Raw genomic sequence first — 72,089 nt, forward strand, 5'->3', positions numbered from 1 at the left:
AGTCACATACAAAGTTTGGTGCTTTCTTCACAAAAGGAAACATCTTTTTCCTATAACCTACTCACTGTGTACATTGTTTACTCACAAAAGACACCATAAATATAAATGACAAGAAACGCGAGAAGAAAATATATAAATTCGTCAAAAACGAAATCTAGGTAAGTTTCCGTTCCACATTTACTTATGCATTTGAACCAGGTTTATTTTGTATATACTTTGTTCAGTGTTGTTATAGTTGTCCTGGTCCTTCAGTAGATTGCGTTACATTTACTGCTAAATTCTTTTTGTTTCTTTTTTTCTTTTGTATGAAATTGAAATTGCTTATTCGATCAGTAATGATAATCATTTTTGAGCTGTAAGATATCGCGATTTTTTTAAATTTAAAGGTCTGCGCCTAATATAAGCACAAGACAATAAATGTCATAAACACTTTAATCTATAAGAAAGCATAGAAGTCAGTCAAGCAAAATAACAACAGGCTTGGTTTGATTAAATCCGGAAGACATAATAGAACTTATCTACACTTACAATCGAAATACATTTGAGCCGCGCCATGAGAAAACCAACATAGTGGCTTTGCGACCAGCATGGATCCAGACCAGCCTGCGCATCCGCGCAGTCTGGTCAGGATCCATGCTGTTCGCATCAATTATATCAAGGTAACTATCATTTGAACTTGACACATCAAAGCTAGACTCGTCCCTGAATGCACTTTATGTAGTTAAGCAAAACATTTAATAAGGGAAGTTTGGGTTTGTTTGTAAAGTATGACATAAAGACACACTTTCTAACAGACGAGAATAAAGTTCCATGTAAACTCTTTCAGCAAATACTCTTCAAAAGTATGACGATAAATTTTTTAAATTTAAAGGACATAGATCTTATTTGCAATTATTACGTATTTTTAAGGATGATTTTATTGCGTGGCTTAAGAAAAGCCTTTGATACAACAAACAAGAAGATATATAAAAAAACAAAGACAAATATCAAACAGGGAATGCCACGTACCAAAAACGCAGCCTCCCCAAAACGAAACCTACAGCACGCAGACGTGCACATCACAAACACACACACACACACACATACACATACACGCGAACACACACAAAGTCAACACAGGAGGACAAAACGAACAAACAGGAACACACAATGTTACGTGGAATAATTAGGAAACACGGATACAACACAATACAATTTTCTGTAATAATTTGTATAATAAAAAACATAAAACCCAGCTGTTTGACTTTTGGCAAAAATGATTTTATCGATTTAATGATTCGGAATGATTTTAGATTTAGATGGACATGACTGTCTTGATGGTTCTTTACACCATATTAGATACTGAGTGTCGGAAACGATTCGAACTTAGGTCGTAATGTAAATAGTATACATCAGTGTCATGTCGCTGCACCCGATTTATTATCAAGGTCAATGTCAAAACGATTATATAATATGGGTGTCTTTATATCATACATAGAAAATGTTGAAACATTGATTTGGCGCGTGATAACATAACAGTGATAGAAGAATGGCATAGATAAATCACCTTTAATGAAACGGCAGATACTGGCTTTGTCAAATTGTAAATTCTAATTTGACATATATGAATACATTATATTATGGTTTGTATCACAATCACATTTTCAAAGATAAAATGTAAAAAATAGACACCCATTAAAGTACCGTATCATTAACCGAAATACACTTAATTAATGTTTGTCACCAAAACCTCCACATTGAAACGTGAAATACGGTGCATACAAAATGCTCGTTTACAATTTGACTAGAAAGGAAAGACACTTATTGTTACTCAGTTTCTTTAAATAGCAATGCCGTTGAATACCATTTCATGTTACTTCCTATTAATAGTTTAATATTATGTATATATATCATGCATTTTAAGTTTTGAAAATAAAACAACTTTATATATAGAAATAACCTATGTGAAAAATGTTTTAAAGAAAACTTCCACAAGTTTGTTATCAAATTTTAATGATAATCGCATAAATGTATATTTCCACCCAGCATGCTCATACAAGAGAATTAACAACAAAGAGACAGTCTGTTCAGATATGGTTTTAGATAGGAAGGCTGGTAGTTTAGAGGTATTAGCCGGGTTTCCCTATAACTGTTTTCTTTTAAGTAAATTTGCTTTCTCTTGAAGTAACTAGCTCTTTAATTGCTTCGAATTTAGTTTATTTCAATGTCATAAATGTTAAAAAGGTTTTACATTTTGTAGCTAATGTTTGTATTACCTTGGACCCAACCAGTTTGCATTTGTTCGCTGTACTTTATGTACGTGTATAAATGAACAGTACAATAGGATTAAACCGTATCATTGATCGCGGCCGATGAGGCCGCGATCATATTATCGGCCGCGATCATATTGAATAGGTCAAGTATTTGCACGCTGGGGAAAATATTTCATGATGGACCTGTCAATTCTTTACTTTATGGGTGAAACAGGTCTCATAAGCGTAAATACGACTAGCTTCTACTGATTATAAAAACATACCGTACGATTTGTTGTGAATTAACTGTTGTTGTACTTTTAGTAGTTCAACCGCCACCCTTGTTTAAGAGCAACATTTAAAAAACACGTTTTTTTCATCCTCAAGTAATAAGTAAGTAGACTCGCCCAGTTTAATCAATCTAGACGCATAATCTAACTATACGAGCGTCTATTTCACCCGATTTACATTCGGAACATTTTCACGCGTTTCGGGCTTTATCGTATGTTTAACATGGGATTTTTGAACCGTCCAAGATGTTGGAAATGTTTGTCTCATTGTTTATTTTTTTTAATAAAACTGTTACTGCTTTCATTGTTTACCACGTTTTTTCCACCCTTGCCCGAAAAAACAGTAATGAGTTTGTACACTGTTCAGACAATTGTGCTCTGTTGAAATTTAACCAAACACAAGTTTACCTGCATAAACAGAAAGCATGATATGTCACCATGCGCGGATCCAGAGTGGGGGTACCGGGGGTCCGGACACCCTCTGGAAAATCTTTAAAAAAGGAAAGAAGACAAAGGAAGAAAAATGTTTTTCGAAAAAGGCAACATTAGGACTGCATGTAAAGTATATGCGGCTGCTGCTACATACGACCCCGACATAATTCATATTATTTATCTAAAAGAAACTAAGAATTTTACCTTCAAGAAAGCTTGATTTTATCATTTTCCCAAATTTAACAGGTTAGTCCATAAAACTGTCCCAGAATGCAAAAAATGAACTGCTAAATTTCAAAATGTCCGTGGGGGGGGGGGGGGGGGGGGGGCAAGGGGATCGGCCCCCTTCTGAGAAAATTGGCTGTGTCCGTGCATGGTCACTATACCTGTCCAGTACTGGACATTACGGTAAACGCTTCTTTCCTGCACAAATGACAATTTCGCAACTTCTGTCCGGTTTGTACAAATTTCTGGCCGCGATAAACCATTTGACTTGTATACTATATATGAATTGGATATGCTCTTGGGAACGCATATGTAAATATGCACGATGAAACCCAAATTCTATGCATATGCACTTTAAACATTTCACGAAATAAATATCTTTTATAACTATTCAATTATATATATCCATTAAAATTCCAGGACATTTAACTTCATAGTCATTGCTGAGCTGTTGTGAAAAAAACATTCACGTCATTGAGCTTTCAGCCATACTGCTTAAAGTAGTTCTGCACGTTCGAGTCAACATTATTTTTACGATGTTGCATTTGACTTTACACTGGTTTTTCAAAACTTAAAGATATACTTGGGGAAATCGGCAACTGAAAAAAAGGTTCTTGTGCTTGGATGTTTGCTGGACTGATTTGAAACATTTTGTTTTCATAATGGCAATCTGTTGGTAAATGACAGTTTTACGGAATAGCATTTTTTCTTCAATGTATATCTCAATGGAATATCTCACAGTCTTATTAAATAAATAAATAAATAAATAAATAAATAAATATAATATTGTCATGTAAAATGGTGAAATAAAATGTGTAGACGAATTTACAACGCTATTTGTTGCCCTGGTGTTTTCCCGGAAGTTTTGATTTTAACGCACACACGCTCTTTACGTGTGCCGAAAAGACCGCTCAACAATAAGTAAACTACATAAAACCATCATTATATTACGAATTGTAATGCCATAAAATTTATTGTACTGAATGTCTTGATTAAAGATAGATATGTTATTTATCATACCTCATCTGCGAAGCCGGTGTAATGAAGTATTTCGACCCCCATAGAATAATGACCCCCCGGTCATTATTCTATAGAAAAAGTGACCCCCCGGTCATAGTATTATGACCTCCAGATCATAGTACTATGACTCCCCAACGTGAAGTAAACTGAACCTCACGAAGAATATTGACTCCCATAAAAAAACGACCCCCGCTCATTTGGTCAAATTTAGTGATAACTCCTGTATCTAAGGCCTAATAGCTGCATTTTATGCCCCACTCGGGGGAGGGGGGCATATAGATTTGCCATTGTCCGTCCGTCCGTCCTTCCGTTTGACCATTAGCCCCAGATACCATCACTTGACACAGAAATCAGAGCATTCCGCAACGGGAAAAGGGATTCTATTTCTAGACGCTGTATCTTGGTGTATACATTTTTTTCAGGAAAATAACAATACACAATACGTTCACAAAACACACCAGTGTCAATAGTCCAGTAAAATGGTGTAAAAATACTTCAGAAAATGGGAAAAGCACAAAACTTGGCACATAAATACTTTAGAGCAAAACACTAAAAATGAGCATGAGACCCACTCCATATGTAAACCCCATATTATCTATAAAACTTCTACAGACACTTACAGTCATCAGTATAATTAGCTAAAATCACCTGTTTGAATAAATCCAGACATATTATATTAACAGAAACACCGCTCTTCCAACAAAAATGAAAAAAAGTTGTCTTATTGGATAAAATTTGCTGTTGGGCAGAAAAAAAGTCTGAATGCATTTATGTGAGTCAAAATTAAGAATATAATGGTAACTGGCATATCAAGAATGTTCAAAATGGCAACAGTCCTGTGCAGGACTTTACAACAATTGTAAATTATTACAAATACATTCGAACTTCGTTAACTGGAACCCGTCAGGACCGACAAAATGTATTCGAGTTATCGGTAGTTTGAGTGAACGAAGAGTATATTATAAAGGAATTTGGTTGGCACCTGACGAAATGTTCAAGTGAAGGCTGGTGTTCGAATTATCAGAGTTTGAGCGAACGAAGTTTGTCTGTAGTGTGTATTAGTGAATAAATGACATGTGTTTCATTAGTCATTAGTTTTCGCGACTCAGAATATGTTAGTGTTGCTGTATTCATTTTAATTTATTTACACTAAGAGAACTAATGATACTTACTAAAACTATATAATTCATTAACTATGTTAGTGCGATAGACCATGTGAACATCCATGGCCTGTCAGACCATCATGATTTCTTTGGAAAAAGTCATTGCCGTTTGATCAGCGTAATCAAATTTACATTTGCATGCTCCTGTAATGTTCTTTATTTTGTCAAGTTGTAGCACATTGTGCCATAACAATAGTTTTATAGTTTAATGTCATAAGCATATAATGTACAGTCACTAATGCCCTGATTACTCTCAGACGAAGATCATGAAGATCACACTGCGTCCTGAAAATTTTGACGCAGTGGGTACGGGGGTCAAACTCGAAAAATGTGCAGTTCTAAAGTTCATACTGCACTCTTACAACATCCTTGCCAGGTTCTCATGGCGTCTTACACGTTCACGCTACTTTTCTTACGACGCGCCTTATTACGTCCAGTGCGTTCTTACTACATTCTTAGTAGGACCAGTCAGATTGCACCTCTCACTTACCATGCTTTAACCATGCGCTTATCACCTTCTCACAGCGTTCGTCGGCTACTTATAAATACTACGCCACACGCTTCGTTTTCATTCTTTCTGCAAGTTATATTGTTTCCGCATCTACACTCAACAACAATCAAATACATTATACGACAAGGCATTCCCCTCCCCACGAAGAAATCAGAGCAGTCTTACAGAGAAGCCATGGTGGGAAAAGCAAAGGCAGCTGAGTCCGTGATTATGTGGTAATTCCTATGATGTGCGATCACTCCCATTGCAGGTTGAAAATGAAGTGATGGGGAATTGGATTCAGTATTCATACTCAATTCTCAGAATCTGAAACAGACACTGTGAGAACCTGCTGCAAACCTGATATAGACATGTTAAGCACTGAAAGAACCTAATGCGGTATTCTACAACGTAGCATGGACGTAACATGGTCATAGCACACAAGCGTAGATGAGTCGTAGTGAGAACTTCATTGACCTAGCAAGAAGGCAATGACAACCTAGTGACAGCGCAATGAGCATGCCATGCAGTCTTTCCCATCCGCTCCAAGCTTGTATTAGTCTTACTGGGTTTTAGTCACGTCATTACTACGTCCTTATTAAGTTATTCCTTCATCCTGATTCGACCACGTCCTCACTTCTTTTGTTTTGAACATGTCCAAATTTCGACCACGTCCTTCACTCTCGTGGAGACAATAATTATCATGTTCTTATCGGTGTCTACTCTATTCCTTCTACATTGTACAAGCTCTTACTGCATCCTGCCAGTTTTTAGGACGTAGTGGGAACGTGGCTGAGTGTGATGGTGGTAAAATTAGGAGCATAATCTATCATTTCTACAAAAAAATGTGCTCTAATATCTATTTATGGACATTTTTGCTGAAATTAAAATATATTAGATAAGGACCTATTAAATGCGAGTACTTGAGGATTTATCTAATGAGCATGTGTATTCGAAACACAATTTCAATACCAGTTTACTAGTTTTAAGACAACAAATATTATCTATTTGCTATTTGTAAGGCTTTGCCACTACCAGTTGAGCAGTCCAATGTAAGAATAACACTGTCTTGTCAAACAAAACTAACAAGTACAGCTCGCGCTTACCGGTGAATCAAGCTTTTAAATGCATTTTCTACACCTTCCTACAAACAAACTGTTTATATAATATTTCTGTGGTATAGACGGAGGCTTTCGATACTCTTCTTTACAACAAAACATGTCAAGTAGCTGATCAACCATCTGTTCACACAAAGATTTGGGCTATATTGTGCATTCCAGCATCGTCTGCTACACCTCTTGAACATTCTAAAAAAGGTTGCCCATTAGGTCGGGCACATATGGAGGGTCAGATGTTCTATCACTTTCCTTCTTCTTCTTCTTTTCGTTTGCGATCTATCACTTTCCTAAAATTCCAAGTCCAGATAAATAAGACTGATCAGATGTATCTTTGATAAACTGGAACCTTTCTGGTAGTTTTTGCCTCAAGTACCTGAGTCTCATACCAATAGCTCCTCAAGTGCATTTCAAACTAAAGTTGTCAACAATCGTGTGCTTGTGTGTACTGACTCGAGTATCTGACATGTACCTTATTTCAGATTTCAGCTCACTATGCAGAGTAATATATTTCGCAGAATTGTAATTGTTATTGTTAATGTTGTCCGTGAAATCAACTTAAATATTTTCAGCCTTACTCTTCTTTTCATACACAATTAGTATTACATAATCAATGATTATGTGATCAATTTATTATGCAGACATTGTGACTGCGGGTGCATAAGGCATGTTGTTTCACTTGATCCTACTAGCCCATCGCTATAATCTGTTCTTGCATTTCGAAGTCCCAAACCGAAAGGTGTAGTTGTCGTACTTGGTGTCATAGGAACTACAATTTTATATAGAAACTAAGTTAATTGACCTTCACATTCTCTATATTACCTACCATCTATAAACAAGGTTTCATAAAGAAGTCTTTAGAATTTGCACTTTTGAAGTTATTGAAGAATCCGCCATTTGCGAATGATGGACGGACATACAGACGGACAAACTGATGTACAAAAGGATAAAATAAGATAACAAGCATGTTTTCAATCTTCCTCCTATCTATGTACAATTCTCAAGAAACAATCTCTCCTAGTATTGAAGAAATGCAGGATGACACTTTTTGTCATATTCGTGCACTATTCGTTGCCATAGCAACAACATTTGTTGCCATAACAACAACAATTGTTGCCATATAGGAATAAATTTAAATGACATTGGCATTCTCCACAATGCGATCTATCCATGTACCACGTATCATGAAAATATCTGCTGTAGTTTTTTTGTAGTTTTTTACAGTATCCTACTTTGCATGGCTGTCGTATTGACAGGCATATGGGGGCAACCTTTAACCCCCCTCTGGCTTAACACTGGTGGGGGAATAACAACAATGTTTCCTGCTGCTGAGGGAATGCATGTAAAATAATGTAAACTACATATAGTAAATCAAAACATCCGTTAAAATATGACAAAACACAATGATAATATTAAACTGAGTTTTAAAGGCTAGATTTTAGCCGTTACCATGGAAACAGAAAGATATTAACATCATTTGAATTGTTATTTTTGCATTTGATGCAAATTTAGGATTAAAATTATCATATACATTAATATTTGGTGAATTCAGGGATGAATGTAAATATAATGACCTTTCATTAGAATCTTGTAAGGTAAATATTGAGTTCTGGTGGCCATTTTGGAAAATGGCCGCCATATCGGCCATCTTGACAGATAGCAAATGGGTCCCATGAAAAAAATGTTTTTTATGCTTTGATAAAAAGCTGTGCCAAGTTTGGTGTTTTTCCCATTTTCTGAAGTATTTTGGCATTTTCTGTTACGAATTGATCGGACTACAATAATCCCTGCAAACTTCGGTATGAAGTAATTCTTCAGAAGAAAACTGTACAAGAAACTGCTAGCATACAACTTAGTATTAATAGAAGTAAACTGTTGCAATACTTAGCAGTGGCAGTAAAGTACGGTAGCGGCAGCAATAGAAAGTAGTAGTAGTAGTAGTGGCAGTGGTAGTGGCAGTTGCAGTAGCAGCAGCAGCAGCAGCAGCAGCAGATGAATAAGTGACAGCAACAACAGCAGCAGGAGAAGAAGAGGTAGATGTACAAGACGTATTAGTGGAAGCACGTGTAGTAGTATCAGTAGTAGCAGTTGTAGTAGTAGAAGTAGAAGTAGTAGTAGTAGTAGTAGAAGAAGAAGAAGAAGAAGTACAGGTAGTAATAGCAATAGAAGTAGCGGCACCAGTAGTAGTTTTACAATCAAAATGTTAACTATTGGCAATGGAGGGAATTAGAGTTGTAGATCTAGTAAAATTGTCCGTTAGGTTTGGTGGGGATCACTTTTTAATAGATATTATCGTCGAAAGTCTTTTTAGGAGCCGGTGTTTTACACGGAAAGAGTAACTTTTTTAAATAGAATAATGTCCGGGAATCGATATTGTATGAGAGTTCAAATGTAGTAATTTCGGCAGTGAGTATTTTACATGGAAGGAGTCATTTTTTTCTATAGAATAATAACCGGGGTCGTTATTCTATGAGATTCGAAGGGAGTCATCTTTAGGAAGTCAGTATTTTACTTGGAGGGGTCAGTTTTTCTATATAATAATGACCGGGGGTCGTTATTCTATAGAGTTTTCAAAGGGAGTCAGTTTTTTATAAGGGGAGTCAATATTTTACAGGAAAGGAGTCACATTTTCTATAGAATAATGACCGGGGGGTCGTTATTCTATGGGGGTCGAAATACTTCATTACACCGGCTTTATTCTTATTTTTGTCAGAAAAGAAAAAGCATTTCCAAGTCTAGATCCACTCACAAAACAAAAATAAATCTTACATTCTTTCATTTTAACCGTCAAAGGAGATTTTTTCTTCAAACTTCAAATAGTGTGTATGTGTTCGGGTTTAACGTCTTTTTCAACAATTTTTCAGTCATATAAACGACGGTGTCTACTTGTAGCAGTGAGCACAATGCCCAACTTTATAGTGCTGCCTCACTGGAATATCACGCTGTAGACACGTGTCATGATAACCCATCCAGTCACATTATACTGATACCGGGCGGACCAGTCCTAGCACTACCCTCTTAATTCTGAGCGCCAAGCGAGGAAGCTACTGGTACCATTTTTTACGTCTTTGGTATGACGCGGCCGAGGATCGACCCCACGACCTCCCGCACTTGAAGCGGACGCTCTACCACTAGGCTACCGAGGCGGTTGAACTTCAAATAGCTGTTGTATATTTTTTTTATCTCCGACTTGAATGACATCTACTATAAATTCTTAGGGGACGCGGCTCTTTGTCATTGAAGTTGCTGTTTAAAGAAATATACGGGAAATTTTTCAGGTAATTATTACGCAACTGACATGATAAAACATAGGTCACCTTGGTTATTAAGGCCATAACATTGGACTTGTTTGTAATTCCATGGATATCATCCAATTAGACCGGATCATAAAAAAGTACTGAAGCATATTAGATATCCTTGATGTGACTAACTTTAATGCCCTTCGGTTATCAATGCCATAATTAGGACGCACTCGGAATTTAATTTATCACGTGGTGGAGATGTTTTGTTTATCAAAACGGTATCTAAAATTATAAATAAAATATATAAGAATATCCTTTGGAACTTTGATGGACATTTCCTTTTAAAACGATGTTCATATGGATATAGTCTAAATTCGTAAGTTCTGGATCAAATCAAGGACATATAATACAACTGGAAATTATTTACTTAAGGAAAATTACCTGATATATCTCTAATGATTATATTCTGGAACATTTTCATATTCCTAATATAATCGAAAATGTGCCGTGCGCAGAAGTCATTAACCTTCAATTGTTAGAATAATAATAATAGATTTGTTTCCGTAAAACGATCATGGTCTAACAACAGATAAAGAAAGTGAATGTAGAGCACCCCTCCCCGCTACCCGTCTCCTCTCTGTTTGATTTGACCACTACGGTTACCACCCCACCACTTTGATATTGTTAAATGAAAACTTTAAAATTTAAAGAATCAATAGATTTATAAAAACTAATAATTTTAAGATGATAATTATCTATTTGAATACGGAATGAATTGACCCCCATTTGTGTATAATTGTATACAAAATCAAAGGAGGGATTGTGTCCATCTTTGTTAAATTTAGATTGGAGGACTATGGGGAACTTTATAGATGTGCGCGTGGGGCTGGGGGAGGGCTACATCAGTTGGAATAAATCTGTAACACCGTCAAAAATCTTTAACATTTGAATTTTTAAAATCCATACTACAACTTCTCGTTATTAAATGTTTAATTTTAGTGATATTATTATGTAAGCTAATTGCGACAGGTTGTAAGTTCTGTCAAATCATGTGAAGAAACGTCCATACAAACATTAGTTCTTTTTTTAAATTGATTGAAAATATCAATTATCAATATTTCTTTAACCTAAAGGACGGGATATGATAAGGACCAAAAATGGCCCCCACTAAATATGCATGTCAAACAACACCATTCCATTGGTAATTAACTATATTTTTCAAAATCCGCCAAGATATAATGACCAGACGTCGGTAATGAACCAAAAATAATTGATTATTACATCTATCTAAGACTTCCGCTGAAAAGATATTTGATCATTTAGAATGGGGGTATAGAAAACTATTTTGCAATATATTTTAGTTTATATTGCTGAACCCTATAAATTGTATGTCGTCACAATACACAGTGATCCAACTTCTTGAAACGAATTTTTATTTTGTATTCTAAGACAGAATGATCGTGCAGAAACAAGGGAGATAACTCTTTCATGTAAGGACGACCGAAAACTCTTTTAAGAAATAAGATTTTTTTATATTTTATACATCTACGTTGGCTTATTCTCTAACTATTATGTCTGTTTCGTTTTATTTCGTATCAAGAAAATTTCTAAAACTAAAATTCAAAACTTTCATTTCATATGCGTTACTATAGCAACATAGAAACAGTTTTGCATTTTTTGGATTTATAGTAATTTAGCGAGTTATTTCACATACTTAATGAGATATTAACTTTTTAAAATAAAAAATTTTGCTTCTATATCTCCTTACATAATTAGTGTTTTTTTTTTTTTTTTTTTTTTTTTTTTTTTTTTTTGTTTCGTATACGGAATGTTCTTCTTGTTGTGTGACATTCGTATAAAACAAAACCTTCGTCGAATAAATCAAGAGGCAGGACTTTGTCTTACAAGTTTCCATTTTTTCATATTTTCGGTGACTTTTATTTAAATATGTAATGAAGTATCTTCATCAAGTAAGTTGAAAAAACGACAGTGTTCATTTTACTTGAATAAATAATATACGAGTTGAATATTACTAAATCCTTACCACATAATTAAAACACATACCCGCAGAAACCGAGTTAGATCGGTATTACAACTATGGAAGCATATCAAAGTAGTTTATTCAACTTAATTTAATCAAAAACGTTTCCTTTGACACGAAACTATAATATCGATATGAGAAGCACGAAATATACATTAGCGTATGTAAGATCATTACGGAAGGAGTGACATGAAAGGCACGTGCAGTTTCCCGCCAAAATGCCCTTATATAATGTAACGTAAAATGCTTCCGATCTCCTGCAAAAGATTTTTGGTTATAGATGAAAGAAAATTTCTTGATTTTACTCCATTATGTTATATTCCAATTATAATTGTTGCATTTATATTATATATTAAAATCAGTTTACAAGACGACCTGGGATATACCGATATACCCAAGTAGTAACATTTGTATGCGCGCATGAAGACATTTGATTTTATTCTAATGGTATAGTAGTCGCAACTTGACCGCGATGGTTGACCTTAGGCTGATTATTCATATCGATTATTTTATTGTAGAAATATGGGGTGCTTAGGGTAGCCGTCAGTTTCAAATTTATGAATGCAAACAGCTGAAGCGTTTTACGTACACTCCTTTTCAATAATAGGTTGTATCTAATTATGTATTATAATACAAAGGTCAACCATCGGGGTCAAGTTGCGTTCACTATATTAAACACTGAATTCATTAGAGCGGTAGGTATAAATTGTTTACAAAATAATAAAAGGTCATGGTTGCACAATGAGAAGCAGATGCCCCGACTTTCCTCTGGATTACAGCTTTTCCTTTCCTCCGATAGAAATACAGACAGATTCGAGACGAAACGGCTGCAGCGATAAAGAACTAGCATAGTTGCTCAGTACGCACGTGTTAGCCTAAGAAACAGCTACGCACGTGCCCACGTAATAGCTAATAAGTGATCTCTATAGTAAGTTTTCAATCATGCTGAGTGATATGTGCGCAGAGGTATTTTTTATACTAATACGTGCGCAGATGTTTAATACTATTACGTGCGCACGTAACGTCATTCTTATTACGTGCGGAAGTAATAGATATTACGTGAGCACAAAGTAATTAATACGTGCGCACGTTTTAGTATGACAAAAACATCAATGTCCCTCTCTGTGATACCTTAACTACATGTATATACATTCCTCCGTTTTTTTTTTTAAATCATTACAGTTATTCTAGAAAAGAGAGAGAGAAAACATAACACCTGCATACGTGCCTTCATTTCAAAAGCGTATTCATTAACAGTGCAGAGACCCTACCTAGTCTGGGCCCGCTTCGACTCCGGTGGGGCGGGGATGGTATTGTGTTTGATCTCCGGCCCCGTCATACCAAAGACGTGTGAAATGTTACCAGTAGCTCCCTTGCTTGGATGCTTGTCATTAAAAGGGAAACTGGTTTCTCTGCTCCTACCCTGATGATGGATTCAACAGGAATGAAATGTCGAAACTGATTCATATAAGTTGTAGACTTGCTTCACAAGCTCAATAAGGCCACCGCAAATTTGCGGATCGCAGGATCGCGAGTGCGATCCCCGGGCGAGGTTTTTCTTCTCCGTGGCGATTTGATAAGGGGTATTGTGACTATAATCATTCGTCCTCCATCTCATAATCATGTGGGGAAGTTGACAATTACTTGCGGAGAACAGGTTGTTACTGGTACGGAATCCAGGAACTCTGGTTAAGTTAATTGTCCGTTACTGTTGAAAAACGGCTTTAAAACGCAAAATAAAACAAATCACAATCAACCTACAATAAATTATTAAAAACAATAATAAAATGACGCGTCTTTCGATATTTTTGATATTCTTTAAACACAAATATATTTTAGCTATTTTGTTTTTAAAATGGTTATAGAATCTATAGGGATTTCAAGCGCGTAGCTACCTTTACGCAAATACGTAGCTGCGTAGTGAAAATCTGGCAACCATACACAATTAATTGGCTAGTGTCATGCAACGGAGATGGCTTCATACACTATCATTGCTTACTTCATATTGTGTTTGAAGTACAGTAAACTCCGGTTTTAGCAAACTCATCGGGATAAGAAAGTGTGTTTCCGTTATAACCTGAGTTTGTAATAAAAATAAAGTGAACCTGTTTCTTATAGACATTATTTGTATAGCAAACTGATTTATATGATTAGTTGATTTAACGTGCATTGAAATTCACCAATTGTCTTTGTAGTTTTATAACAATTTAGATACAGTTTTACAATTTATCTCATAATCCTACTATCTGATTGCTAATTTTGTAATAATCCTGACCATGTGAAATATTACAATCATACGCAGTCTAGGAGAAAATTTCTATAACAAAATTATAATACAGTGTTAACAATTAATAAAATGTTGGTTGAGAAATCGGAAAAAAATACATTTTCAAGGCTAAAAGCTTTTGAATATGACTTTTTGTATAACACTGCAGACGTAATTTGTCTCGCATAATATTTACTTTATCTTGAGCTGAGCGCGAAACTATTGTAACGGTATATAAATAAAAAAAAGATATAATAGCTTAACGCTCAGCCTTTGATATCATAGATATATGTTATAATTGTACTTAAGTGTATGAAATTATCAATTATTATTCCATAGAAAATAAAATTCAATAGAAATCCATTCATTACACCTAGTTAAATCTTACGCTAGTGACACCGGTACAAGTCATACGATATTACAGTATTTGACAACCAATTCACAGTGAGATAAATATGCTCTTTCTATATAATTGGTGATTTAATATTTTCAATGCGTATTACGTAAATAAATTATATGTCTAATATTTCGAAAGACCTTAAACATTTTTAAAAATCATCAAAACAAGATTTCAGTGTAATACTTGGTTTTAGATGTCGTTTAGATAATATTATATCAACAATCCCGCTACGTTTAAATACTTGTTTTATGATTCAATATTGTTGGTACGAAATCTGCTCAATGCTTATGTTAAAGCCTGAAATTTTCATAGTTTCGCACTTCGCCGTTGTGATCTCGCGCTTCGTCTTTCACGCTTCTCTGTCATGGGAAGGCGATACCCGAAGTGCGAGATCAAAATGACAAAGCACGAAATGGAGATTTTTTTTCTCTCTCTCGATGTTTCGCTTCACCACCGTGATGTTTAGCTTCACCATCGTGATTTCGCACTTCACGCTTCACAATACGCAAAGTGTTCACAGCGCGAAATCACGATGTCTTCACCATCGCTATCTCGCGCTTTACAGCTCGCCAGAGAAAGAGATGCATAAAGCGCTAAGCGCAAGATCACGATGACAAACTGTAAAATAATTTAAAAGGAGTAAGAAACATTTTGCAGAATACTGTTTTAGTTGAAGAAAAGATAATAATACATTTTGACGAAGTTGACATAATGCAGACGTCGATGACATTCGCCGAAATATTTTTTCTATGCAAGGCATCCGTTTCTTATTTTGTACATTTGTAACAATATCATGAAACTTAGCATGTCTTTGTTGACTAGTATTCAGTTTGGAGTTATGGCAAAATTCCTTTTAACAACTCTCGAATATATACTTATGCACACATCTGTTGTTATCCAGTCATAATGCTGTTTTGAAAGTGTGTTACCACCAACCATCTATTTTGAATACTGCACACATATAACATGGATCAATGAACCACAAATTGCACGTGCAATATTACACACATACCTAGTAAAATAGTACATTTTATATAAAAGATTAAGAACGAATAAGGTTTTCGTGCAATGTTTAGCTTCAAATACACGCCAAAATGCACCATTTGCGGTTCTCAGATGAAAAAAAATATCATGGGGAGGATACCAAGACCCCTACGCATTACCTCTGCGTACTATGAAGAATGCCCTAGCTACGCGCCTGGATTTTATCTTTTATTCATAAAATAAAATATTTCACACCGGAAATGACATGTCAGCGACATTAATTGACTCAACATACATTTATTTATGAAACTTCGTACGGCGATGAAACGGAGTTGATGAAACAATTCTGAGTTGTTGACTTACTATTTTTCTTTCGTCATAAAAAAGAAATATAAAAACACATGTTTATTATTTATAACTTTATCACAAACATACAGTAAAAGAATAATTGACTAATTATAGAAATAACGCGGTTAAATGGTTTAAAATATTTTAACTCGTGGCTAAAAATATAAAATCTAAATATGGTTTGCAATTATCAAAAAATGGTACTTTCTGTCGTTTTTGCCAGAAAAAAAGTTTACAGGATTTGTTGGGAATCGATCTCGCATACCACTGACACCAGGCATAAAATATCGTTTCAGCCGCCGTGCGTACCGCTTGCGTCACAGAGACTTATGTACAAATCCCGTCATATTTTTTAGATAAAACAACATGTGTCATCTAGTTGCGGTGTGCATGAGTTATCTTTCTTGTCTCTATAATATTTATGTAAACAATAACAATTTTCTTTTTAAACAACTTTAATTACACTTTATTCTTTCTTTAAAAATGCCGCATAAACAAAATCAACTTGAATATAATCCCGAAATACAGTTCACGTAGATCTAAAACACCTAACTGATCAGTAAAATGTCTAGATCTACTTTCAGTTTCACTTTTGTATTAAACTCGGCTCTAAACATTTAGTTTTCTTATAAAAACAACTTTTAGTTATCAGTTTCATGATTATAACAAAACTCCCGCGTATCTGTTTGATGCTCGGTTGCTTAGAGATGAGCACGTTATCCTGTTTCCTTCAAAGAAAAGTGAGGCTAAAAATTGCGAAAAAAATGGAAATTGAATGTGAGCCGGTGTAATGAAGTATTTCGACCCCCATAGAATAATGACCCCCCGGTCATTATTCTATAGAAAAAGTGACCCTCCGGTCATAGTATTATGACCTCCAGATCATAGTACTATGACTCCCCCACGTGAAGTAAACTGAACCTCACGAAGAATATTGACTCCCATAAAAAAAGCGACCCCCGGTCATTTGGTCAAATTTAGTGATAACTCATGTATTTAAGGCCTAATTGCTGCATTTTATGCCCCCACTCGGGGGAGGGGGCATATAGATTTGCCCTTGTCCGTCCGTCCGTCCGTCCTTCCGTTTGATCATTAGCCCAAGATACCATCACTTGACACAGAAATCAGAGCATTCCGCAACGGGAAAAGGGATTCTATTTCTAGACGCTGTATCTTGGTGTATACATTTTTTTCAGGAAAATAACAATTCACAATACGTTCACAAAACACACCAGTGTCAATAATCCCTGCAAACTTCGGTATGGAGTAATTCTTCAGAAGAAAACTGCACAAGAAACTGCTAGCATAGAACTTAGTATTAATAGAAGTTGCAATACTTAGCAGTGGCAGTAAAGTACGGTAGCGGCAACAATAGATAGTAGTAGTAGTAGTAGTAGTAGTGGCAGTGGTAGTGGCAGTTGCAGTAGCAGCAGCAGCAGCAGCAGCAGCAGCAGCAGCAGCTGCAGCTGCAGCTGCAGCAGAGGAATAAGTGACAGCAACAACAGCAGCAGGAGAAGAAGAGGTAGATGTACAAGACGTATTAGTGGAAGCAGGTATAGTAGTATCAGTAGTAGCAGTTGTAGTAGTAGTAGTAGTAGTAGAAAAAGAAGAAGTACATGTAGTAATAGCAATAGAAGTAGCGGCACCAGTAGTAGTAGTACAATCAGAATGTTAACTATTGGCAATGGAGGGTATTAGAGTTGTAGATCTAGTAAAATTGTCCGTTAGGTTTGGTTGGGATCACTTTTTAATAGATATTATCGTCGAAATTTATTTTAGGAGTCGGTGTTTTACACGGAAAGAGTAACTTTTTTAAATAGAATAATGTCCGGGAATCGATATTGTATGAGAGTTCGAATGTAGTAATTTCGGCAGTGAGTATTTTACATGGAAGGAGTCACTTTTTCTATAGAATAATAACCGGGGTCGTTATTCTATGAGATTCGAGCTTTAGGGAGTCAGTATTTTACTTGGAGGGGTCAGTTTTTCTATAGAATAATGACCGGGGGGTCGTTATTCTATAGAGTTTTCAAAGGGAGTCAGTTTTTTATAAGGGGAGTCAATATTTTACAGAAAAGGAGTCACATTTTCTATAGAATAATGACCGGGGGTTCGTTATTTTATGGGGGTCGAAATACTTCATTACACCGGCCGTAAAGGCAGTAGTTAGTATAATATAATGGAATGTGAAACAAGATCAATGTGAAGTTGCGCTGACGTCATGTGATACGCGTGGCGTGGCGTGGCGTGGCGTGTATAAAACCATTGAAAAGACATGAATTAAAAAGAAACCGTATTTTTCTTTTATATATAAGATCAAAACGAGCTTTAACTTGTGAAGCCAAAATTTCACATGACAAATACAAATAGTTAAATATATAAATGGATGAATGAATAAATAAAATATAATCGAATAATCATATATGCAAGTTAGAAAGGATGGAACAAGTAAACTCATTTTTTTCCATTTCGGCCTTTGTCCTGCCACTTGATAAAAGCTTTTTCCACGGAAAAAATATAACTGACCCCGACATAACTGGCTCTGATAGACATATTTGTTGACTTTGACAGTGCTTACTCATAAAACACTCTCCTTCGAAGCAGGTTTAGATAGCTTCAGTTCAATTTGGAATAGTTTTATTTTACAATGTAGAATTTGTTGCAGTGTTTAACTGCAGAATTTAATAGAAATCCAGCGACTAAAAAGGACAGATTTAATTAACAATGAGGACAAGTGTGGGATATGATAACATGCTCCGGCAATATTTTTGTAAACGTACACAATAAACAAATATGAAGTTGTTGATCCTCTAGATAAATACTTGACCAATTTTCATATAAACTGGCTTGTTGTGTATTGGTGCGTTTCGCCCTGTCTGTAATAAAGGACCATCTGATTACACTACGTCTGTATCACGAAGTGAATATTGCCCTCGTGTGATCGTTATACTGCTAATGCTTTACGAAGAAAGTATTTTATCTAAGCATAATCACAGACATGTGCTTAACAATTTAGCGATTTATTTCGCCATTCGTATTGATTTGTCTTCATAGCCGACAGGTCTCTAATCAGTACTGAAGCTAATACAAGATGTAAGACTCCACTTTCTCAGCAAATAACTGTTTATCAGGCAACATTTTATAAATGTTTGTTATAGGATACGATTTAATGATACTTCAATCAGTTCCTTTGCACCAACACATAGAGATATAAGGCTACAGTATCTCACAAAATAACTGTTTTTCAGGCAACATTCTATAAAACGTTAGTTACATGACACGATTTAATGACACTTCAATCACTTCATTTGCTCCATGTAGGATATGATAGTACGTAAGTGAAATCGCCTTGAAATGCTAAATTGCACATGACGGTACATTTATTTGACACCCCTTGTACGCTAAATCTTTTTTTTTAAGATCCTTGGAAGCATAGAATGCGACCAAGCAAAATAATAGCAGGTTCGGTTTGCTAAGATACATTTCAACATAGTCTTTTATAATTAAATGTCAAACGTTTTGATATGCATACATGTGATATTGCCGTTTCAGTTGCAGTAAAAATACATGGCTTTCAGAAATGCGACATAAAAAAGAAAGGTGTATCTTACACAGATATGATTTAAAAGTCAGTGTGCATTTTTACACAACACTTGTCTCCATTTCAGTATTAAATAACAGCCAGTATCAAACTCTTATTTTTAGTGGCAAAGGAAATATCTGCCGAGGCTAATGAAATATATATAAATTATGTCAACATACATCTCAAAACATGAATTAGGGCTAAGACATAATTTTGCTGATATAGCACCTGAAGGTAAAGGTTGTTAACAGAAGACTTAAACATCTAAAATAAAACTCGTGCATAGTCACACTACAATTATATATATATATATATATATATATATATATATATATATATATATATATATATATATATATATATATATATATATATATATAAAGTGATATCCGCTTATAGAATGCCTTCCCTATATTTGAATGAAAACCAATTTCAAAACACTCTTGTCACTAGGACATTTTCTTAATTTAGATTTATGACGCATCGTACTTGTTAATCTCCTATTTGACAAGATCTTCATCGCACCAATTATCTTTCGGCAGCTGATATGTCTGTATTCGGAGCGTAATATCGCGACTTACGTAATATATTTTCGCATAAGAAAAATGTTTTTCTTGTGATGCGATATAACACGTCATTCCTTTGGGATTCAAGGGATGTTAGATAGCCTCTAGTCAATACGAGTGCTATGGTGAATCAAGTTCATTCAATATGCAAATCTAGCTAAAATGTCTTTGAGTGGTAAATATATAATATATGTCTATAAGAAAAATATGATTGCGTAATTGTGAAAAGAGACATTTATTTTATGCTAACTGATGAAATACTGTGTTTTACCAATGAGATATAATCCATATCACTCACTGCATATCACTCACTGCAAATGATATAGCTTTGCAGTGCGTATACATTTTAAATTATTTGCGTACAACAGGATGAAAAATGTAGTCGCACTTTGTTCCTTATACTATATTTCTCGATTCAAATTATTTTACTTAATGACAACTTCATAAAGTGATGCAATTTTTATATATTTTCATTCGCGCTACGCGCTCGTGAAAATATTTCAATTACATCCCTTCTCGATGAGATACATTCCATATCCACCCAAAACAAACAAATATCCTCTATTTATTATTGCACACCAGACTGGCGTTTCGAGTGATTTCACCCATACCAGATGACTTTCGTCCTGTTAATGACACTATTGATTATATACATATATAATTTTTACCATCACAGTTTCCATCGAACCAGATATTCTCATCTGTATCTACAACCAGTGCCAGGTAAGTATATACTAGTTATCGGTCTTTTTGCAGTTTGAAAAAAGCATATTTTAACGACACGAGATAAAAACTAATTTCCTGCAGCCAAACAATGAAATAACCAGAACATAACTGCACCGTGAAACCCTAATACATACATAATTGATATGCATAATACATCTGATGTATTTATAATATGATTGAATAATATTCTAAGTGCATGCTTTTATTCAGATCTGCTTCTGTAACGCACGTGACGACCCGCATGTAGTGCATTCGTTATCTAAATAAGTCCTGGCTACTTTGAATATATCCTGTTGCACTCCCTGTAGAATTCACAATAGAATTCAGAAGCGGACGACGGCTTACAGGTCATTATGCTCGAAGAAATAAAACGAATCGAATTCAATGTACTGTTCTGAACAGAGCACACACATTTCTTGTTAAAAGTTGTTTGCGTTTATTCAGAACTGTCAATGCAGACAAAACTTGTGTTTAAAGGCAGCTTACAAACAAACATGTATGACAGCTATTCACACTTTTCGCAGTAAAAGTACTAGGGCAATTACTTTTCATTTGGCTTTTTGTCAATATAGATTATCTGTAGCATTTAAGCAATATCTATTGATACCTGCATCGTTCGCATCCGCCCGCTTAACTCAGCAGGGAGAGTGCAGATCTATGGATCGCGGGGTCGTCAGTTCGATCCGCGGGCGGGGCGTATGTTCTCCGTGACGATGTGATTAAAGACATTGTGTTTTAAATCGTGGGGTCGTGAGTTCGAGCCCTGGGCGAGGCATATGTTCTCCGTGACGATTTGATAAAAGACATTGTGACTGAAATCATTCGTCCTCCACCTCTGATTCATGTAGGGAAGTTGGTTGTTACTTGCGGAGAGCAGGTTTGTACTGGTATAGAATCCAAAAAACACTGGTTAGGTTAACTGTCCGCCGTTACATAACTGAAATACTGTTGACAAGCGGCGTTAAACCCAAAACAAACAAAACTGCTTTATTCGCAAAACACCCTGTTAGTATCGACGCAAAACATCCTGTTTTGATTAGAATTGCAAAGATCTTTGGAATGCGGACATACTAATCATGAAAACACCTTTATAATTAATATGCTTGGCGAAAAGTATAAATCATAAATATTGCTACAAGATTAATAACAGATCAACTTGATAATTTTGCCTTATCATTGAGCATTGTAATGTCTGGTTGTTATAAAACGTATAGCTTATCAAACAAAATGCAAAGGTAAATGCCAATGCCTGTTATCTCAATGTTTTGCTTGCCAAAACAGTAACAGTAGACAACTGGAAGTAGATAAACATAATTTCTGCGATTATTTCGGCAAGCCTCGGCGGGACATTACTACAATAGGAATTTTATATGAAAATCTACGATAAAGTCGTGAAGAAATGAAACATGAGTAAAAGATTACAGCCAAAGAATAAATAGAGCTCAGTGCTTTGTATTATGTCGTCTCTTTTCGTTTCAAAGACATATTTGGGTTACTATACTTATGTCCGTAAATTTATGCTTTGTAAGCCCGATTTCTATTGGTTACTTTGCAAAATGTAATATTTGGTCTCCGGTTTTTTTGTTTTATTGATACAATGAAGCTGGATTAATCCAGGTTGGTCCTAATTTTCGGAACGTTCGGAGTTCTAGGTGTGTTCATGTTGTTTTCACACTAAATTACTAACGTAATATACAGGCTTGCTGTGGCGAGCCGGCAACAGATCTGGTTCATATTCTGTTCCTTTTTTTCTGGAAATCCAACAGACGATGTCAGCGTCGCTACAAAGCGCTTTCATTCTTGACTATAAAGCGTACTGAAAAGGTAAGACGCTTTTGGACAAGAAATTATTCTACAATGTAAGGAAAGAAAACTGTTGAGAAAACAAAATATATATACATACAAAAAGGCATATATACTGTGTAGGAGGATATGTAGTACTGCATGTTTCAATAGTAATAGATGAAATATAGTGCATAAGATATGCCATTACAAGCCAAGAAAGTATCGGATATCTAACGTTAAAATCAACCTTCACTTCGAATCGTTTTAAACAAAAACAAAAACAAAGACAAATATCAAACAGGGAATGCCACGTACCAAAAACGCAGCCTCCCCAAAACGAAACCCACAGTACGCAGACGCGCACACCACAAACACACAAACACACACACATACATACACGCGCTCACACACAAAAAGCTAACACATTAGGACAAAACGAACAAACAAAGGAACACAGTGGGGCACCGCCTTGGAACGGTCAGTGGCAAAAACACCATTGGGGAGCTTAAACCGGTTTATGGTGCGCACCCAACCTCACTCTTACCCCCACCATGTTCCAAAGACACGGGACAGTGTAAATAAAAGTAATCCCCTCCAGGTGAATCTCTAGCACACGTAATGGAAACATAAAGGCATGGCATGTAAAACACAAAAATGCTCGTGTATAAATATATAAAAAGCAAACCTTTAGAATAAAAAACGCATGTACTCAATGCCTTTTCAGAAGACAGAGCAACAAGAGAAACACTGGTTCATATTCTGTTCCTTTTTTTTTCTGGAAAAACCAACAGACGATGTCAGCGTCGCTACAAAGCGCTTTCATTCTTGACTATAAAGCGTACTGAAAAGGTAAGACGCTTTTGGACAAGAAGTTATTCTACAATGTAAGGAAAGAAAACTGTTGAGAAAACAAAATATATATACATACAAAAAGGCATATATACTGTGTAGGAGGATATGTTGTACTGCATGTTTCAATAGTCATAGATGAAATATAGTGCATAAGATATGCCATTACAAGCCAAGAAAGTATCGGATATCTAACGTTAAAATCAACCTTCACTTCGAATCGTTTTAAACAAAAACAAAAACAAAGACAAATATCAAACAGGGAATGCCACGTACCAAAAACGCAGCCTCCCCAAAACGAAACCCACAGTACGCAGACGCGCACACCACAAACACACACACACACACACACACACGCACACACACACATACACACACATACACGCGCTCACACACAAAAATCTAACACATTAGAACATAACGAACAAACAAAGGAACACAGTGGGGCACCGCCTTGGAACGGTCAGTGGCAAAAACACCACTGGGGAGCTTAAACCGGTTTATGGTGCGCCCCCAACCTCCCTCTTACCCCCACCATGTTCCAAAGACACGGGACAGTGTAAATAAAAGTAATCCCCTCCAGGTGAATCTCTAGCACACGTAATGGAAACAAAAAGGCATGGCATGTAAAACACAAAAATGCTCGTGTATAAATATATAAAAAGCAAACCTTTAGAACCAAAAACGCATGTACTCAATGCCTTTTCAGAAGACAGAGCAACAAGAGAAACACCCTTAAGGGCCCGACGAAACAGGCCAGAAGACAGATATCAAAACAGTTCAGTCCTGGTAGGATTTAAAAACTGCTTATCATAGAGTCCTCCCCCTCTTCCGTCAGACACAATCAAAGAGGAAAGCGTAGTGTCCAACTGTAAACGGGTTGAACACTAAACATGCGGTATGTCTCAAAACAGTTGGGTCGTAACCTCTTTTAATAAAACGTTTTATAATTTTACCAAATACATTTGGAAAATTACCATGACCCAAGATCTTACGAAGTTTGTAAACCACATCCCCATAAAAACGGGTTTAGAAATACCTTCTCGCAGAAGTGTCTTTAAATTACTATTGAATTTTAAAACTAAATCAGAATTACGATAGTAAAATTTAGCAAAATATTTACGCAATATGTAATAACGGTAGCCTTGCTGAAGAAGTTTACTTGTAATATATTGATTACGTTCATTGAAATGCTTGACATGACTACACGCTCTGGCAAACATAATTAATTGAGAAATATATACCCCATAAGATGTAGCCTGAGGTCTTGAATGAAAATATGCAAGTGAAAAATAATCTGAGTTATGATTGTTGTATTCTTCATAGTAGCTGTTTACAAGCTGTCTTGAAACCAGTGACAAACCCTAATCATACTTTACTTGACCTTTCTCTAACGGGAAGCAGTATTTCTTATAAGTTAATGGGATTCGATAGTCTTTAAATTGATCCACCATTCCTCTGGGAGCTACATAATAACAGACCACTTTAGACTAAAATGAGCTCATGGTGAAACACTCTTATCAAACTTCAAAACCTACTAGAATCGTTCGGAGTGATGTTTCGTATACATGGTTCATAAATATAGTTGAAATACGGTATCTCAAATTCCAAGAGAGCATTTTACTTCAGGATAACCGACTTGAAACGATATTTTGAGAACGCGTTTTCGGGACGGGACTTGAAAATATCTTCGGGATAGCCGAAATTTGTATTTCTGATTGGTTGTTACATGTCTGGTTCTATGATACCCATTCTATATTTTGTACACGGGAGTTAAGTTCTGCTTAAACAGGTGCTAAAGAGTGCAAGAGGTGTTGCACGTTTCATTACCTGTTATCAACTTCTCAACAGTCTTCAGTACCTTTAAGTAACAGACTCAATCAAGATATTTTCCATGCTTGCATTCTATGCTTCCAAATGTTCTAGCCTGCCTCCACTTAAATCGATACATTATCCCTAAGTCGAATCTAACATGTTTCATGCAAATGGGCTCAGAGTTAACACTCTTTACAATTCTAACACGATCCGATTCATTTTCCTATTAAACAAAGAAGGCTGGAAACAGTGAATTATTAAACAACAATTCACTGTTCTGACGTCACAACTATAACGTCATAGCGTCAAGCGGCGTAGCGGCGCGCTGGAAAAGAACCCGACTGAAAACGGGCAAATATTTAATGCATGCCGACAAGGGTGTACTTTAAAGTTCTTGATAACGTGTTAGAATCGAAATAATATATCTCATTCAGTGATTGGCTCTTGAATAAACCACTGTTTGTCGTTCAGATGCGTAGCATAATATCACTCGGGCTACGCCCTCGTGATATAATTCCTTCGCATCTGAACTCCAAACAGTGATTTATTCAGCGACAAATCACCGATGAGATATATTATTTCTTAAGTAAACCATTATACCTGAGGATAATTTTGTCTTTGGCTACGAATTTCGTCAGTATCATAAAAATATCTGAAATATAAAAAAGGAAATCGGGGAAACGCCTTGCTTCTTTGTAAAACAATAATACGATACGGTTGCCTCTCGCGGTGAATTGATACCCAGGGTTTGTTCCCATTGATATTACAAAGGCTGTTGTAAAACAATCACAGACATGTGCTTCACGTCTAACAATTTATTGCGACAGCCCAACATATTGATTTAGATCTACGCTTTTCGTAATTTGTTAATCAGTCTATTAATACATGCTCCGCCATTAAAACGACTGAACAAATACGGTTTCCCAGCAGAGAGTGCCTCTCATTACAAGCTTGTATCAACAAATTAAGATATCAACATTTATTTGTTCAACTACTGCTGAGGTACTAGACTACACGATATTTTTATTCAAAGTAACGACTCTAAAGCAGAAAGTCAAAACGTTTCCTCTTGCCCTAAAACTTTACGTTTGGAGCGACTCCAGTGGATAGACTAACGTTGCTAAAATTTAGATTTTATAGGGCGTATTAGGAAGGGGATATTCTCTTTTTTACAGTACTGTCAATTTAAATGAATATCCTTCAATGGATCTATCATGGTTTCCATTACAGAAATATATTAGTATACAGTCACAATCTTCGCACATTTTCACCTTTGATTGAAAACAGTCGTAAAGACGTCGTTTTAGATATATTCAGTAAAAAGTTCACCGAAACCAAACAATAAATAACTTTTCTAGAGTACTGTCATATCCACTAGCAATAAATGGAAGTCTGATTTGTTGGCAGACTTTGCACAGACGATTTGTTTGAATGACCATTAAAATGTAGTTGTATTTTATAATGTAACAACCAAAAGTTGAATTATGTTACTGTATCTCGGTTAACAAACTTTGTCAGTATTATCGTGGAGAAATTGTCTAAGCAAAGCTTAAATTTACTTTTAACATATGTATCTCGTAGTGTAAAAAGACAAGAATTTTTGTTGGAAAAAAGTCCTTGGAATGAAAAATTTATAAAAGAAAACCTGCTGATTTTTTTCTACCTTTAGTAATTCTGCGAAAACTAGATTGTAAGGAGTGATAATTAACGTTAGATTTCTTCTACTGATAATACTGAATCAGGAAATAATGTAATACATGTAGATACCAAAAATATCACAGTTTTCAAAAGAAATATTATGAAGGAAAGGAATATAAATACGTACAGTCTTGATCTTTTTTCTCATCGAAAACTTAGGTCTCCTCCCAGCATCATTACAATAAGCTTTTAAAGTATATGCACCGAGACATGATGCATAATTTTGATCTCTTTTGATCTTTATATCCACATATATATCACATATATAAATACAAATACAAATACATGGCTTTTATACAGCGCAAAAATTATAAAATATTCTATTGCGTTTTACAATTACATAACACACATTTAAAATATATACATACAAAATATGAACAGGATTCTAGAACTTAGATTTAGAGATTTGGACATGTATAAATACTATTTTTACACCACTTCATTTGTATTTGATCAGAGAGCTTCCCAACTGCTTATACACCATGGTCTTTGTCCGCTAAGAATCCAGACTGTATTCCGACTAACTGTAATTTGAGGCAAAATAGTTTGACTTCTTGGAATATAAAATGGAAGCATATTGATCCGTAATCACCGTTTTTTTTTCTTTTTTTTTTTTTTCTTTTTTGGGTGTGGGGGGGGGGGGGGGGGGGGGGGGGGGGGGGGGGGGGGGGGGGGGGGGGGTTGTGTTGTGTTGTCTGATAACACCAGCGCCATAAACAAATATGCTTTTAAGCTGAGATTTGAAGAACTCTTAAATGTTAAGGGACTGTCTGTAACGTCTTCGTGAGATATCGTATACGTGCATCAATAACAAGATCTGTCAGAGGACAGTAACGCTCGACTATTCAAAAGCCTTGTCAATTGGATTAATATAAAAGTTAAAAAGGGGCAAAATTGAGTAAAAATATTGTGTTATGAACCATTGAACCCTGTGCAGTGTCTGTCAGATCATAACAATGAACAAGTGTATGAAGTTTCATTCCATTCCCATATGTGAATACCAGCTTACGTACAAATAATTTTGTAACAAAGAAAACTAGAGTTATGGACCCTGTGCAGCGTAAGTTAATTTATTACAGTGAATAAGTGTGTGAAGTTTTAATCCATTCCCACGTGTGGTTACTGAGATACCAGCTTACATACAAAAACTTAACCAAATCGAGACTCCGACGTTGACGCCGACGCACGGATGAGTCCAACAGCTCTACCTATTCTTTGAATAGTCGAGCTACATAGTACATATTAAGAAAGCAAAAAGGCTCACAGATAATCGATAGTTCTACCCAGCCCTGCTCATATCTGAAATTGTACCGGGAAGAACACATTGGGTCTTCTGCCGGTGTAATGAAGTATTTCGACCCCCATAGAATAATGACCCCCCGGTCATTATTCTATAGAAAAAGTGACCCCCCGGTCATAGTATTATGACCTCCAGATCATAGTACTATGACTCCCCCACGTGAAGTAAACTGAACCTCACGAAGAATATTGACTCCCATAAAAAAAACGACCCCCGGTCATTTGGTCAAATTTAGTGATAACTCGTGTATTTAAGGCCTAATTGCTGCATTTTATGCCCCCACTCGGGGGAGGGGGGGGGGGCATATAGATTTGCCCTTGTCCGCCCGTCCGTCCGTCCTTCCGTTTGACCATTAGCCCCAGATACCAAAACTTGACACAGAAATCAGAGCATTCCGCAACGGGAAAAGGGATTCTATTTCTAGACGCTGTATCTTGGTGTATACATTTTTTTAGGAAAATAACAATTCACAATACGTTCACAAAACACACCAGTGTCAATAATCCCTGCAAACTTCGGTATGAAGTAATTCTTCAGAAGAAAACTGCACAAGAAACTGCTAGCATAGAACTTAGTATTAATAGAAGTTAATAGTTGCAATACTTAGCAGTGGCAGTAAAGTACGGTAGCGACAGCAATAGAAAGTAGTAGTAGTAGTAGTAGTAGTGGTAGTGGTAGTGGCAGTGGCAGTGGCAGTGGCAGTTACAGTTGCAGTAGTAGCAGCAGCAGCAGCAGCAAAGGAATAAGTGACAGCAACAACAGCAGCAGGAGAAGAAGAGGTAGATGTACAAGACGTATTATTGGAAGCAGGTGTAGTAGTGTCAGTAGTAGCAGTTGTAGTAGTAGTAGTAGAAGTAGTAGTAGTAGTAGAAGAAGAAGAAGTACATGTAGTAATAGCAATAGAAGTAGCGGCACCAGTAGTAGTAGTACAATCAAAATGTTAACTATTGGCAATGGAGGGTATTAGAGTTGTAGATCTAGTAAAATTGTCCGTTAGGTTTGGTGGGGATCACTTTTTAATAGTTATATCGTCGAAAGTCTTTTTAAGAGCCGTTGTTTTACACGGAAAGAGTAACTTTCTTTAAATAGAATAATATTAAAAACATGCCAATTGTTCAATTAATCATAATAAACAAGACATTTACATATGTTTATGTATTTAAAATTGAAATTATCATATGTACATATCATTTTAGATGAACAAATATTATGTATTATCCGTAACTTACATTACTCTGTTGAAATTACTAGAAGATTCAAAAATATATTTTATAATTCATTAGACAATATTATATAAATATTTTAAGAATATATAGCTTTTTGCATGTACCAGTATGACTGCATATCATAATTATCATAAGTACAAATAAATAACAAGAACACAGCAATGCAGAGCAATATAAACCCTAAGGTATGACCTCTGACCACTAAGTATGACCTTGACCTTGAAGTGAAAATGGTATTTACTATACCAGGGTCGACACTCATATTAGGGGCGGAAGAGGTTTCTAACGCTAACAGGCAGATGACCTTAGATTTCGGTTGTTGATGATAAATACAACTGCATTCAATGGAGTCTGGTCGAGAGAGATACTCCTTGTCAACGATTGGTCCTCCTGGCCATGTGATGTAACCTTTAACTGCATTCCCACTACACCCTCCCCCACGTTCTATAAAGTGGGTCACAAGGGCGACAAGTGTGTGTGAAGGAGGCCTGGGAGGCCACAAATGGATTCCTTGCAGAATCAGGCATAACAGGGTTACCCTGCTGGATAATTAACATGGAGGTTCACCAATAACGATTATATATCTAATGCAAAGCAGACCACCAGGACCTCCTTCTTAAAACAGACGAGATTCCCCAATGGAAGGTTAATTACTATATATAAGCAGTTATTCCACACATATCTTATAATAACAAGAATTAAGGTCATGGGATACCCTGACCTAAGTTCATAAACTTCAGGGATGCCTAGAAAAAACACACCAAATTATTAAGGCCCTGGGATACCCAGAGCAAGGACCATATTACTGACACTAATGCATACCAGGGGATATACAATAGTTCATAAACTCCTTGGTTACACGGAGAAACATACCAAATTATTAGTGTTGCGATACCTGGGGATGGGACTACTCATACTAATGTGTACTATGGGAAACCCATTCTGTCCTAAATTTCTAAAACACAGCCAAGATACGTAGCAAAACATACAAATCTGAGAAACCTGGGTTTTCTGGAAAGCTTGGTGGACAGATGGATGTAGTTTCTGCATCTTTCACAAGGATAAACCTGGGATGCCCAGGAAGCTGCGAAGACCCCAAACAGATGGACGCAGTCTCTGCGTCTATTGCCAGACTGGGCTTTGCCTATGCTGACCCGTATCTGAAAGAGGATCGAAAGTAAGTGATCCATTACCCGGAGTCCCTTTCCCCAGGCCTCTAGCCCAATCTCTATTGCTTAAACCAGACTGGTCCCGCGACAGGTCCCAAAATACCAATTCCCATCATGAAGGGACTCATGCTTCGACCCAAGTACAAAGGATGTTGTGGTTAAATAAAGGCTGCACAGCCATATCTATCATCAGTTTTAGAGACTGCAGTCTCACACTGGAGATAAATCGATCTTGCCCACACTTAACCAAATCCAAACGTCCACTTACTGAGTAAGAGTTAGTAAGTCACAAGCAGACCCACAAGTGAGACTCTGGCACAACGTGCCCCTACTGGACTTATCCATCAGAACAGGAGACCTGAACACATCCCAAAGACCCTGCACAAAACCCCTCCAAGCCGATTTTCCATAATTGTGTAAAGCCATAGTGTCAGGAGCAAGGCCCATACTCTAATTGTTGTTATAACCCAACCCTTTTCCTCCGGAGTGTGTACAGAAAGGGTAGTGTAAACTACCAATCTCTGAATGAAGGGATTAGTAAAACTGAGGTGAAGGACATAGATCCCCAAACAAGGACACTACAGTTTGCGACGCAGGACAAGAATCACTCAACATATATTTGTTCCATAGTTGCTGCCATGGAGAAGGACTTGACGTACATGCACTTAGTTTTAATGCGGGAAGATGGAACCCTGGTAGAGAAGGTGGTATCAAATACAATGACACGGTTTCTAGTGGCGGCAACCGTCAGGCCCGTATGCCCTCATGACCTAGACAAAACAAGGATGAATTAACTGTTGGTTCCTAACATGATTAAAAGGCAACTCCCCAGTGTGATTGAAGGGCAATACTCTAGGGAGCTCTTGATGTTGAATGGGGTTGCTTGTATGAGGTCCACAAACCTTTGGAAAGAAGTGGCCTCCGAACTTCACATAAGTGGCTTAACTTTTAGTAAAAATATTCCCCAATATTTTTAGTTTGTCTCCGACCTTAGGTTCCCTAGAAACCAGTTGAGGTTCAGATGACTGGATATCAAATTGGGCATCGGTCTGGCATAAACTTGTCAAGAAGTTATGGCCTTCACACATCAAGTTTGAAGTCCCATATTTGCCTTCAAAAGTGTTACTTTTGTAAGAACTGGCCTTCAGACTGGGCAAATCTAATGTACCATTTTGCACCTTACTTTTACCTACTTGAGTTACATCAATTTCACTTACAGGGTATCTTATTTTGAGACAGTTCCTATAATTGTCTTCTTGAACTACCATCAGTATATACAGACAGTATTAACCTTTACCCTGCTAAATTTCTAAAATGGACTGGTCCATCATTCAATTTAGGCAGTACCACTTATTATTCGAAGGTATGTTCACTGAAAATTTACTGACTGAATAGCGAACAGTGCAGACCATGATCAGCCTGCACAGATGTGCAGGCTGATCTTGGTCTGCACTGGTCGCTAAGGCAGAATTACTTGCTGCCAGCAGGCTGAAGGTTAAAGAAAGTCACAGTATTCCAGTTATGACCATTACTGGATACCGGCTCCATAGAAGCTATATGTACATGGTACATCTACTTAAGGATACAGTCGAGATTGACAACATGTTGGATGAAGTCTATGTTGATGAATGAATCTACTGCACATTCAAAACAATCACAGTTACAACATACAGCAGTTAACAAAATGTACGTGTGCATAAACATGAACTAGATTTCTAAATATAGTGATATGTCTGTTTCAAATTTAATATCATTATAGTGCACTGTTTCGGGCAATGTCTGTATATATTGTAAGTATGTCACTAAAATAGCTGACATATATATATTAAGTGTTTAAAAAAGTTTGTGTGCGTAGTGTTCTCATCAAGATGTAATCATGGGCCATGCAAATTAAATAGTTTGATTGTTAAAATTTAATGTATGTGTTTAAAATTGAATGCAAAATATTTCAAACAAAAAAATAATTGTAAGTTTGCTATTTTTTTAAAGATAAAGTATGTGTTCACATTACAGAATACATGAAAATGTATAGTTTATATGTTAGGTAACGTAAATTGTAACGTAGATTGTTTTTTAAATACATGTGTTTAAAGTTAAAATGCAAAGCTATGTTAAAACATATTTTGATTGAATTGTAAATATGCTATTTCTAAATGCTAAATTAGATTTAAGGCAACAGAACACAAGATATATAGTTTGTGTGTTTGGTAACGTAAATTGTAACTTACATGTATAACTATCCAGTAGTAGCATCAGTAATATTGTTGTTGTTGCTAAAACTGCCAACAGTAACAGCAGTAATACTGTTGTTACTGCTATAACTTTACACCAGTAATAGCAGTAATACTGCTGCTACTGCTATAACTTCCAGCAGTAGTAGCAGTAATACTGCTGTTACTGCTATAACGTTTCGGCAGTAACAGCAGTATTAGTACTAGAACGTTATAGCAGTAATAGCAGTAATACTGCTGTTATTGCTCTACAGCTAACTTCCCGCTGGTTAAGAATTTAATGTCTCGAAAAGAGAAATTGAAAGAAGCGAAAAGTAGTATATTCAGCGGGTTGTATTTAACGAACTGTAGTTTTCTTATATAAATGTTAACAACCCTTTGTTTTTGTTTTTCTAAAGTAGCGATCTAGTTCTTTATGGGAATATAAGTCTCTGAAAATCTGATATGCTAGAAAATGTCGAAAAACCGTTATGAAGTAAGTGGATTTTAATATGAAATAAAGAACAGCTGGATTTAGTGGTGTTCAGCCTTGAACATATCGTCTTCTGATGCCAAAACGGTATCAATATACATTTTGGCGCATAACACGCCCAGTGCATGTTTTTTTACAAAAAGGATAAAGCGACGTTTGCATTTATTACCCAAAGAACGTACTCCGAATTGATTATTAAAGGACAATCTCAAGTATTTTGCAAAATGATCGACGGAAATTATTGTTAGCACCACTTTTATTTGAGTGAAAACACAACACTGCATAAAAAGTGGAATTTACTTGTAAATTATTTTTTTTTTAGATTTCATTTGTAAAATATAATTCGTAAATTGGAAGTTAACTGTTTTAAGTACATTGTATATTTCAAATGCAGGTAAATTTCATTCAGTTTAAATTCCAGTAAACTTTGTTTCTCACATTTGCTTGAAATTAAATTTGTTGAAAATGATACATGTAAAAAAACTCCAACTGTGCATCGGACATATCAGGCGTGATGGCTATGATTTCTTCAGATTTTGTCCGACATAAGTGAAGTAATTGAATAACAAAGTAGTTATACAAATTTTATGCAACGTAAACTGGATGAGATTAACCCATGGGGTAACCTCAAACTGGGCATGGGGCCCTTGTTAGGCATTCCGAACCATCCGCTCTGTTCGGACACCCACACCCCCTTAACATTATGTATCAGGGACCCAGGTTATCCCTAAGGTAAGCAACCCTTAAGTTGCTACGCAGGGATTGACAGTCCTCAGAATGCTTTCTTTTCAAATCATACGAATCACCGAAGTCCAAAAAGCGACTGATAAAAAATATGAATTGAAAACTAAGAATGGAGCAATATTTTATGTTTGACTAATCACTGTAAGCTATGCTCTTATATTCAAATGAAAATCGGAATAAAATGACGGAGTGTTTATACACTATAATAAGTATTATATGACAAACTGACTGAATGGCTGATTGATTGTTTGAGTGAACGATTGACTCATTATATGAATATTTCGAAAGTTAATCAAACGAATATAAATAGATGACTGACTGACTGACTGACTGACTGACTTGACTGACTGACTGACTGACTGACTGACTGACTGACTGACTGAATGACTGACATTTACAAATGATAGGAAATCAAAAGTTTGAAGATTGACCTAAATATTTTGAGTACAAATCAATAACTTTTCTGACTGAATGTGTGATGAATAGATTGATTGTCTGGCTAATTGACTGATTGGTCAACTGAAAATAAGTAATTCGTTAAACGTATAATTGTATACAAAATTTTATTAAGGAAATAGACGCTTGAGAAGAATGACTGAATGAATAATAAAATCATTGGTTGATAGGTAGGTAGGTAGGTAGGTAGGTAGATAGATAGGTAGATTGATTGCTTGATTGACTGACTGATTGTTTGTTTGTTTGTTTGTTTGATTGATTGATAGATAGATAGATAGATAGATAGATAGATAGATAGTTTGTTTGTTTGTTTGATTGATTGATTGATTGATTGATTGAATGTAAAATAAGTTAAAGTTACTAAAGATTTCCGATTACTTTGAAACATAATGCAGTTAAATATTTAAATCAGCCGCGCTAAAATATAGAACTTATCAATTAACTGCGGTCACCTTTTCGTCTGCTAGACAAGGGTATTAGTGGATTAGACAAAGTAGTCTGCATATTTACCGTATAATCATGAAGGAATATCTCATCATGTCTAATCATTATATGACCTGATGCTATTTATGTGGGTACCGTTATATTATCTCCAAGAACCTGAAGAAATCACTCTCAGTTTTATATATTCATTTAGACTGTGCACTAGCTGGATTTACTGGTTATTTATTGCTTGAAATACATTACTTGGATAAAATTACTTCTATTATATTTTAAGACACAATATAGAAACGAGTTTACTTATTACTTTTATACGCTCTACAAAAATTGCGAGAACCGGTATGCATCAATATAGGAATATCAATCTTTAAACACACGTAAGGACTTGGATGAGATTAACTCATGGGGTAACCTCAAACTTGGCACGGACCCTTTTGAAGCATTCTGAACCATCCGCATCCCCGCCTTAACTTCATGGCATTAAATTTTACGATACATATTGCCTAAAATTTAATTCAATGACCTTCACATTTACTTGTGTGAAGACTCTCTAAATTCATATAAATCATCAGACTGATTTCCCTATCATTTCATTAAATTCGGGATTATATGAAATTTTGGTTAATTAAATTTCCTTGTATGCAGACATTTTGTTAAATTTGGTAAATGGCATTTACTTGCATAAAGTTCCACTAAATTCATATAAATCGACAGATTAAATTTTATTGTCCTAAAATTTCATTAAATTTCGGACTCTATGAAATTTTGGTAAATCAAATTTCTGTTTATACAAACATTTCATCATATTCGATCAGTAGCATTCAAAATTTACTTGCATGAATAGCCACTTAATTAAATAAATCATCAGATTTAGTTTCCTAAAATTACAATTAAATCAGAAATGTCATGTTATCTAAGAGCAACTTAAATGCAAAGGAATTTTAAAAAATTCACGAAAAATTAAACGTAAAGTAAATTTTAGTTAATTTTGAAATTTAGTTCACATTAAATTCACTTTAATGCAATTGCATTCAAAATTTACATGTAATTGAAATTACTTTTAATTTTGTATAAAATCCAAAAATTCAAGCAGTGCAAACGACAACGAAATGCCATTTTGGCGCCGATTCTAATACATTCCGTAATATCTCAATAGGTATATTTATTAAATTTTAAGCTAAAAAATATCCAATGTATCATAATATATTTTCAAAGTCACCATGAATAAAAGTGTGCATAATTGTATTTTGAACGAAAGATGAAAGAAAAAACATATTAGAGATGAACAAATTTTGATCACCTACCTTGTAACTGATTGCACTACAAACGGCACAAGATCCAGTTTCAACTGCAAGATAGAGATTAGAATAAGTTAACTTTTTGTGTAAGGCGTTTCACGGTGCTGATTTTGCATAATAACCATTGATTTTCTTAAATAACACAAATGACGTTTCAATATCGATGTTAGCATGTTTTAGCGACGATATATTATGACTGATGTAATAATGTTTTTAATAATGCTAATGCATTCTATGTTTTGTAGAGGTTTTGCTACTGGAAAGACACTATTGTTATTGACATATAAACTACACCAAACTAAACTTTGTTGAAGACAAAACGACAGAGCATATCACAATGAAACAAAATAATGTGAAACATTACAAAATTGTATGAAACTGGAATAGATAACCATTATTCCCATTAAAGCAGAATGCCTTTAAAAGTATCTACGCAGCTTAACGGTATGTGTTGGTTTGCTACACAATGATCAATATGCTATGTTATGGGTTCGTTTCCTTTCTACTAAAATTTATATACTTGGCATCAATGAAAACGTTCTAAATATGATTTCGTGTGACGTGTAATCTTTTATAGTTACTAACTTTTGATTATGTGTGTATGAAAATCAAGGGCAAAAGTACATCGGGAAAAGCCCATTCAAAGAACGCAGCCGCCCATAAAGCACTACACTTGGAGACATGGCTATGTGTATAAACCCCTATCTTTTACATTCCAAAGTTTGGACTCAGAGTTGGTATTATTTCTTGTCCTTTTAGGTCATAGGAATCATTCAATGTTTCATAGTTCCGTTGCTTATGGTCATGAGGTTTGTTTGCGCATTCCATTAAAACTCATTCTAAAGCCACGCGATCAAGATGTAAAGCAGGTTTGTTTTAGCTATGAGCAAATATATAGCAAAGAAACCTATTTTTTGGATAAGTTAACATGAGACTGGAGCAGATTGGAAAAAAGTCAAAACAACTATCATTTGGACATAATACTATATCTGTGTTATGGCTGGAAAAACAGTAAACAGGATAAGGAAATGAAAAGAAAAGAAAGTGATAGTTCAGTGGACAATGGCGGTGAACAGAAATCAGGTCGTTACACGAGTACTCCAGACGGAGTGGTAGTAAGTAGCATACTGAAAGAGACAATTTGTTTATTTGATAACGAAGATGGATATAGCACAAATGCTACTTTGAATCTGGAAAGTTTATTTAATATATATTCGAGCTCTAAATCTGACTCAGACTCTGAAGTAAACACCAAAGTTCCAGAGAAATCAGACAATTCTAATTTGAACGAAATGCAATCTGTCTAAAGCATATCTCCAATTAACGCTACGCTTTGGATCTGAAAACGTGCTATTGATAGCCTCGTGCTGACGACCCTTCCGCTAGCCTTGCTTTCAACATTTTGAAAGTGAAAGTAGAAGCTTAAAAAAACCATATTTAGCCTGGGTTTTTCATGTTTATTTTGACGACCACATCATGACTGTGCCCAGTGATCTGAGAGGTATCATATGTCACGGTACGGACTTGGTTACGTAAGGGGAGAATATGTGTCAGGCAGCCGGTTAGCTCAGTCGGTAGAGCACTCGCCCTATAAGCGAGGGGTCCCGGGTTCGAGCTCCGCACTGACTGCACATTTTTCTCACCCTGTGACATTTGACGCTATTTTAATGATTCAGCCAAATGCTTGTTGAAACGAGTCGTCTGATTGGTTCAATAAAGATAGATTTGCGAAAATAAAAATAGCAATATCGGAAATCCAACTATACAGAAAGATGAATGTGAATAGGTCATTCTCAGATCTTCGTTTAGAAGATCAAGTACATTAGTCAGACTGAACGAAATGACAAGTGAATACCCCTGTAAATCTCCTTCAAATGCTGATTTAATGACACTTACAAAGATAATTGGCAGAGAAACGGTTGGGTACGCTTGAGTCGTTAGAAAAAAATTGTAATTTTTAAATGGATCTAGCCAAGTTGTGGAACTGGATAAATTATCAAAATGTTAAAATGAGTGAGCGACTAAACAGAGTTGTGGAGAAAGTGGAAAGTTCTGACTATAACTTAGGTCTCATTAAATGAAAAGCGAAAGGCGTTGTTCCCTAAGATGAAAGAAGCCAGGAATAAGGGACAAAGGGCTTGGTTGTCGTGCGACTATCTATTCATAGATGGAAAAGCGCATCGAGACAACCGGAGAGGGTAACCTCAACGGATTGACTGATAATAAAAAGCAAGATGAAGAATTATTAACATACTAAATCGTTGTGATATAATATTTTTATACAAAACATGGACTAACCAAACCAGCAAAATTGATGTAAGTGTAAGTCAGCATATCCAAAATTAGATTTCTGCTTTATAAAATTGTTTAACATTTATTTTTCAATTATATTATACTTCTTATTTCTGTCAAAAATACAGGGACACATCTACAGATTTTTGTCAGTTTTGTGCTCAGTTATGGAGAGGGTGGGGTGTGGGTGGGGAAGGGGGTACTTAGATTTTACCTTTTTCCGTACGTCGGCCCGCCCGTCTTTTGGCAAAGAAATGTGTTGTTTTCTACCAAAATGCCATGGACAGAGGAAGTATACCAGTACGTTAAACAGTATAGCATGATTCCTAATATACAATGCCCGCCCATTTAGCTCAATAGGGAGATCGCAGATCTACGGATCATCTTGATCTAGGACACGTTGACAAAATACAAAAATCCCCGGAAGTATATATCATACATTGTTCACATCTAACGCACATTAACCTGAAAATCCAAAATGTTATTACAAAAATGTAAAATGAATTTTATGAAAGACAAGCGAGAGAAGACACTTACCAGAGTTTTAACGTTTTGTATACCTGTCTTTCCAGTAAAGGTGTGTGTAACAAATAAAAAGAAATTCGAAACTAGTGTAACAGTTTTAAAACGCAAGAAAATTCTAAACAATTCATATTTTTATACTAGGGTAATGTAATAAAACAGAAATGCGAAAATAGCGCGAGGGGAACTTCAAACTGTACAAGCTAAATAATAAAGTAATTAAATAAACAAATAAATAAAGATGCATAACTAGCACTCTAGCGGAAGAAGAAATGCAAGTGCAATGCATGGACACCTTAAACCTTACCTAGAGTTGACGAAACAAACGCTTTAGTATAATAGTATTAGCTCTTGCACATATGTCAGTACATAAAAGTAAATATACACATGTACTAAAAGGTGGGAAATAATATCAAGAAATATCACTTATATGTATTTTACATGTTATAGTTTCCTGGCATTCAACAGTTAAATAAAGTATATATCTGAAGTGTATACCTTCCATTCCTCTGCGTGCAATTCCTTCCATGAAAGAGCGTGCATAACCTTAAATTCCATTTTTTTTTTAAAAAGAAGCTCCTCTTTATGACATTTGACATTGTAAAATTTGTAATTAATTCTGTCACTGATTTACAACTGTAGATAATTATTGAATATTAATCCCATTTCATATTTCCATCTACAGTAGCATTAGGTGTATAACCACTAAACAACCTTTACGCATAATTTTGTACTGCTCTAAAGCATGGAACCTGGCAGTCCCCCTGGAAAAATCTCCATATCTAAAGGTGCTCCACACAACTGAATCATACAATTTTGAAAAGTTATCAGTGGCCCTAGTGCTCGACTGAATGTTCCTGCAACATGCTTTGCCATTATACATTTAATTGTCTACATATTTAGAAAAAATAAAACTAGTTGCAAATATTAATTAAACATACTTAAAATTTCATCATAGATACTATACTTTATCTTGCCTTCCACAAGTTTCTTGCATTTCTACTGGTCAATAGACGTCACGTGCAAACAGGATATATTTCATATCCTGCTAGTAATTTTCCGATATCAATTTTGATTAAAACAAAATGGCTGTCGCATCGCTTGCATAATTGAATCAATCCAGCTATAAAAATATCGTTTCCGAGAGAAAATTTAGTGTTTGCTTGCCGTTTTCATTCTCCTACTTAGTTTAGGCTCGTGAAGTTAGCCGTAAGAAGCGGAAATATAAGAACAATAACTGTATGGGAGACCACAGGCACTTAGTTGCACTGATGGTACTTTTCCTACATTGGCCTGAACCTACTGTTTGTTAGTTTTAATATTAAATATTAATATTAAATATTAAATTCGAAAATGTATTGTGAAAGCAATAGCCTTATTTCATAATATGTTCACAGTAATGTTAGTTGGATGACCCTATAGTTTTTTTAGAAACATTTCTGCAAGGAACATGTCTACATCCTTAAAGCAATGATTATGGAAAATGTATAAAATAATCTCAGGAATTGATCGGTGCGACGTATACCAATCGCACCACGATAAATTAGTGGCTTACTACCGTTTGCGAAACCAGTCAAGCTAGTCAGCTGTGGTTCCATTACCTAAATTGGCCGCCACTGCGTTACCTTATGTTTGACTAATATACCAAAACATAAAATGTTAACATTATTTATAAAAGTAAATCAACTTTTTGAATACAGGGGATATTGGTGCACGTATTAAAACCAACAAACAGTAGGTACAGGCCAATTTAGGAAAATGCCGTCAGTGTAACCAAATGCCTGTGTGGGAGACACTGCCGTTGAAATCTTGTTTTTAGTTAAATCATCTTAAAGCAAAGGAATTAACATATTTCTTGCTCAGCGGTATTTTGTAGGATCATTTAATCTACGTGCAAGATAAAGGATTTAACAGGAAACGGGATGAAAACCGAAGTTTTAAAACATATCTGATATCGTAAAATCTGATGATTTTCGAAAGGATGGAACATATTTGTTTTGTTTCTGATTAAAACAGTTCATAACCTTTGTGTTTTGTGTTTCTATCAAAATACAGTTGATTGTGCATTTTATGGCTGGTGTTAATCAAATATAAAACATTATGACCAAACAAATGATTGCAGGATTCCAGTCTGTACTGTAAATAGCTTTGTTAATTTACAAAATGTGTCGATTATAGCATGAAAGTAAAGAGTAGTCAGCAAGATAAAAACTTAACATAGCTTGTTAGTGCCAAGATGCAAGCAGTGTAACTAGTAGTCTTTCTGAACGCTCCACTGGCAGTGGTCTAAATAGTATGAAAGATACTATGAAATTAGAGGTTTCGATTAGTATAGAGATATTTATCCTAACTTTATACGAAATAACTGGCATATCTAGGTTTATAACAGATTTTGCATTATTAGGCCAGTGACGAAATAAAAGACTTCTTTTAGGACTTTTTTCAAAACGACGCCATCTTGTACTTTGAAAACATCTACGAAAGACATATCTATATGATTTTTATAAAAGAAATTTCTTTATGTACGGGAGACTTTCACAAATGTACAAAGAACCCTTTATCACGGAATCGCTAATACAAACGGAAGTTGAGTCATACAGAGCTTTTGCAAATGATTTTAGATTTCTGCACCTAAATCAAGGAATATTGCACCAGGAAAGGAATGTTATTGAATCCGATCGTCAAAGAAATGGCTATCTATGTTTTCTTTCAAGCGGCGTTATAGCATGTATCAATTTACCATAGGTCTAATGTTTGCTTTGTGAGAAGGGGTATCCGACTTGCAACTGAACTTCTGATAAAATTTCTCTTGGCAGCAAGTTGTAATTTATCTAATTATGCTTAGCACTACACGGAAGTCAAACCACAAGGTAAGTCGTATTTTTTCCTCTTTTATTTTAATATGTTAGGGATTTTAAAGAGTTATTTCAGTTCATATTACGAATTAGACTGTGCATGCATTTTGGCGTATTGATTTTTTAAACTATAATTGTTTAAGACGGACACATTACTAGTTGGTTTTAATTAAGAAATGATTTCAAGTCAGAAGATAGCAAATTAAAATAAAACTTAAGGTTACTGTCTTTATAAATTCAAATTTATTAGGGTCGTCTCCGAAAAAATAAAAATCCGTGCTAAAAGCTTCAACTTTTATATTCTTTCTCTTTGATTTACCGAATAGATTTAAATTTATAATACAGCAACCTAATGTTATTTATATATCTGGTTGTATAAAAGAGTCATTAATTTCGAAGAGAGGTATATTTCATTGAAATTTGATTGCCCTCTGAAGACGGGAGAATAATTTCATTTCAATCATTTTGGTACCAAGATTATAACGCAGAAGAAACTTACAGCCGTGAGTATAAATACGAGTGTGAAAACAATAAAAGCTATCTTATCTACTGCGTCAGTAACCATTGTCCAAGTTGTTGGCTTAGTTATTTCTTTCAAATCTTTCTCAACTGTATTCCCTTCAGAAGTTTCACCTTCAGTAATATGTTCCAATGCATACACCTCCGCTGGTTTCTTTCTCTTACAGCTTGCTCCAGAAATTCTTACGAGAAACACAAGAAAGCGCGGTATCCTCGTGCTCTCGTCTATAAACTCAACTTTTGTCAGAAGTACAGACAAAATTGTGATTATTGTTGACTGACAAGTTTGGATAACTAGATAAACAGAAAACAAAGAAACCTTCTCGGAATTTGGCGGCATTACCGTATCCACGATAGTAAAATACACGGAAAAGGCGAGGAATACAGTAACCGCGTATCCTGATCTATCGCCTCCGTTAGGAAGAGCAAACACAAAAAGGTCCAAAATTGTCAACAACAGAACTGGAACAAACAGTGTCAACATCTCGTGTAAATGCTTTCTTTGAATTTTTAGTTTGTAAGATAACACATCAACATTAGCTACTTTTCTCTTGTCTACACTTGTTGCTAGGATTTCCCACACTGCGTTTGTATTATAACTTTCTAAATCAACTTTGTCGTCTAATGAAGTCTGGTTTACCTGTCTTGTAGAAAACAAACTCAATATCAGCCAAAGGTAAAAGTAAAACATTCAAGTGAAGAAATTATGTACGAGAGGGTTTCAACTTATATTCTTACATTTTAAAATCTAACTCTTCGAGAGGCGTTCTCTAAACTTCTGAATTTGGTGAATTGCATAGTATCTCATTAAATATCTGATAGATGTATGTTCTTTATATCTTAACATTTAAAAACTGTACTCGTGAAAATATGTGATAAATTATGTGGCATAGTAATGTATTTTTGAAAGCTAACTATTCACGGGGGAGTATAAGAATTGGTAAAGACATTCGATATTACATATCTTTGACTAAAACTGATGTACTATCAAGACAGCGCATCGTTCCATACATCTATACACATAGTGGACTATCGTAAATCTATAAAAATAGGAAAGTTTAATTTCAAAGACCCACAATAAAAGTGTGGTCTAAACACAATTTAATACATCAAGTAGTGTGTGTAATGCTATATTCTTTCAAAAATGTTTAGACTTAAACTCATTGTCTTGGCCTAAAATATGCTTGCAGCTACCCAGCAAACACACAACGTTAAGACAACGTTGTGTTTTAGTTGTATGTTAGTTGTGTTATTTTACAACGTTGTGACAACGTTGTAACAACGTTGAGAACTATTCAAAATAGTGATTTGAAATGTATAGGAGAAAGTCCTATGCAAGCAATGTGTGAATGTACTGAAAAGACCCTATAAAAAGACACACTGAGTTTTTATCTGAATCTTGTAAAATCTACAACGTTAGTACAACGTTGTGCAAACGTTGAGCTACAACGTTGTGTACGTAACAGTGCTGTAACGTTGTCACAACGTTGTAAAGTAACGTTGTCACAACGTTTTACTCAAGTTTGAATCACAACGTTGTTAAGGTAACGTTATATTAACGTTTTTACAATGTTGCCAATTTTCAGTGAAAGAGTAGTTATGAAAGTATATTCAAAACCGACAGTTGCCTAGAAAAGCCTGCCTACTTGCGGAGCTACCGAGGTCGCCTGCTCAGCAGCTGTCAACTGCCTCATACGTGAACTGCTTTGCTACTCCCTTATATACTAATTTTTTTCGCTCAATTGTGAAGAATAAAGCCGAATCCGGGAAAACCTTGGAATGGCGTTTAATGAGGACGTTAACTGCCATGACCCATTATTAGGGTTCAAACCCACGTCTCCGTGGTAAGCAGCCGACACCTTATCTCCAACACCAACACTCCCCTTCTGCCGCAAAACATTGCCAGTTATATAGGTAATTTGTACAGCATATGCTGTATGCAGGTCTAGAATTTTCTCTCTTTTTATGGACATTCTGTAAATATATTTACAATCCATAAATCTGAAGATTTTTCAGTATAAATTTATAGACTGGTTGTATGAGATCTGTTAAAATTACAATTTAAATCATAACTGCAAGTTAAAATGAAATTTTTCACTCATTACATTAAGCATGACGTAGATTAAAAACATAGAAATTATTTCATACAGATGAATCACTTTATTTTTTTCACATTTTCCAAAAATTCAAAGTTGTCAATATTGACAGAAAATCACACAAAAAACCCCTTCTTATGCATTCTAAGTTTAACTCTGCAGTTTTGACCAATTTTTAGAAGGATAAAATGCCCCCTGCCCCCCACCCTACCCCCGCCCGATCATACCTGGGACCTACGCTTAAGCAAATTATGTATTTATGAGGGTACATCAGAAATACTGATGACCTGAACTTCAAACTTCTGAAAAATAAGCTTGTTTCTTGAAATAAATTAGGTTAAGTGTGTGGGTTACAATAATCAATATTGATTACTGCCCCATGGGGAGCTACTTACAATTACAGATAATTGATCAATGGAGGCTCCAGAGGGGGTGGGATACTGGATAGTGGACCAGAAGGAGGGGTGTGTGTGGGGGGGGGGGGGGGTGGATTTGAACGTTAATGGGATGTGCAAGGGGATCAATTTTGTGTTGGTGTGGTTATGTAGGGGGGATATTTGTTAAAAAAATGTTTCCAAATGGGGGATTGGGGGAGCATATCTAGATCTTTTAAGGAATTTCAGTTTTATAGCGGGAGGAGAGGGGATGGGGCTGTAAATTGGGGGATGGGAACGGTTCCCATTGTGATGGGGAGATCTGAGGTAGGGGAGGGGGTATTTTACATGGTAGGGGATGGGAGAGGATATGATGTGGATTCTGTTGAGATGGGGGGTTCTGAGGTAGGTGAGGGGGTATTTTACATAGATGGGTGTTGGGAGAGGAGATGCGGCGGTTCCCGTTGTGATGGGGGTATTCTGAGGTAGGGAGGGGGTATTCTGCATGGGTGGGGTGGGGGAGGGGAGCCAGGCCTTTGGTGGGTGGGGAGTGTAAACAAGCTAGCTGCACTGGGAATTTATTTGAAGTTTTTGCTTAACTACTCGTTTAATTTGATTAAATGATAACTAAACAGTAGAAAAGAAATAAATAAACAAAAATATACACTTTTAGGCAGATAATATGACAATACTTTGAATATATCTGTAAATTGATAGTGTTTACCAGTATATACGTCATTTTGACCTCCATTTTGGGCGGTAGATGTCAAATATATCAAAAGCATTCCGAATGCGGAGTTTTACCGCAGTCACGTGATTATTGCATAGCTATAATTTGCCACACGCAAACTGCATAGCTATCAAATGCAATAATCACGTGACTGCGGTAAAACTCCGCATTCGGAATGCTTTTGATATATTTGACATCTACAAAGTCCGTTAGTATTTTTGGTGTCTCTCGGTGATACTGTTACACATTAGAACAACTGAATAAAATCTCCTTTCAATTAACTATCGATATATCTGGTGTTTTACGTAAGACTGAGGTAAGTACATATAAATTAATACTTATATACTCTAGATTATTCTTGAATTCATTTTGGCGCAAAGTTATCCCAAGATTTGGGCCAAGTCAAGATTTTGTTGCAGATCAAATAGCCTACATATGCGTTCGTTAACAGCAACATGAAATTTATTCAGTAAAAACCCTAAAGTCTAGTTTCTGTAAAGAAAAAAAAAGAATGCAAACTGCTGCCATACCCCACCCACTTCTGTTAAACAAGAAACTTTCCTTATAATATTCAGCACTGGTAAAGGTAAAGGTAAGTTTTATTTACCATCGCTTGGTGAAACAATTAACATAAGCTCACTAGAGCTTTTCTGCGACCCAATATTAAGAACAGTTAAAACCAATTATACCTCACCCCCTGCAATTTGCTGGTACCCATTTACAGCTGGGTCGACTGAGGCAGTCGTGATAAAGTGCCTTGCCCAAGGACGCACCGCAGTGGGAGTAGCCAGGATTCGAACCAGGGGCCTTCGCCTCCATAGGAAAGCGTCTTAGCCCTCTCGACCAGTGCGTCCGCAACTATTTAATTTCTGTTTCGAAGTCTTTTAGTGCTTTCACGGGATCTACTTTTCAGATTATATTTACAGCACAACAGCGGATGTTAAGTGCTGTGTGGCGGCCATAAAAGTCGCCCCGACTTCATCTCAGTGTTGATGTATTTTCTGGTCCTTCGGGATCATTGATATCAACTCATTTAGATTTGAAGATTGATTACTGCTTAAGCCGGTGATAGGGGGCGTGGGCAGTGTTACATTATCCATAACTGCTCATGAACAGACTCAATCAAACTGAGTCTGCAATTTTCACTGTTTGTTAAAATTGTTTTGTTCTCGGTGCTTCCAAGGGATCTACTTTTCAGATTATATTTATATTTTTAACTATATAAGTATTAAATCAGAGCTTCAGATAAGCTGCGTACTTATGAAAATAAATTTTCAGAAAACCTGATTGAATTAATAAAATTAACTCAAGGATGTATCTAGCCATCTGGGTTACCGAATGCCTAGTCTGAGATTTAGCCGATCTGAGATCCCTTTACCAAACTTAATTCCAGTCTGAAAGCTACAGTAAAACCAATTCAAATCTGGAAGATATCTCTTGTTTCTTTGTCAATCCTCAGGCCTGTTTACATGGAGAGGTGGCGAATACCTTAATTGGTCCGATCCTCATGCCAAGTAGGACAGGAGAGGTGGTACAAATGCATGTAGATACCAAGATTTGCATGTCACTACTTAGTATGTCATTGTAAACTAATTCCAAGTCTGAAAGCTACAGTAAAACCAATTCAAATCTGGAAGATATCTCGTGTTTCTTTGTCAATCCTCAGGCCTGTTTACATGGAGAGGTGGCGAATACCTTAATTGGTCCGATCCTCATGCCAAGTAGGACAGGAGAGGTGGTACAAATGCATGTAGATACCAAGATTTGCATGTCACTACTTAGTATGTCATAGTAAACTAATTCCAGTCTGAAAGCTATATAGTAGAACCAATTCAAATCTGGAAGATATCTCGTGTTTCTTTGTCAATCCTCAGGCCTGTTTACATGTAGAGGTGGCGAATACCTTAACTGGTCCGATCCTCATGCCAAGTAGGACAGGAGAGGTGGTACAAATGCATGTAGATACCAAGATTTGCATGTCACTACTTAGTATGTCATAGTAAACTAATTCCAGTCTGAAAGCTATATAGTAGAACCAGTTCAAATCTGGAAGATATCTCGTGTTTCTTTGTCAATCCTCAGGCCTTTTTACATGGAGAGGTGGCGAAACCTTAATTGGTCCGATCCTCATGCCAGTAGGACAGGAGAGGTGGTACAAATGCATGTAGATACCAAGATTAGTCACTACTTAGTATGTCATAGAAAAACTAATTCAAGCCTGAAAGCTATTACATGTTTCTTTTGTCAATCCTCGGGCCTGTTTACATGGAGAGGTGGCGAATACAATGTACCTTAAATGGTATGATCCTTGTGCAAAGTAGAACTAAGAAGAGGTGGTACAAATGCATGTAGATACCAAGACTTGCATGATGTAAATACTCAAAGTACTTCATACAATATAGTAAAACTAATTAATTTAGTTGGGTTTTACAGCACACCAACACAGTATAGGTTAAAAAAACCAATTCAATTCAAATCTGAAAGCTATCTCATGTTTTTTGTCAATCCTCAGGCCTGTTTACATGGAGAGGTGGCAAATACCTTAAATGGTTCGATCCTCATGCCAAGTAGGACAGGAGAGGTGGTACAAATGCATGTAGATACCAAGACTCGGTCACACATTAAACCGGAATCCACCTAAAAACCGGAATACACCGGAATACACTTTCCATAACCGGAATACACCCGTATTTTTTAAGTTTAAGGTATTTCTGAAGGGTTTTTGATATAATTCAATCATATATAACATAAGTAATTAACATACGAAAGGAAAATAAAATACATTTACGCAAAATGATTTTATACGAGAATGAAGTTCGGCGACCGCGCGGGAAATTTCCAAAACCCGAAATACACCCGTATTTTATTAATAAATGGTATTTTTGTAGGGTTTATTGCAGAAATCATTCGTGTATAATATAAATAATAAGTTTACAAAAGGAAAATAAAATACTTTAACGCAAAACGATTTTATACGAGATTTGAATTTGGCGAGCGCACGGGAAGTTTCCATTACATAAATGCACTCGTCCTTTTTTAAAAAAATAAATAGTATTCTCTTAAACACTTTTTATCATTTTTTTGTAAGTTGTAGAACCATGTTTAATCAGATTAAATATGAATGAATATTTGAGAGAAGTTTATTAAAAGTTAATTCTGTATACGAGATTATAACTTTACGTTTTACGCTTACGTCGCTATGACTAGATACCGGAATGTTGATCATTAAAATTTAAATGTTTCTTCAAATAATAAGAAAATAATTTAAGATAAAAAAATATCAATATTCGATTTTAAATGAATCATAAACAAAATACGGGTCCCGACATAAACCGCGCGGATCGGAAAGGGGTTAACATGATCGGAAAGGGCATGTCACATGTTTATTATTGAAACCTATTTAATTGTTTCTTCATATTTCATTTAACAAAAAAGAAAATAAACTATGAATGATAAAATAGCAATTTTTGTTTTTTAAAAATGAATTATAGACAAAATACGAGTGGCATAAACCACGCTGATCGGAAAGGACATAACATGATCGGAAAGGGCATGTCACATGTTTATAATTGGAAATTATTTAATTATTTCTTCATATTTCGCATTTCGTTTAACAAATAAAAAAAAATTAATTAAGAAAAAATATCAATGTTCAATTTTTAAATGAATTATTATGTTTAATATATAAATATAAAAACGTTTACTGCGCTTATTTCCAAAGCACAATTAATATCCTTTGAATATGTGCAACGTAACAAACACGTGCCTCTGATTAGTCCTGATAGAGTTTGATTAGATTATCACACCTATTGATTATATCAATTAATCAGTATATTTGTAAGCACACACATGCGACATGTGACAAATAATGTCTGACAAGGTATGTGCAGTTAAATATGATAAGCTTTTATTTAATTTCATACTTGTCGTTATAATTGCAAATTGAAAAATTGAAGAAAAACAGGTACATTCAGTATATTTTTTTAATTTTCATGTACTTTAACGTATCAATACTAATTCAATGTTTTGCTTAAACAGCGATGTATTGTAGATTTAAACATTAACATTCCTCCTTCCTTCTCTCCAGGATGCACTAAGTCTCGATCATAGTGTCTCGGGTATCGTAGTCGTTTTCCTTTATCAACATAGTCTTCCTATAAATAATTGTTCAGTGTTTCATTTACAGAATTCCTTATTTTGTTAAAATCAGTTTTATTAATTCCAGTCCACTCCGGAAATTTAGGAAAAGTGTTTTTACGTCGTAACTTTACCAAAATTCAGAAATTACATTGTGAAAAACGTCAAAAAACTTATTATTTGGATTGACTGGAATTTACCCGGGAATTGTAAAGATACAAAACATCATGCCGGTAATTTCCATTCCACGAGCACGTGCGACCTATCGTAATATCTAATTTACATCGCTCGACGTTACTTTTGTTAATCAACACGTACAAAAAAAACGCGCGTACTGCATTCATTTTTTTAATATTATCACTTCAAGTTTTCAACACCGCTTAAGAAGTAATACAATTTGGATTCTATAACGATTTTAATAAGATATCGACAGTAATGTAGGGAAAATTCTATAAAAACGGTCAAATTTTCACATAATTATTTGTAAAACATCAAACAGCGCGATCTTTATTACTTATTTCTTTCTAAAAGTAAATAAATAATACATACTATGGACATAAAATTCAGACTTTTGACCAGAAAGTACAAAGAACAGAATAAAAAAATCTTAAATAATGAAAAAGCGGCAGCAATTTAAATAAATGGAGTAAAACGATTTTTGGCAAACAGATTTCGGTTAGTTACGTGACCTCGTGAACGTAAATAGAAATGTGGTTTTAAATAAAGCAATATGATGTCGTTGCGGTTTTAAATGCATCTTTGTACATGTATATTTTTGACAAGACACTTTACTTTTAAGATATTCTTCTTAAACAATAATGTAAATTCCTTAAGGGCAGATAGGTCATAGGGGTAGGATATCCGCTATTATCGTTTGACACATTTACCTGTCAGTTTATGCACATTCGCTTTTAATAAACAAATTAAAGAAGCTGATATGGTTACACTATATTTCATAAACTTAAGGAATATTATATTATAGCATAAAAAGGCTATTTTGAAATAATTTGACCCAAAATATCGAAACTTGAAAGAAATTTACCTACCTAAGTTAAATCTAACAAAATTATGGCGATTGTGGTTCATCCACGAGTGCGCAAATTCCCGTGCGCTCAACAAATTTGCAACCTCGTATAAAACGTTACGCGCATTTTAATTTCCTTTTGTAAATTAATTATTTATTTTAGATATGATTGAATTCTATCATAAACCCTAAAAATACGATTAATTAAGAAACACGGGTGTACATTAGAGAATTTTAGGGCATGGAAATTCTTTTTACGAATACGCAAATTTCCAGTGCCTTCGCCGATTTTCAATCATGTACAAAACGTAATGCGCAAAAGTATTTTAATTTCATTTTGAAAATTAATTATTTATGATATATATTATTGGGAATTCAGTCATAAACCACTTCAAAAATAGCATTTGTTGAAGAAATACGGGTGTATTTCGGTTATGGTAATTTCCCGCGCGGGTCGCCGAATTTCAATCTCTTATAAATCGTTTTGCGTGAACGTATTGTATTTTCCTTTGGTATGTTGATTATTTATGATATATATGATTGAATTATATCAAAAAACCTTCAAAAATACCTTTAATTAAAAAAATACAGGTGTATTCCGATTATAGAAAGTGTATTCCGGTGTATTCCGGTTTTTAGGTGGATTCCGGTTTAATGTGTGACCCCCAAGACTTGCATGATGTAAATACCTAAGTTTGTCATACGTAGTAAAAACCAGTTCAAATCTCGTGTTTCTTTGTCAATCCTCAGGCCTGTTTACATGGAGAGGTGGCGAATACCTTAAATGTTACGATCCTCGTGCCAAGTAGGATAGATTAGGAGAGGTGGTACAAATGCATGTAGATACCAAGACTTGCATGATGTAAATATTTAAGTATGTCATACATAGTAAAACCAGTTCAAATCTGAAAGCTATCTCATGTTTCTTTGTCAATCTTCAGGCCTGTTCACACGGAGAGGTGGCGAATACCTTAATTGGTACGATCCTCATGTCAAGTGAGACATGAGAGATGGTATAAATGCATGTAGATACCAAGCTTTGCATGATGTAAATTCTTAAGTTAAATTCTTAACGTACAGTTATGTCTCCTAAACTGCTCTCTAAATTTTCAAATAATTTTACATGCACATCACCATCATGAGCGCAAGGAACACGTGCATTTACATGTTACTTTGACCTTCACCTTGACTTGAGATACTTTTTAAAGTCAGTGTCTTCAGAAAATAAGCAATTTAGGTGCCATACGATATGGAGGTATTCATCACCTTCAGTGATAGCTCTAATTATTTAAATTTTAAAGGTTTAATGACTGAAATTGAATCATTTGATACCATTAATGGCATAAAAAGTTTATTCAATGAGTACTGTCTTGTTCTTATAATGCGATCTACTCTTGTCAATACGATTGCTGTAGAACTGATTGGACCTACATATTTACAATAGTTTAACTGTTGTTCTGTTTCCTTTTTACAGTCCCAATATTATTGCACATTCGGTAGCAAAGATGTTGACACCACATGTCGTCTGATGATGACTTTTACGGGATGGAATAAGGTTTGGTCATTGTATTCCCTGAAAGGAATGAGAGGAGAAAAGTAACTGGAAGACCTGGCTATCTGCAGGCCAATGCTGGCTGCAGGTCAATATTGAGTAAGTTCAGTAAGTACTGTTACAGTGTGGAGTAAATTTGTTTTTAACATGTCCAGAGAAAGAGGATAGGTAGCTTGATAATTAAAAAAAACAACATGTTTAGAATATTGATAACATAAATCATCATCACTGACAGGTATTTTTTGGGGACAATTCAGAAAAGAAAAAGCTCAGCTGGGCCTCATGTTCTCAAACCATTTTTCAGTCTCATTTGTTGTTTTATCTAAAACATCATAATCAAGCGGGAATCCATTTAAATAGCTATTTTAGATAGTTTTAAATTTCATTTGTTGTTTCATTATATAATATAAGATTTAAATTAACATGTGAGCATGGCGCCTAATGTGGATGCCTCTTTGTGATAACGGCAATTTGATTACAACTTTTACACCACTGTAATGATTTTTTTTCAGATGCTCTTATGAAAACTCATGACAGTAACAAAAAAAAGAAGCTGAGGATGCTGTTTTTAAAACATGCTCCATTCAAAAAAGGTGGATTGAAATTTAAGGTAGGCTTAGATTCTATTGCTTTTCTATTGTTCAGTGTTGATGCTTTTTGGATAAGTCAGAAAATTTACAACATTAAATGTAACTTGAGCTCTTGATAATCTTCAGCTTTACTTCTTTGTTTTTGGTGTTGCACTAAAAAGGTCAGCATAATTTGATTCAGGTTTTACTGCAGGATTCAGGATGGTTGAACTGATATAAAATTAAAGAACCAAATCTTCATCCTTAAATTTTGCTTAAAACATAAATTTAAGTTTCAGAAACAATTTAAACAAATAATGTGTCTTTGCTCCAGAATCATTCTATCATTGACATTGTTTTACACAAGTACTTAATATTAATGAATTATATTAAAACAAAACATTCAATATTATTACAGAAAGGTGTGACGGGTGCGTCTGCTGCAGGCAGGGGATTTGACGGTCAGCCAGAGGATTTGGAGATATACTGTAATGTCTTTAATGTGACTTGCGTGTGATTTAAGTTTTCACAAGGGTTTTAGTGTGTGTGGAAAGTATGTCAGTTTTCGAAATTGGAGCTATGTCAATTTGCTCAAACTACATAACTTAAAGAACTTTGAAGCAGTCTTGTTGACGTCATGAGCTTTTGTTTAATACCAGTATTGGTGAAAATAGGCCCATGATTATATACTGTAGAAAGTGAACAAGTTCACTGCTCGATACAGATAGTCATATAGCCTGATCTCTGATGATATTTATGAACCAAAAGAAGGCATAAAAAAAAACATACAGTAGTGATTTGAATTATTAATATTGTTAAACTAGATCTGGGCCAGTATTCATAAAGGATCTTATTAAAAAAATTTATCTAGAACTTAATATTCTTTGAACAATCAAGTCAAAACTTTTCACGCTCTTTAAATATTTCACAGCATGACTCCAAACTTGTATATTATACCAAAGAAAAATAGATTGGCAACTTGAAAGGCGTTATAGAGCAAATCTCGCCAACATCACATGGCAACTGAATGAGGTCTCCTTTAGTAAGCATATTGATCACAATTGATTTAAGTCAGCAAAACGCTTTGAAATAAGAAAACTTGATCGTTTGTGTATAATGCTAATGGTACCTTTTTAATATGTTACTAGTATTTTCTACACAGGAAAGCAATGAATTTTTGATTGGAAGTCTGAGAAATCAAAAAGTTGTTGAAAAATGGACTCGTTCGGTTTATTACGCCCAGTGTAACATTAAATACTGACCACGTTGAAAATTGGCCCCATAGATCCTTTTCAACATTGAGAATTGACCCCCTCAACATTTCAACATCAAATTTTGATCAAAGGGTCCTTTTTCAATGTTGAGAATTGACCCCGTCAACATTTCAGCATTAAATTTTGATCAAAGATCCTTTTTCAACATTGAGAAATGGCCCCACCAACATTTCAACATTAAATTTTGATCAATGGGGTCAATATTTAATGGGTTACACCGGCTGTACCGCCAGTTTTATACTTCGTAAGCATCTGTTGATTGATCACGACTGATTAAATCGGCAAACACTTTGAAATAATATAACGCGCCAAGGTCAATGTCACCAAGGTGTTATAGTGACGTCTTTGGTTATTTTTAAGGTTAAAGTTTTTTCGGCAACCTTTGTTTTTCTGTCATAGCTTTGTTATTATTGCTTATATCTTTCTGTAACTTTACATAAACATTGTCCAGCATACAAACAAAGTATGTACAGGGGGTCGGCCCATTATACCAAGGTCAAGGTCACCAAGGTGTTATACTTAGGTTAAGGTCACAAACTTGTTATACTTGGAATTATTTTCATGTTAAATTCTTTGGAAAGCTTCGTTTATAGACATACCTTTGGTACTTTAAAAGATAGTGACCACTTTACCATCATCATCTGCATGTGTGGTAGCAATCCCAATAACTCTAATATGTGTTCTTGACAGAATTATGCCCTTGATGTATCTTCCTTTAAAGTAAGGTCTCCTGTTGAGACATATATTCATTTTACTGTCAAATCACCGAATAGTGGAGCGCGCTGTCTTACGGACAGCTCTTGTTGTTGAGACCCCTTAGAGAATTTCAAATTTGTTGTCGCATATCTTCACTCTGATGTGTTGCACACAAGTCGCATCCATATAACCATGGTCAAGGTCACACTTTGGTCAAAGGTCAAAAGAGAGTTTATTCTAACACATTCTTTGTTTATTCTTTTACTATTTTTTATCAGAAAATCAAATTATTGATCGTCTGCGTTACTTAAATTTTGTTTTTCTCAAAAACTGTCAAAGGTAACCATTTGAAACTTGAAAAACTTGTTCACTTTTACACATTTTTATACGCCCGAAGGGATGTATTATGTTATGACGCCGGTGTCCGTCTGTCCGTCCGTCCGTTAGCAATTTCGTGGTTTCCGCTCTGTAACTCTTGAACCCCTTGAAGGATTTCAAAGAAAACTTGACACAAATGTTCACCACATGAAGACGACGTGCAGAGCGCTTGTTTTGGATGACTAGGTTCAAGGTCAAGGTCACACTTAGGGTTTAAAGGTCATATAAGTGTGTTTCGTGTCCGCTCTGTAACTCTTGAACTGCTTGGAGGATTCCAAAGAAACTTGGCACAAATGTTCACCACACTGGGGCGACGTGCAGAGGGCATGTTTTAGATGACTCACTTCAAGGTCAAGGTCACACTTGGTGGTCAAATGTCATATATGACTTTGCTTTGTGTATATTGCTCTGCATTGCAGTGCTCTTGTTTTTATTTGGCAGATCCCTTTTTTGTTCTCTTACAATAATTTTTTTGTATTACTTCCCTTTTTTGTTACTATAAATAACTTATTTTGAAACTTTTTTATTATTTGCCATAGGGAAAAACCGAGACCACTTTTCTGTGGTACAACATGGATGGTACCTCCAATTTTTAGTTGTATTTTGACGTAACTTTACCTGGTAAAAATTTTTTTCTGGATTTTCTTCTTTTTTTTTTTCCTGTCCTTTGGGCTTCAACAGTCAAGTTCTTTAAATTTTGCGCCCATCCTCTGATGTAACCCTTTGGGCGTATATTGCCCTGCTTGGCGGCGCTCTTGTATTCATTGCAATGCAGGTAACCCTGTGATTAGTTTTTACAGAGTAAATACCTCTTACTGTCCGTCAGTCTCCAATTTCTCAATACAGTGTAACAAGGTATTTTTCTTCTTTACAGTGGTGACCTCATTCTGTTGACTAGGTGACTTTCAATGATTTTTTTGTTGAGCTATTGCCCTATTTCGACCTTGAATTTTCAGTTTTCAGTCAATTACCCAATATCTTATCATAGGTATTGACATGATACTAGACATAATTTATTGTGATGTACCCAATTTATTAGACAAGAGGAGGTAACTCTATCAAGGATCATTTTCTAAGAATTATTGCCCTTTTTATACGCCCGTTTGAAAAATTGGACGTATTATGGGAACGCCCTGGCGGGCCGGCAGGTGACGTCCGGAGCATATCTTCTTCAAAGCATGGAAGGATTTTGATGAAACTTGGCACAGTTGCTCACCATCATGAGACGGAGTGTCATGCGCAAGAACCAGGTCACTAGGTCTGTTCAGTGTATGTGCAACCGTGCGTGCTTGTGTCCGGATTTGATTACATGTCCGGACTGTAACTTTGACATGCATGGAGATATCTCGTTTATATTTGGCATGAATGTTAACCTCAGTGAGACGGAGTATCATGCGCAAACCGCAGGGTTTCCCATCTCAAAGGTCAAGGTCACCCGAGGTCAAAGGTTAATTCAATAATGACTGTCCGGAGCATTTCTTCTTCATGCATGGATGAATTTTGATGAAACTTGGCACAATTGCTCGCCATCATGAGAGGGAGTGTCATGCGCAAGAACCAGGTCCCTAGGTCTAAGGTCAAGGTCACAATTAGAGGTCAAAGGATACAAGAATGAAAACTGTTCGGAGCATTTCTTCTTCATGCAGGGAGGGATTTTGATATTACTTGGCACAAATGTTAACCACCACGAGACGGAGTGTCATGCGCAAGAACCAGGTCCCTAGGTCTAAGGTCAAGGTCACACTTAGAGGCTAAAGTTCAGATACAAGAATAACTTTGTCCGAAGCATTTCTTCTTCATGCATAGACGGAATTTGATGTAACAATTGTACACCATCATGAGACGGAGTGTTATGCGCAGGTCCCTTCTTTAGAATTACTTCCCTTTGTTGTTACTATAAATAGCTTATATTGCAACTTTTTCATTACTAGTCGTAGGGAAAAATCGAGATCACTTTTCTGTAATGCAACATGCATGATACATCCAATTCTGAGATGTATTTTGACCTGTCTCTACCTGGTAAGATTTTTGTGTGGACTTGCAACTTTTTTGTGGGGAGGGTGGGGGGGGGGGTTTAAAGATTAACTTCCCTTAGTTGTTACTATAAATAACTTATATTGTAACTTTTTTATAATTGACCATAATTATGGAAAAACCAAGACCGCTTTTATGTGGTATACAACATAGATGTTTTTTTCAATCAGTATGTTAAAACTTAATAGGATGATTGCACATGCAGAGTTTATGACCCCTATTTATTTTGGGGGTCACTGGACCTGAACATGAGAAACAATTTCCATTTCATAACTTTTAAAAGAAGCACTAGGCCCAGAATTTTGAAACTTAGTCGGATGATTGGACATGCCAAGTAGATGATCCCTTTTGCAGCCAACCATCATTGTCTCTTCGACTTTTGCTCCTTTCCCCTATTGACTTCTTGCCTATACGACTATGCATTTGGGGAGACATGCATTTTTCTTCAAAATCATCTTCTAGTTCACCTTTGCCGAACTTGCCGCTCATGAAGTCCGTATTTACCTTGTTCCTGTGGGCATGTCATTGTATTAGATTTTGTTATCGTTGAACTACATAAGCTTTTTTGTATTTAATTAAATTGAATTATAGTTATCGTTAAACTACAAATAAATTTTTTTAATAATTTTGGACTTGAATTATCGTTATTGTTAAAGTACATAAGTTTTTTGTATTTGATGGATTTAAATAATTGTTACGTATGCTTTAAAACTGTAAATTTTATTATCAAGGGGTGCAGTATTCCCATATACTGCTTAAAGGGATTACTTTCGTTGTTTCTGAACTTAACGAATATTTTAGTAAATATTATAATTAGATCTTGAATTAAAATATGTAATTGAAATTTTGTTTTGCTTATTTATTTAAACATGAGCTGTCAAAAGTAGGTTGTATTTTGGTGGTTTCACAACGTTAACCAACAACGTTGTCACAACGTTGATACGACTCCACATTTTTACGTTGTCACAACGTTGTATCTGACCGCAACACAACGTTATGCCACAACGTTGTCGCAACGTTGACACGACTCCACACTTTTACGTTGTCACAACGTTGTTTCTAACGTTGTCACAACGTACAGCACAACGTTGTAACAACATTGTCACAACGTTGCTGTGCTTCCTGGGTAGATACTCATGCAAAGCATCATGTAAATACACAAGAATACATTATATTCTAATACGAGCGCTTTAGAAAAAACATACACTTTGTCTCTAGCTTGTATATACTTTAATAAAGGAAAACAAGAATTACACAGTCATGATTCGCAATCTTTCTTCTAACTTCATTGCAAATTTGATGTGATTTTATGGTCATGAGTTACGCCTTCTCGTAAACAGTTACTTACACAAACCCGGCGCACGGTGATCATATTTCGTCGACGTCCTGACTTCATCGAGATGCTTTCAGTAAGTTTGCATTAATTTATATCTGTATATTTCCTTCATTAATTTTATTGAACAATATCAAAATCATAAGAAGTTGTTTGATTCGAATACCGAAAACAGTACGAATACATATGATAAGAATCTCAGACAGGGTGCGCACCAAGAGCATCTGCTCTTTATCCAAAGGGCCAAGGTCGTTTGTTTTCTCTTTCGACATTTGCTGTCTTTTTAGCAATTCTGGTTCTTTTGCGAATGGTTTGTACCACTTGGAGATCAAGACACAGAGTACCGATTATTGTTGTGGCGTCTGCTTTATGAGTTTATAAATTTTAGTCAGTGTTTGCCAAAATTTCTACGTTACAAAGCAAAGGTCTGATAATCTTTGCGAGCCGATGACTAATTTACGTGAGTTACCAGCAGCAGTATTCACTTAGTTAAACTGTTGCTTATTTCCGCGTTTCACATCTAAATGACACCATACTTTCAATGGATGTCGCCTTGAATGGTGCTGCACTTTGGCTTATTTTCATGAATATAAGTAGGTTATCAGTGTGAACATTAGCGGTCGAAGTCAAATTATGACAACTGAAAAAAAACGACTGCGCCGGTTATGCGTAGCTATGGTAATTAAAACATTCGATGTGCTTCGTATGTCAACAAAAATGTTACAAAAAATGTATGACCAAATTATTATACTGACACGAATTTTAATTAAACATTTGTAACAAGGAAATATAGATGACTTGAACATATGTCTATGTTTGCATTTAGTTCAAATACAAGTTGAACACCTTTCGTATTCACGCTTTATATCTATGTTTGTATCTTCTTCTAATATAAGTTGAACATCTCTCGTGGTTACGCTTTATATCTATGTTTGCATCTTGTTCAAATATAAGTTAAACACCTCTCGTGGTCACGCTTTATATCTATGTTTGCATCTTATTCAAATATGAGTTAAACACCTCTCGTGGTCACGCTTTATATCCACGTTTGCATCTTGTTCAAATATTAGTTGAACTCCTCTCTTGTTTGCGTCTTAGAAAACCTCTCGTGATCACGCTTTCTGAAATCTACTGTCTGATTCCCAAAATGTGAAACATGTCTCTTAGTTATTTTTGATAACATACTATAACGTGAAAAATGTTGGAACATGCTTAAATTGTTTAAGATAAACATATAGAAAAATAGAGCGATTGAGTAAAATGTCGTTAACAGCATTCAAAAGCTGTAAGTTAAATATATATTAATCCTATCACAGGAGATATTAAGCTCATGTAACAATATCTTGAGATACTTAAGGGAATTTCGGAATAAATACTTTCTTACCGAAGTGTAACTCCATGGCGTAAATTGAAGCTCGCATGTATGAATGTCAAACGGAAAATAAGTCATTTCAACCTCGCATGACGTCTCAAACAGCTGAAGTATAATTCAGACAAAAAAGTAAAGGATGAAATATAATAGTAATATACATGTATTTAATAATGCAAAATAAAAAAATAAATGTATACAGCAATGTAGATACAATGAAATTAAAGTTGTATATGGGATAAACAATTCAGTTTATACCGTATTATTACTCTATGGCCACCACATGACTCTTAAAGACTGCTGTTAATAAAATCTTTAAGAGATACTTTGGAAACATAGTCAAAAATGCTAAGAGCAAGGAAGTTTGAAGTTAGAAGTAAAGTAGTTGGAAATTAGAAGTAAGAAATTTGAAGTGAAGAAGTTGGAAATGGAAATAATGAAGATGGAGTTTATAAATGACAAACACGAACATAAAGATCAGAAATAATAAATTGCAGTTTGAAGTCATTAAGTTAGGATTAAGGAAGCTGGAAGTTAGAATTCAGACGTTCTGACGCTAGAAGTCCCTCCAGGGCTTCCATAGTTTATACAAGCAAACGTCTTTATATAGATACTGTACATGTATATTGACTCTGGTCATTTAAGAAAACGTGGCAGTTGAGCTGTTCAATATAAACACGTTTCTTATTTATATGAATAAATTCATTACTTATCAGGAAAATAATAACATTTTATTTACTGACAGATCATTGTGAAGACAACATATTTATTCATACATATTAGTAATATATAACGTATTTATAAAGAATATTAGGTTACTGTCTTTCTGAAATTAAGTTTAGCCAGCAAGTCAGAGAAATTGTATCCATCTGAAGCTCTGCTGAGTTCAACTTTGACAAAATCAAGGTCGACTGACTCGGGCTTCGTACCGTGCCGTATTGAGGTAGAAGAGATAGAATCGAATATTTTTTCATTTTATCGTGGCAGTCATATGTCTGCTCACAATCGTCAATGCCGAAACTGACAGCAGTAACATTCGAAAAACGGCGATTACTTTCTTATTTCTCAACGAAACATGTAAGTGTGAGCACTCATTTTCTTAGTTACATAATTTCCTATCCGATTGTTATAGTTTCGATTCAATATTTGATAAAAAGTTGTTTTCGAAATCTTTGGCATGGCGAACAAATCATTAAAAAAGAAACATCGGCAGGAATCACACATGTGTGAACACTAGAAACTGTAATTTAGTCCTAAAATATATATAAGCGCCTCGTCAAAATTGATCGTCGCAGTCTTTTTAATCAATGCAAAAGTATCAATCTCTTAACAGGAAATATGAAAAATAATATCACATGTGCAGAAAAACAAAATAGCGCTGTTGCGCATGTGATATGAAATCACGGATCAAATCATATGCGCAGAATAGAAAATGAGGATTTTGCGCATGAGATATAAAATCACTGGGAAATATGATATATTTTTTATTCAAGTTAAACTAATGAGAAATCTGCATTGGGTTTTTATGTGAGGTATAAAAATTATATATTACTACATGACTTCTTATATAAATTTGCCGGTGCATAGTTTGTGCTTTTGACCTGTCCGTAGTACAAGAAGTTTGCTCGGATAAAGTGAAAACTTGACGAAAAAAACACATGTAATTGTATTTCTGCTGTCAAGTAATAAAACACTTATTCAATGGTCTGCCGGTCAAAAGTCAAAACTTTTAGCCATTCTATACTGTGCTTTGGACTACATGCCGGCAAGTCATTTAGTAAGTATATATTGCATAACGGTTTTACTTATCACCTCAACAGGAGGGAAGTGCTTACCTGTGGCCAATAAGTGAAAGACAAGCCGTTGTATTCAGATTCGTTCCATGTTAGGAATACGTCAAACCAGCCGATTGCCATATAAGCTGAAGTCTGTAGAGTCCCAGACATTTCATCCAAATCATTGAGTGACTTTAGGTGAAGAGAAATTAACACCTCTGAAGAGAAACATGTTAACATTAACAAAAAACATGTAATTACAATGTTTTTATGAATATGTTTAATTCTGGGCCTCTAACTCTTAAAAACATTAAATATTTTTTTTGTGTGTAAAAAAAGAAAGCTTTACAACTAAGCCCTGGTCTTGCGATATTTTTACAACTGCATTACTGTAACATTACGTACGATAAGGCACTTTTGGAACATTTATTATATATATATATAAAAAATGCCGAGTAAACTACTACTTATAAAAATAATAACAATAAAGATAACAAATCACATCTGTGCATAGTTATTGTAACAACAACAACAACAATAGTGATAATAATAATAAATCGCCGCCTCAGTGCACAGCCATTGTAACTCTATATAAAGAAACAAGCAATCACAATAGTTTCATGCTGAGTCGGTGAAAAACTTTTTTAATTCCTTTATTCTAAATATTATGATGAGTAAAATATGATGTAAAAAGACTATACACCAACTCTAAATGTTATTTACCGGTAATTTGGTCTGTGAAGATTGGCTGGATTTTAGAATTATACCCTTGCTTTACAAAAAGCTCCAGATAAAGTCGATGTGTGTCTGTTGCATTGCTCGTTACCAAGGTTACGCCAGCAGTTAATGTTGGTAGAAGTAACAGTAACGTTAAACTCATGAATTTATCTCTCTCGTCTTTTTTTCTGCAATCAATTGTGAAAGTGTTTTCTAAAAAAGTATCAGAAAAGTTTAATCGACGCTTTGTAAGCATATAATATGATAATAATTATTTCATTATACCTCACATAAATGCCCAATGCAAACTTCCTATTAGTAGAAGTTGAATAATATATCACATACCCCTGTGATTTAACATCTCTTGCACAAAATCGTTATTTTCTTTTTCTGCGCATGTTATATTATCGGCCGATATTCATATATCTCCAGGTGAACATTTTTCATATCACCCTCCCAGGAATGCAATATTTATGTAATAACATGAATTATTTCACGTTTTTATTATGTGTCCGTCCGCTAAATAACACAGTCCATACTTTAACATGCGATCCTATGCGCATCTTTTGGGTCATAAACCAAACAGTACAAATAAGATATTAGAATAGGACGTCATGACCCTTTGCAAAAAGCCACCGCAAAATCATTTCCTCATATTCAGTCTAAAAGACTCTAAATATTTCCAAAAGGAGGCTGTTTTTTTTTACTTTTGTTTAAATTGTGGGGACTTGATTGACAAAATAGTTATTAATTAGACGATTTAATATTGGCTTAGTTATTTAGCCTTAGATAGATAGATAGATTATTTGCATATATACATCATATTTTATCAACAACATTTCAAACATATCACATAAAATATCGCAATAAAAATATATCACAGAATTACTTGAGCACATTTACTAACACATAACTTATTACTGTCTGTAATAACCATTTAATGAATCATAGATAGCTTACAGATACCTATGCCTACATAAAACCTGTCCCATTTTAGTCAGACTTGTACAAAAAGTGTACTGAGGAAGATGTATATATGGAGGATAGTCCATCAAAGTCTAAAGATTATTTCCAATGGGGTCCTGTTAAATGGGAAACAAAAATGTTCTAGAAAAACTCAAATTTATATGAAAAAGCTGTTTAACATCAATAATCGGTCATAAAAATTGACCCAAACTAGAATACTAGAGCTTATCATGCAATACCGCGTTGTATTTAAAAGATTATGAATTTACGATAGACCAGCTATAAAACACAAAAAGATTTTCAACTCTTAGTAGAGTATTGTTCTAGAAAATGTTTCTTTACTTCCTTTTAAAAAGACATATATTTAATTCTGGGAAGTACAGGCCAGAGTACAGTCGTGATAAAATGTGTTACTATCCATGTTATTGAAAACTTTCTGAACATAGAAATTTTTACTACTACTTCTAGTTCCATAATTATGAATAGAACATACTTTTTGAAAGTTTTCCCGTAGATACCTTGGTCACTTGTCATAGAATTTTTTTGAGCGTTATTTAGCCCTAATTGTTTAACTCTATCATCTTTTTTTTTTTTTTTTGGATTTAACGTCGCACCGACACATGATAGGTCATATGGCGACTTTCCAGCATTAATGGTGGAGGAAGACCCCAGGTGCCCATCCGTGCATTATTTCATCACGAGCGGGCACCTGGGTAGAACCACCGACCTTCCTTAAGCCAGCTGGATGGCTTCCTCACATGAAGAATTCAACGCCCCGAGTGAGGCTCGAACCCACATCGATGAGGGGCAATCATCTACACGAATTATTCACAAATCTACAAAATCTATGTCTTTAAGAGAAGTTCTAGGGGAAAAGTCATACATTAATCTTATAACTCTATTCTGACAAATTTGTAGCCTTTGTTTTAGCTTGATTGAAAGACCATTATACCATGAAGAACACGTGTAGTCAAATAAACACTGTATTTAAGAATACATAGAGTTTTACGTAGATTTTATCAAGAACATATTTCTGTCTATACAAAACTTTTAATCTTGAATCTACCTTATTGACTATAACATTGACTGTCGACTCTCCTAACAGACCATTTTCTATGACCTGGCGAAAATACCTTACTTTCTTCTGGGAGCTAATTACTTTACCATTACATGTGACAGAAAAGGAATTGACTTTCTTGTGTTTCCTTTTAGTTGCAAATAAAATACACTCAGTCTTCCCTAGGTGAAGGGATAATGATTGTAGTTCAAGACCTAATCTACTTAAAATAAAATCTAGATTTTTATGTGAAAAAAAGATGTACTGTCATCTGCGTAAAGTAACAATTTACTATCATTTCTAATACTAATTGGCATGTCATTTACATAGCACAAGAACAGAAAAGGGCCAAGTATGCTACCCTGAAGTACCCTGCATGTATCCGGTTGCGAGTCCGAGTAAGTTTCATTAACATGGACAATCTGTATGCGATCGGACAAATAGAGCTGATCCATTCTACCGAGTCAACTCCCATTACCCTTAACTTATCACAAAGGATTTTATGGTCGAAAGTGTCAAAATCTTTTTTTGTAAATCAAGCATTATCATACCCGTGAATAAACCTTTCGACGAATGTTGTTGAATATAATCTGTAAATGAATAAGACAGGATTCAGTAGAATAACTAGCCCTAAAACCAGACTGATGTGCATATAACAAATTGTGTTCTACTAAAAATGTCTTAAGCTGAAAATGCTCAGCTTTCTCTAAAATCTTTGAAACAATACATAGAATGTTCACAGGTCGATAATTTCTAACCTCTGATGTACTACCTTTTTAAAAAAGTGGTTTAACTCGAGCAGCCTTTAGCTCAGATTGTACCTCGTTATTAACAATAGACATATTGATGGAAACTTACGAAATGATACCGAGTCCCTTAAGAACCTTGGTGGAATATTATCTAAACCTATACTTTTTGACAGGTTTAAAGTGTTAAGTTCTTTAAGAACAAAATCTTCACTTACTGTTCTTAATGAAAATTGCTCTGAGGTCTGATTTTTCTCCTTTTAATAGTTTTTAAAAATTTGAGAATGTACATTAAAATATTTGAAGGTGCAGATAAGTTAAAATTAACCTTGATGCTACATTGGTGAAGAATGTATTAAAATGTGAGGCAACTTGTTTTGCATCATAGCAAAAATCGTTTTTAATTTTTAAAACATTTGGACAGTTTTTTGTTTTGTTACTGTACCCCAAATTTTTAAGTTGTTGCCACAACGTTTTCGGACTATTTTTTTCTTCTTCTAATTTACTGGTTATGTAGTCAGCTTTTGTCTGTTACACGGTTTCTTGCACATTATTTCTAAAATAACAAAACTGTTTTTAAAAAGCAGTGTTTTTATGCTTTTTAGTTCACCTGTCACGTAGTGACAGGGTGAGCTTCTGTGATCGCCCTTCGTCCGTCGTCCGTCCGTCCGTCCGTCCAAATTTCTTGTGAACACGATAGAGACCACATATTGCAATCAATTTTAATCAAACTTGCACACAACTTGTATTAGCATAATATCTCAGTTTCTTTTGAAATATGGCCAGATTCATATGTTCTAGACTTATGGCCCCCTTAAAAGGCCAAAATTTGCTATTTTAGGCTTGTGAACAAGATAGAGACCACATTTTGCAATCAACTTTAATCAAACTTGCACACAACTTGTAATGGCATAATATCTCAGTTCATTTCGAAAACTGGCCAGATCCCATCATGGGTTCCAGAGTTACATGTATGGCCCCTTAAATGGCCAAAATTTGCTATTTTTGGCTTGTAAACACGATAGAGACCACTTTGCAATCAACTTTAATCAAACTTGCATACAACTTGTATTGACATAATATCTCGGTTCCTTTCGAAAACTAGTTAGATTCAATCATTGGTTTTAGAGCTATTGCCCCTTAAAGGGCCAAAATTTGCTATTTTTGGCTTGTGAACACGATAGAGACCACATTTTGAAACCAACTTTAATCAAACTTGCACACAACTTGTATTTGCATAAAATCTCAGTTCCTTTCGAAATTTGCCCAGAACCCATCACGGGTTCCAGAGTTATGACCCCTTAAATGGCCAAATTTGCTATTTTGGCTTTTGCAGCCATATATAGACTTCATTTATGGTTTAATTTTAAACAAACTTGCAAAATATCTTCAACAACAATGAATCTTGGATTCCATGATGAATCTGTCAGATCCAATCGTAGGTTTCAGAATTACGGTCCCTGACTGACCCCTGAACGAGCCAAAATTTGTTAATTTTTACCTTGTGAACACGATAGAAGTGAATTTTTATATTTGATTTTAACCACACTTACACACAACTTAAGTCACAATAAACCGACTAGATTCCATCACGTGTTCTACAGTTACTGCCCCTGAAAGGGGCAAAATTTTCTATTTTGGCACTTTCATCCATATAGAGGTTTCATTTATGCTTTGCTTTTACACAAACTTGCACATAATAATTATCTTGATGATTTGTAGTCCTGGATCAAAACTGGGTCATGTCGGGTCAAAAACTAGGTTATCAGGTCAAATCAAAGGAAAAGCTTGTTAACAACCTAGAGGCCATATAGAGGACCCTATCTTCATGAAACTTGGTCAGAATATTTATCTTGATGATTTCTAGGCCAAGTCCGAAACTGGGTTATTCGGGGCCGAAAACTAGGTCATCCGGTCAAATCAAAAGGAAAAACTTGTTTACACTCTTGTTAATTTCATGTGCATGAAACTTAGTCAGAATGTTTGTCTGCATGAAATATCGGATGAATTTATCTTGGTCATGTGGGGTCAAAAACTAGGTCACCAGGTCAAATCAAAGAATAAGTTTGTTTACACCCTAGGGGGCACATTTTTGATTCTATCTTCATAAAACTTGGTCAGAATGTTTGTTATTATGAAGTCTTGGACGATTTCAAATCTGGCTCACGTAAGGTAAAAAACTAAGGCAGTAGGACAAATCAAAGGAAAAGCTTGTATACACTCTAGAGGCCACTTTTTTCTCGTATCTTCCCGAAACTTTGTCAGCATGTTTGTTTTCATGAAATTTTGGACAAGTTCGAATCTGGGTCATGTGTGGTAAAAACTAGGTCAAATGAAAGAAAATGCTTGTTTACACTCAAGAAGCCACGTTTTTTGGTCCAATGTTAATGGAAATTGGTCAGAATTTGTCTCCATGAAATCACAAGGTAAAACATGTTTACACTGTCCATGGTTCTGACCGTTGCTTACACGATTTTTCTTTACAGGACCAATAGACTCCATCACCTTGGTAAAAATATTTTTACAGTTGTACTAGGCCTGATTAATATTATTTACAGTAAAAACACTAGACCAATATTGGGTTTTCCTGAAATGTCATATTCTGCCAATATCTGAGGAAAATGTGACTTCTGACGGCAGTCTTCATTAGTGCTCGGATATTAATATAAAAGTGGTCCCTAGGACCAAACATGAAATTTAAAAGGGGCTGTCGCCTTCTGGGATTTCTCAATACTCCCTAAATTGGTTAAAGTATTGTGTTTCAACGCCTTTGAGTATTTTATTGATAAAATTGATAAAAGTATCAAGAAAAATTATTTCCATGCTTATTTATATTTTTATTGAAATCTGTCTTTATACTGAAAAACTGACCTCAGATGACAATGCTTGACATATATGCTAATATCTATATATGGGTCAACTGTAGAAAATATTTTGGCAGTGTCATATCCAATAGTCATTTCAAGGTTAATTTCTATGTCAAAGACAGGTCAAATGTCAAAACTGAACTTTAGAATATGTACTTCTTACGTATTAATGATAGCAAAATGATGCCTGTATTCATATGTGATTACAAAATGACACTGCAAATACATTTATTGCATTTCAGGCTGTAATAAAATTTGAACTTAAGGTAGTTCTGCAAGTTTGGATCGAAACTTTTTCTACAATGTAGAATGTGATTAAACTCTAATTTTTCAAAACTTCAGAATATACCTAGAAAATTCAGCAAATAAAAACGATAGGGTCGTGTGCTTGATTTTTTCTAGACCGATTTGAAAAATTTGGACCTCACGCAATACTTCATAATGGGAGTCTATGGGAAAATCATAACTTTCATAACATTTTCGCGAATAGAATTTTTCTTACAATGTAGATTTTGAGGAAACTTCTCACAGTTGTAAATAAACACATGGCCTATAATTTGGTGAAATAAAATTTATAGGTCCCTGTGCTTATTTTTGAGATATTTGACCATTATTAAAGTGAACCGGACATTTCACGCTAATTTTAAGACATTATTTTGAATTTTTTAACGTGTCATGTGTTTTAATGTTTTGACTTTAGACATATAGCAACAGTGCCATTGTAATAAATTTACTCACAGGTTTCGATTAATTCGTAAAATTGTGTTCATTTCCGTACGCCGAACCCAGGATTTATTCTACGTTTTCCTGATAAATGACGTTACGCCATCACTTCCGGTTTATCAAACGTGCAGAACTACCTTAAACTTTGCACTGGCAATAAAAAGAATTATGATTTATTGAACTCTTTCTGAGGAATGTCGTCGAAAGTATGAATATTGTATGTTTTAAGAAAGAAGACTACGATCGAAAATGAATTAAGTACAAAAATAATATACAAGTTTTTTTCATCTTTTCTGTTAAAATTTATCATGTATACAACCAAGTATTTTTAGGTCAATAAAGAGAGTCCAGAGTTCGATCCTCTGGCGCGGCGTACGTTCTCTATGACGATTAGATAATAGACATTCTGTCAGGAGTTATTTCGTCCTCCACCATAAGAAGGTTAACCGACCGCCGTTACATGACTGTTGAAAAGGGCGGGCTAAATCCAAAACAAACAAAGTGTCTGAATTAATGTAAAATACTTTCTTAAGAATGTACGAGCGTTTTTTAGGGTATCCGCCATTTTGAAAAAATGTTTCTTTGAATATTTCTTTCTTACAAAATAAATGCTAAAAATAAATACTAAATCATCAAAATATGGCTAATAATTAAACAATTCAAACAAACAGATTCTACTTGTTGCGAAAAATAAATGACATTTTGACTGGCATTTGCCATAATCTGATGTAAGAGGCACAGTGAGGTAGAGGTCGGTAATTTCAAATACTATTTAAGTAGATCAGGTTTGGTTCTGATATTTTTCTGACCGATATATACTGTGATAAGCAACAGTTGGAATAAAAGTTTTAAACATAGCACTTTATCTTATCAAGGAAGTATACATTTAAACAAAAAGTACTAAACATATCAAAATTCACCAGCTTTTGAACATTTTTTTTATAGATTTAAATATAACGTTTTTTTTTCTCCATTGAAAAAGTGTTGGGATAATTAAGTCAACATGTAAAAATGAAAGCAATTTATTAGTGACATTTATGCTTATATAATACTGATATCACCTAATATTCATAGTAACCTGAAATCCTACATAACATTAAATGGGATATAATACGATTTATAAAGTACCTCCATTTTTTCAATTTTACTTAATTTCGGAAATGCTTAAACAGTGGGTGAAGTAAACGACCTATAAAATAAAAACAAGTGCGATGACCTGTGCTTTTTCTGCTCTTATTTGTCTTAAAAACTAATGTTCTTCAAGCTCACAGAGTATAAAAAATTCTTAATTGTAGAAAAAAACTACATCTTTAATATATTATTCGTAACTACAACATAATAAGTTTCTTTCGTGTTCTTATCGTAGAAATGACGATACTATGTTCTTACATCTGTCATGGAAACATAAATGGGACGCCTTCATATATCGTGCAAAGGAAAACATTATAGCGCTATTTTTTATAACGAAAAATGTAACAGGACCCACATCTTTACAAACATTCAATAATGAAAGATCCTTTATAAGTAATTAGTAATAGTATTTACATATACTTAATGTTTTTCCAGCATATAAAGAAATGATTTTAATACTTGTAATAAATCATTTTTATAATATCTTATTTATGCCATTTTGTCCACGCGGTAATGGTTAAACAGTATCATTTTAGAGGAACAGAGGCTGGTCACATCATACGTGTACACAGTATGTGTAGTAAACGAAACATAACAGACCTATAGGATTTCAACTAGTGAAAATGTTTGATTTCTCTTTTTTTATCATTTATTTAACATTTACCGGTGGATTTAAGTTATGAAGGCGCCGAGGCCTGCAGAGGTACAGAGGTACAGAGAATAAAGTATACATTCCCTACTTACTTTTTAGCGTCTCGTATTTTACTAATATTGTTAAGGGGCTAATAACCATGTCTCTTTCTTTCATCATTTTTACTGTCAGTCAGGCATTACTTATAATATTTTATGTACTTGTAATTATGTAACTCATTTAAAGCATTATCATCGAAACTATTAATGAATCATTAGAATTATTTTGCTCTTAAAATTCAACACGATATTTATCATGTTTGACTTTGTATATGAAATAGAAATTAGATATTATATCAAAGCGTCACTTTTTGTTTATCTGACGCATGGTTTCTGACGGGATGTCCTCGATAGCATTTTGAAAACAAAATCAGTATCTTGACACTGAAGCATTAGCCAGTCAGATGCTTTACAATCACAAAATAAAAACAACACCAGAAAAGCTGATTCCGAATGTTTATAAAAGTAACATTTTTGCATATTCAGTGAAATAATGTAACCATTTGAATAGCTCTTCCTATATTTTGATAAATACATACAAAGATGATGTTTCAACTAATCAAAAATGATGAAATATAGTGGTTCGATAGTAACTAAAAGATATATGTGTGTAAACGATTTCATACAGGAATTAAAAATATGGATCAATAACTAGCATGTGAAGCTAAGACGCACGTATCCTGTGTTGTGGGATTTTTATGGGTTTTGTTCGTTTCTAAAATGTAGCTAAGATGTCATTTTAGTTCATTCTAGCAGAAAACAGCTGTTTTGTCGATTTCAGAGAGTGTCTTAACAGGGCGTTTGCAGAGAGATTCTCACACTCGCGTGCTGTTAGAAAACCGTTCTACTTTTGCGCGTTCCATTACGGATATGTCAAAAAGGAATGACATCAGAGTGATCAAACAGACCTGACATTTTCGAACATTTCAGGAGCTATAAATGACTTTTATGGACAATATATTTATTTAAGCCTCTTACACGTTTAAGGCTAGAATAGCGTTAGCGCACGTTTGTTTTACTTGATAACATCGTGATTCGTGACACACTTGAAGAGCGG

The 72,089-nt window shown here is 35.1% G+C and overlaps 2 protein-coding genes, 1 long non-coding RNA gene and 1 other non-coding gene across 5 annotated transcripts in view; 2 read left to right on the forward strand and 2 right to left on the reverse strand.

Moving 5' to 3' along the window:
- Positions 1-38,162: 38,162 nt before the first annotated feature.
- On the forward strand, positions 38,163-38,235 carry Trnai-uau (transfer RNA isoleucine (anticodon UAU)). The gene has a single exon. It is a non-coding gene; the product is annotated as a tRNA-Ile (tRNA).
- A 4,500-nt stretch (positions 38,236-42,735) lies between these two features.
- On the reverse strand, positions 42,736-44,767 carry LOC128555702 (uncharacterized). Its single transcript, XM_053538882.1, has 2 exons — positions 44,568-44,767; positions 42,736-43,438 (listed from the first exon to the last, which is right to left on the reverse strand). The coding sequence occupies exons 1-2, from the start codon at positions 44,765-44,767 to the stop codon at positions 42,736-42,738; spliced, it is 903 nt and encodes a 300-aa protein (XP_053394857.1).
- A 7,059-nt stretch (positions 44,768-51,826) lies between these two features.
- LOC123540908 (uncharacterized) lies at positions 51,827-53,763 on the forward strand. Of its 2 annotated transcripts, none has more exons than XR_008371021.1 (3): positions 51,827-52,815; positions 53,220-53,317; positions 53,695-53,763. It is a non-coding gene; the product is annotated as an uncharacterized LOC123540908 (long non-coding RNA). The 2 variants fall into 2 exon arrangements; XR_008371020.1 differs by having other exon boundaries at positions 51,827-52,806.
- Positions 53,764-58,791: 5,028 nt separating this feature from the next.
- Positions 58,792-72,089, reverse strand: part of LOC128555146 (acetylcholine receptor subunit delta-like) — a 21,589-nt gene continuing 8,291 nt past the window's right edge. The window contains exons 2-4 of the mRNA XM_053536686.1: positions 62,859-63,040; positions 62,196-62,353; positions 58,792-60,468 (exon numbers count right to left, since the gene is read on the reverse strand). Coding sequence (XP_053392661.1) covers positions 60,268-60,468; positions 62,196-62,353; positions 62,859-63,040 — 541 coding nt within the window. The 3' untranslated portion in view covers positions 58,792-60,267. The remainder of the gene's footprint in view (positions 60,469-62,195; positions 62,354-62,858; positions 63,041-72,089) is intronic.

Source organism: Mercenaria mercenaria, chromosome 1 (assembly GCF_021730395.1).
Source record: "Mercenaria mercenaria strain notata chromosome 1, MADL_Memer_1, whole genome shotgun sequence".
Taxonomy (NCBI): Eukaryota; Metazoa; Mollusca; class Bivalvia; order Venerida; family Veneridae; genus Mercenaria; species Mercenaria mercenaria.

What these genes read in the sequence shown, in the direction of transcription:
- LOC128555702 (XM_053538882.1), bottom strand. Translation starts at nt 44,767, where the DNA reads ATGTCCATAAAAAGAGAGAAAATTCTAGACCTGCATACAGCATATGCT. An exon ending in TCATTAAACGCCATTCCAAG is followed by an intron (nt 43,439 to 44,567) that starts GTTTTCCCGGAT and finishes GTTTTCTACAAG; the next exon opens with ACAGGTAAACCAGACTTCAT.